Genomic DNA, 70,679 nt, shown 5'->3' on the forward strand with positions numbered 1-70,679 from the left:
AAGAGCTAGTGCCTTAATATTGAAGTAAGTTTTTCTATTTTTGAAGTTTCAAAATTTATACATAGCTGCTGATCCATGTATGTTTTCTCTGACATCATGAGTTTCTATAATTGATTATCTTCTAGTCATGTTTTTTCTTGCTTTAAGTTCCTGTGAGGTGGATTTCTACTATGATGATCAAAGATTCTAGTTGAGAAAGTGAATTTTAGTCGCCAGTTAAGGAAATTTCTAAACATGTTTTTTGTTCCCTTGTTGATTTTGCAATTTTTGAATTGCATACTTTGATTGATGTATGAGCTGACTGTTCTTTTTTATTTTCTACCATAGATCGCTGTACTATTTATGCAAAGATGGTGTATTGATCAAGCACCTCAGAAAGCAATAGATTATGCTTGTGGGAATGGAGCTTTGTAGTGCTATTCTCCAAAATGGAGCTTGTTACCAACCATTGTGCTGATGGTGTTGAATTGGAGTGAGGTGGGAGTTGAGATTTAGGTGGGTGTTGAATTGAAACTCTTTTAACTATAAATTGTGCAAATTTTGATCTGTTTTAGAGATTTATTTGTTCTTTATCATAGTATGCATTTGGATGGTTTAGTTTTAGAATTTGAACTTGAGATTTATTTTGTATTTGAGTATTAGTTTTTTAATGTATAAAACAATTATAACAAAAATTATATATGTCACTAATTAGGTTTGATTTGCCTTGTAATAAAAATTGCATACTATATTTATAGGTTTGGTAATAAAAAACGACAGAAAATTTATATTGTGCAGCGATGAAGGTAAAATCAAAAAAAGGATTTTCTTTTAATTTGATAAGGCTGTCGCCACGCCACGCTTTAAAAGCGTGGCCGTATCTCGCTATCGCCACGCTTTAAAAGCGTGGCCATATCTATCTCTATCGCCACGCTTTTAAAGTGTGGCCATGTCTATCTCTATTGTTACGCTTCAAAAGTGTGGCCATATCTCACATATAGCCATGCTTTAAAAAGCATGAAAAAAGCGTGGTGATAGGTCACCAAAAGTGTGGCGATAGAGCAACCGTCACGCTAGCAGTTATGACCCTTTTAAAAGCGTGGCGGTAGCTTAAAAAGCGTGGCGAAAAGCTATCGCCATGCTTTTTGCCATGCTTTAAAAGTGTGGCAATAGACGTATTTTCTTATAGTGGGTTTAACCCAACAAAGATACGATTGCAGCAAACTTAATTTGAATGGGCAAAGATTTATCAAGTTTGAATAATGAAATGCGTGGTTTTGAAAATTAGTTTAATACTTTTAAAGATATCCTTTTTTATCTCTGGATTTGAAGTAAACCTGCCCTAGAGTTCACCAAGAAGCCACCTAATTGGTAAAGAAAACATGTTTAATACAATGAATTTGCCACAAGGTAGTGGAAATATGGTTGTATCTAAAAGTGAACCTGACAAGATAGAAAGTTCAGGTGCAATTAACTTTATGTGAAGTTGATAGTTCATAGTTATTAAATGATAATTTAGTCAAACCTGCCAAAACATTTAATGACTCTCGACTATAAACTTCACATAAAGTTAACTACGTTCTACCTTTCTTCAATCATCTCTCTCAAAAAGGTCAAGTTAAACACCACTAATTTTCCAAATACAAACTTACACAACAATATTATTATATCTATTTCAATAACTCCTATAATGATTTATATATCTTTTCAGGTCAATCCGTATCAATAAGTATTTACTATTCAAACAATGAACAAGCAAATGAGGTCAAACAAAGTCAAATGTCATTACTAAATTGGGATGAGAATGTAGAAATTAGTGCGCTCTTTGAAAGGAGCTATTCTAGAGGTAAGTCAATTGCAGGATATAAATATACTCAAGTCTAGGAAACACAAAATTTTAGAAAAATATATGACATGTTTGATGAAATTCTAACTACTTGATTAAACTAAGCAGATATTACAAAGAATGATGAACTTCAATGCACATAAACACAATCCATCCGAAGAGCATTTAATAACTACGAAGCTGAGGGTGGCGCAACCAAAAACCCAAAAGCAAAATGATAGTGAGCACATAGGAGAAAGGATCAGCGCAAATAGAAGCAATTCTAGATACATGGAGGAAGAGGGAGAAGAACTAGTTAGCGTAGAGAGGAATTGGTGAGAAAACCGAGTGAGAAGAATGGTTTTGATTTGATTTGGATTGAGCTGTCTAAGTCCAAACTTTGATCTAAAGGTGGATATTTTTTTTTTTTGTCTAGATATAAAGTTGGATTAAATTTACATTTTGAATATGATTAAAAATAGTCTTTAGCTGCTGTATCTTCATTCAAACCCAAACTTAGACGTTAATTACTTGATTAAATTACTTACTGTGGTTGCAGATGAGTTTTAAGCTAAACTGCTATAGAGTTCCCCCGTCAATACATTATCTGCAAAGCTGAAAAATCTAGCATCTTCAAAACTACTCTTATTGCTATAAACCTCAAATACCTTCCTTTTGTTGTTTGAAGTTTTTGTTACAATGTTTTAAAGGAAGAATAAAGATTATTCAACTGAATAACTTAAATTAGAATCACCACTAATAAGTATTTTTTTAATGTAGTCCTCATGCATTGACATTCTATAACTGTCTTTAGTGTTAAAAGCTTCTATTAGTTCTATTTTATTTATAACTAAGATTCAAGATATCACAATCTCATTTTCAACACTTTGAAACTACACTCTTATACAATAACTTGAACAATTGCTGTGAAGCTTCATTTGTTGTTTGAGATGTGAGAGAGAACAAATTATAAAAGTTCAATTTATTTTACTTTTTTATTAAAAAATTTTTAAAAAAATATAATAATAAAAAGTATAATTATAAAAAATTAACAAAAATAATGAAAGAAAAAATAAAAAATAGATTGTGTCTTTTGTTATTGTCTCTATGTCTTTTGTGCCATGATGGATACAAAATATATTAATTCAGTATTTTTGAACACAATATCTTTGTCCATTCTCATTTACCAAACACAATTTTGTGTCTCTATAGTTCTATTTTAGTGTCCTGTACTTATAAATAAACACAGCTTTATAGAGGTCTTCTGATCAGTGCCGTTCACACCAATGGACTACGAATCCCTTTACAATTTCCTAATCATCCATGATATTTTTTCTTTTCAAACTGGCTAATGAAGCTGAGTTTTGTTGTATTGCTCCACCTATTCTATTTGTGTATACCTGTTTATGTTCTCATGGACCACACATGGTTCTTGCCGTTTGTCCTCATCTTTACAACATTATCCAGCCTCCAAGTTCTATTTGTTTTCCTTTTTTTAATGTTATTTAAAGCCTTTGTTATCAACCTTAAAAATCACATAACTTCATAAAATTCTAAAATAAACTCTATGTACTTATCTTCGCCGTTTATGTTTGTCACCAGTGCCCATAATATGGTATCTATTTCAACTATAAACACATTCAGTCCCTATTAATATAAATATATCTCTTAATCTAACTACAACTTCCATTCAATCTCTAATTTCTCTGTATTTTTCTCAATTTATTTGCTTTATATGTTTGTTTTTATTTATTTGTTGAACTTTATTTTAGCTAACCAAAGCATAATTAATATGAAAATTATGTGTTTTTAAAAAAATTTTAATTTGATTTATAGCAAAAAATGTTTCAATTTATATACATTATAATACTTGAAAATTATCCCCATCCAACCAGGCATAGTAGTTAGAATTTCGATTTAACTCTTAAAATTTTTTGATATTATGATTTTAAATAGGTTTATCAATTTTACAAAATTCATACTAAGTCTAATGATTTTACGATTTAAATCTTGTTAAGATTTTATGTTTTACGTTCTTAATTTACTTTTTCTATTTTACGTAAAATCTCGATTTTCATAAAAACTATTCTATTATTTCTTGTAAACTGCCTATTTCTTCCAATACCTCTAGTTAGCATTTTATTAGTCCAGGTGTTGTATTATTATTTCTTTGATGGAAAGAATCCTTAATTTATTAAAGGTATGAGACTAACTTGGGATAGAAATTCACAATAATAGTATTCTTTAGCAATGTTAATCTCCAATTTATTAAACACACTACTATAGATTTATGTAGTTATTATAATCAAAGATTTGTATTCCGCATTGTTTTTTTTAATAAAAAACTTTCTATCAGAGTTATCAAAGTTACTTACCTCAAATTTTATTTCCCGACTCTTGTCTATTCGGTGTGCTCCTTATTTTCTAATGATTTTATTTAAGACTATTTAAGTGTTTTTAATATATGTTTGACGGTTAATTTTTTAAAAAATGTAAGACTAATTTAACAATAATTTTATAAGAACAACCTTTAATAAAAATAAATCAAACATAATTTTCATGCATTATTATCAATTTTAAAATTATAAGACAATTTTAAAAATTATTTCTATAATTTATTCCTACTTTAAATCATTTATTAGCAATTTTTATATTGTCAAATTTAACATCACATCCTCATAGTACTAAAAAAATATATAATTGAATTGGACTTTTTTTCACTTTGCTTGGGCTGGAAAGTCATTCCTGACGTCACTCGATCTGTTTGTGACCATACCATGATATTATTCAAGCATCGAATCCAAGACAAAAAAAAAAAACATTGAATCCATCAATTTAAATAATGGCTAAAATGCTTTCATAATTGGGACTTTGGTCAGACTTAATCCCTTTTTATGTATATTTAGGACTTAATGAATCTTAAAACCACGTGCATTGGACAAATTATATCACCTTCAAAGTTTAGAGACCATTATATCACCATTAATGAATCTTAAGACCATTATATCACTTTGATGAGGAGTGAAAAATTTTGCTGTAATAATATAAGACTGAAAAATGGCATTTGTTTTTATAATTGTTAAATACTATCTAAAAAAAAAAGTTTAGAGACCATTATTTTTATTAAAATTTGGTCAACACTTAATCTGCAAAAAAAAAAAATAAACAATTTTATATTATTAAATATAATTTCACACCATTAAAAATATTAATAATAACTAATTACTAATCACAAAACAAAATCTGCTGCTCCAAACATTCTTCCTATCTAAAATTTAATTCTGATTTTTACACTTTGTCATGCAAAGAGAGAGGCTTGTTTTCTTTTCTTTTGTTCACACACAACTACACAAGCAATCTATCATATACGTGCTACTACTTGCAACTATTGAAACACTTTTCATATATGTTGGTGGTTCAATTAAAAAAAATATCACGGCATTCTATAAAGTTATAGGGTAAAAGTATTCTTATGGTGTATATAATTGATAAATTATTACGTGTTTCATTAACTAAAATAGATTATTTTTAATCTTTTTACATTAATTAGATAAAGGGCATTGGTATCTTTATATATAAGCAATGTAGAGAAAATTTTTAATAAGATAATTAATAATTGACAATAAATATAAAATTTTATTGATAGATAAATTGAATCAGTAATATAAATAGAATAATACTATTTATTAAAATGTTTTGTGTATTTTTATGAGATTTTTTTTAAATAAATAAATTAAATATTTTATTCATAGAATATTTATCAATTTCTATTTTTTTATATATTTTATTTATAGCGTAAACGAATTAAAATTACTCATATTTGGTTTACATTGTAAATGAAATAAGACACGATTTTATTTGGTTTGATTTCGTTTGCAAAACGAAATATATAAAATTTGAAAAAATACACATTTTTTTTACCGTGCAAACGAGATAAATTTATAATTATTTTGTTTACACTATAAACGATATATATGTATTTGTAAATATAAAAATATAATTTTTGAAAATAATAAAAAATAAGAATCGATGTACTTTGTAATTATTTAGATCGACTTTAATTAATTTATATGTGATCTATATTTTAAATTTTAAATTAATAACTTCGTTTGTTTGTACGAACTCTTCAAAACAGAACATTTCAAATAATAGAAAAAATGAACGGTTTCAAATAATAAGAAAGATGACCGGTTTTAAAATAGAGATGGTAATACCACCCGAACCCGCGGGTATCCACCCCGCCTCTACCTGTTTGGGGCGGGTAATTACCCGCCCCGCACCGGGATAGGTTTTTAGTGGGACAGGTTGTTGGGAGGGGCGGGGCGGGGTCGGGTTTAGGTAATACCCGCCCCGCTATATATACAATATATATAATTTTAATATATAATATGTATAATATATGTAAAATAATTAGTAAATGATTAATAATATTGTATCATATTTAAAGTTTTACTTTAATTTATGTTATGTATGTGATGATAATTATATAAATTTTAAAATTTAATTTTATTTATTGAATTTTAATAATTATAAGGGCGGATAGGGCGGGGCGGGTACCCGCATGGGCAGGTTAGGGTTCAACGTTTTACTACCCGCGGGTAGAAGCGGGATAGATTTTATGTGGATTGTTATACGACAGGACAGGGTCGGGTAGAGCAAAAATCTGCCCCGTTGCCACCCCTATTTCAAAATGATAGGGGAGATAGGCGGTTTTAACTCACAGATTAGTGGACAACTAGAAGTATTACGAAATTTGAAACTGTCAATTTAAAACTAGTACATTATTTTCCTAAAAATTAACACATTTAAATTAGTACTAAAAAAATAAAAATTGTATAAAAATTTTAGTTGGTGCACGTATTTGAATGTGTTGTTCTTCTGGTTCTTCTTGTTTGGACTTGTGCGGAATTATTCGTTTGTTATTATTGCCTTTATCCAAATCCATTTGGATCTGCTCCGCATTATCGTTATCAAGATCTGGTATAAAATATTTGTGGCTCTCGATTTCTGCAGCTCATTCGGATCTATATGTCCTTTCTTTTTTTTGTGTTTGTGATTTTTTTTATTTGCTTGGTGATTATGCTTGCATGAAGTAATAATAAAGTGAAATTGTAATTCTCTAGTGAAAGCTCAGAGAATTGAGAGATCGGTTGTGCGGTTTTTGATCTATTTTATCAGGCATGAAACGAAGTATCTTTTGAAAATAAATATTTGCAAGCTAGTAGAAGCCAAAACTATCGCTACCTTTCCTAGAATCATTAGAGTAACGATAAATCAACGTCTCGACTTTACTTAAAATTACGCAGTGCTTGATTCCTGTTGTAAACATTTCACATCGTATATCTACATACGATTCAATGATTTCATCACAGATTTAATGTGATAATGAAATTTAATTTCATCTTCATTGACCTGAGATGTATATAAAGTATGATAGATATAACAACAAATCAACTGTACAAGTGCAACTCCTAACTAACTCACGAACTGTTATACTGCATAACTTCATTATATGCAAAGACATTTGGCCAAAAGGTTATCTACGATCATTATGGCTTTACATGGAGCTATAATGGCTGACAACTTATGCACTAATCAATCGATTAAAACATATTTGAAGGTGCTACAGAAATTTGATATTTGTTAATTTCATGCATTAGAATGTACATTGTTTAATCTTTGATTATTGTTTTATATATTATTCATTAAACACATTTCAACATATCTTTTCTCACCTGACACCCTTTTTCCTTATTTAATGTCAGATATGGAGACCTTTCTCTTCACCTCCGAATCTGTAAATGAAGGTCATCCTGACAAGATCTGTGACTAGGTTTCGGATGCCATCCTTGATGCTTGTTTGGAGCAAGACCCGGAGAGAAAGGTTGCCTGTGAGACCTGTACAAAAACCAACATGGTTATGGTCTTTGGTGAGATCACAACCAAGGCAAATGTGAACTATGAGAAAATAGTTCGAGACAATTGCAGAGGCATTGGGTTCGTTTCAGCTGATGTCGGTCTTGATGCTGACAACTGCAAAGTTCTGGTCAACATTGAGCAACAGAGCCCTGATATTGCCCAAGGAGTTCATGGTCACATGACTAAAAAGCTTGAGGAAATTGGTGCTGGTGACCAGGGACACATGTTTGGCTATGCCACAGATGAAACACCTGAGCTAATGCCACTTACTCATGTCCTTGCTACTAAACTTGGTGCCAAGCTCACTGAAGTTAGAAAGAACAAAACATGCCCATGGGTGAGACCTGATGGAAAAACTCAGGTTACTGTTGAGTACAAGAATGATAATGGAGCCATGATCCCGATTCGTGTGCACACTGTCCTCATCGCAACACAACATGATGAAACTGTCACCAATGACAAGATAGCCAGCGATTTGAAGGAGCATGTAATAAAACCTGTCATCCCAGCTAAATACCTTGATGACAAGACTATCTTCCACCTCAACCCTTCTGGTCGTTTTGTGATTGGTGGACCCCATGGAGATGCAGGGCTAACTGGCCGTAAGATCATCATTGACACCTATGGTGGTTGGGCTGCTCATGGTGGAGGTGCCTTCTCCGGCAAGGACCCAACCAAGGTCGATAGCAGTGGTGCATACATTGTTAGGCAAGCAGCGAAAAGTGTGGTAGCTTCAGGGCTTGCTCGACGCTGTCTTGTGCAGGTTTCTTATGCAATTGGAGTCCCAGAGCCACTCTCTGTTTTTGTAGACACCTACAAAACAGGAAAGATTCCAGACAAGGACATATTGGCTCTGATTAAGGAAAATTTTGACTTCAGCCCAAGAATGATTGCCATCAATCTTGACCTCATGAGAGGAGGCAACTTCAGGTACCAGAAGACTGCTGCTTACGGACATTTCGGACGTGACGATCCTGATTTCACTTGGGAGACGGTGAAGATGCTCAAGCCCAAGGCTTGATGAGATAGCCAGATTACAGGTGGTTATCATCGCAGCCATCTTTCAGACTTTGGGTAAATAAGAAAATAAAAGGAGCTTCAATGCGTACCTCTTATTGAAGATTACGTTTCACAGTTTGATGAGGAACGAGGGTTAGATATGCTTCTTAGGCGGATACGTTAGTAAAATAGGAGTTTGCAGCATTAGCTGCCTCTTTTTTTTTTTCGGTTTTACCACTTCAAATTTCTTAAACCGTTACCGATTCTTTTCCCATTTCTGCTGTTGATTGTTTTGCAGCCAATCTCGTGTAGTTGGTGTAAACTTAAAATGCTATCTACGTGATATTTTTTTTATCAATTTATGAAGCTGTTTACCTCATAAAAGGACGGTTTATATGGTTGTAGTTTCAAATGGAAACATTGGATACTGGGTTTGCCTGAATATTCACTGAATTGTTCATGATTCACAATGTTACATCTACTGGAAAATTGCAAGCATGTCACCTAACTCTGACAATAAAAATGACATTGTATAGTGTACTCAAGAGTGCAACCAGACGCGATCACGCAGCCTCTCTTCTCCAGCACCATACATTTCATCTACCTTTTCACCATCTCGAAAAAATTGAAAAGTAGGGGTGTATCGAATGTGTTGAGTTGTTTCTGGGCATTCATCAATATCTGCATAGACGAAGGAGAGCTTTGGAAAATTATTGCTCAATCTATGGAATGCAGGGAGGATTTCACTGCACACGCGGCACCTGAAAAACCAGGAAACTAGATCATTCATAATCTCCTGCTCTATATTTCAATTTCACACAACCACCTTGCAAGTTACAACAATCAAGTAAGCCTAAATGGTAAAAGATGCTACCTGCTTTTGTGTTCACTTAACATCAGTTTCCATTATTATATCGATTCTTAATAACTTGTATAGTAATATAAATCAAACATATTCAGAGAAGAGATAAACATACCAAGAGGCGCCATAATTGATAACAGCCTGCAAAAAAAAAAAATCAAACATATGTCATACTAGAAATTGCAGAAAGATGAAGGGAAGAGATTGTTGGGAAATGGAAAGGGGTGGTTACGGAAGTTTTGGAGGATTTGATGTTGAAGAGGATGTGAGCGAGGTCATCGTCGGTGGAAGCAGTTTTGAAGTTGGAATGAGGGGTGAGAGGTAACCCTTCCTTGCTGCTGCTGGTGGTGATGCTACTTAAGCCCTTCTCCATTCTATGCCTACCGGTAATCAATCCCAATACAATCCTAGGGATGTATAAGTCAATTCAGTAACAGAATTCCAAGAAAGTATGAGTGATATCAAACCTAGTTGTCAGAACCGAACCAATAATCAAACCGGTTAGACTACTAGATCACTAGGTTATTAGTTCAACTAGTGGATCACAAGTTGAACCGGTCTCAAATAAAAATATAAAATCATCAAAATTAAAATTTAAAATACACGTCTTCATTAACACTTTAACAACAATCAAGTCTCAATTTCTAAAAATAACTAATAAAATAACTAATAGAAAAATAAACATCAAATTAGTTAGTACTACAATAGGCGAATAACTAATTTGCCACGGATTTGTGCTCCATTTAAGGGTTTGCCGCGCCAATAATTTCCTGCATGTACAAGACGATATTCGAATCGATACTTGCTTAAGCGAATTAGTGAGTTAACCGATAGACTAATCCAAGTTGATTTGCTTAATAGGATCTTAATTTGACACAATAAAAGTGCAAACATAACAATCTATAAATTATGTCCAAGGAGTTTGTGAGAAGCATCTTAAAACACTGTTTAAAAAAAAAAATTAATCAATCACAGCACCTATTATCTAATAACACTATCTCTGACAAAAGAGTGTAATCAGCAACACAAATACACAAGCCAGACGAGGCGAGGTAATCTCGAACCTAAAAGCTGGTGGAAGGAGCTGAGAAAGCTCCCATAGACCAATTAACGGAATAACCAACCAAGGTAGCATTGTAGCAACCCGGCGAGACCACTTCTGAATCACACAAAGTATACATATTATACTCTAACCCACGCCAAAAATAAAAATCAATGCTTTCGAGAAAACCCTAACCCTACTTATCCTTTTCTTCCTTCTTCCAAATCAATATCCAACAGAGTTCAACGCAGAAACTTCAGAACCCTAAAATTCCAAACCCAAAAACAGACACAAAAAACAATAAAATTTAATTTCAGAATCACTCGTGTTAGAAAAGAAACCAAAAAGTTTACCCTATTGCTATTGCATCGATAGTTCGAAACGCGAAAACTGAAATTGAACGAAGAATTAACAATAGAAAAAAATAGAAAAGGGGAAATGATTCAGGGCTTCAGCTACGGCGATTGTGGCACCAATCGAAAGGGAAATGGAATAGGGGAACCGAGCACTTACGAATTCGGCGCCCATGGCGGAAACTCATTAAGAGAGAGAGAGAAAATCAATGGAAGCGAAATGCGATTGAAGAAGAAGCACCAGAGAACGGGTTCGGGGCTGAGTCGACTCGTCCGATTCGGGTCGGAGCCTCCGTTCGGTGTGTTTCCTTTTTTTAGAGAGAGAAACTGTGCGCGAGAAGAGAGAGAAAAGATAGATAAGAATAGAGAGAGCGAGAAGAGAAATGTGAAGAAGAAGATGAAGAAAATATAACACAATAACCAAAACTAAAATAATAAAAATTAAATTAAAAAAAAAACAAATCCAAATACAATAAGCTAAGGTATATGTGCTAGTGAACCCGGTTCGACCAGTGACGGTGAACCGGACTTGTCTTAATCTGCTCGATGCTCGAGTTTGTCCTAAAATGGCAAGAATGTAACTGAAGAGGTAGTTAAATATTTAGAAAAAAAAAAAAGTGAAGAGGGAGTGTGCTCATTCTCCAAATAAAGACTAAAATGGATTATCAAATTTTTTTTAACTATCTTCTTCCTTTTGTTAAGTTTGCTTTGCTGTAGAGTAAATGGGTAATAAAAGGTATTATTTTATCATTAATTTTTTTCCCCTTAGGAAATAATAGGAAAAAAAGAAAGAGGTAAAAAAAATTTTGTATTTAGTTAGGAGTCTTTCGGTGTCATTTTAGATATTTGATTGTAGTGATTAAACTTAATGAAAAAAGAAAATTTCCATAATTACTATTACTTAAATTATTTTTTATTAATTTAATATTAATAATAATTAATTATATTAGAAATATATAAAATTAAATATCATATATTTTTTAATTTTCTGTTTTTATTTATTTTATATCGATTTATTTTAAAGACTAATTTATTATACAATTCTACTATGCGAAAATATGTTACTTAGATTATTTTTTTATTAGTTTAATGTTAATGGTAATTAATTATAATAGGAATACATGCATAAAGAATATATAAAGTTAATCACCAAACATTAAATAATTAACTATCACTAACATTAAACTAATAAAAAAATAATTAGATAACATTTTCTAGGATAATCTCAAGCTTCACAATGTGCAAAAGAAACAAGAAAAATAATTAAAAAAAATATTTAGTAGTTAATTTTATATATTTTTAATGTAGTCCTATTATAATTAATTATTATTAATATTAAACTAACAAAATTATAATTTAAGTAACAATTACTGATTATAAAAAAAATTGTAGTCAATCAATTACATAAAATATAGACCATTTTAAAAAATTATATAATACTATATGATCATTTAATTTTAGTAAACAAATTCAATCAATTTATTTTTAATTGGAGAGTTATTTTTATTTTTATTTTTTCCTTCTTCTTTCTCTTATCTATTTTTTTTATATGTTTTATTTTTTTACTTATTCTTTCTTTTCTACTATTCTTTTCTCTTCTTAAGTAAATCGTTTTTTATTTTTTTTTCGCTTTTTTCCTTAATTTTTTATCGTCTATTTTTTTATTTTTGAGGGAATATATATTTCAAATAATTTATTTAAAGGATTATAAAACCCCAAATTTAAAAAAATACATATTTTAATTATTGATATTTAATTTTGTAAGATTAATTAGCAATAATCTCTTTTTAAAATGCTTATATGATATATTAATTACTAATATATTTTTTATTTATTTTTTATAAGTAAAAATAATTTAAAAATTACGAATATTTCCTAGTTTTATATAATAAATTTAGCCAATACATTTAAAAAAATAACAAAAATATTAAAAAATAACTAAATAATCTTAACAATTACTCCTAAAAAATAACGAGACTCCTACAAAAAGAATTTTGTCAATCTTAATTAATACTTAACGGATAAGCCAATAATTTAATATGCTATATAAGTTAATTATATTAAAACTAACACAAAATATTGACAAAAGAGCCTAACAATCTCAAAAAAATAAAGATCAATGGTAAAAAAATTATTAAAGGTCTCATTATTTTTTAAAGTAATTGTTAGAGACCGTTTAAAATTTTTTCTCTTAATTTTTTTTGGTGTTTGTTACGGTACGATGATAAATTTATACGTATAGATACAATAAAAATGTGGATAAATTAAAACACGACACGTGGATTATATTTTTCACGTTAATCAATTTTTCTTTTTTTTTAAATATATATCATATCAATACTTTTACTAAATTATCCTTATATTTTAATAAAAATAAAAAAATATTTTTTATTTAATTTTACAAAAAGATTTAAATACCTTTTTTTTAATATTAGACAAAAGCTACACTAATCCTTATAATTTAGTCAAAATTAAATTAACTTTAGTTTTACATTTTTAAATCTAAAACAATTTAAAAATAAAAAAGATAAAAAAACGATGTTGATCTTGTTTAGAGTTATGGGAAAAAAAGAAGAAAAAGGAGGTGTTGATCTTATTTAGGTGTCTCCATTAGTCCGTCTTCTCTCTGCTCTTCTTTTTTTCGAAGTTTTCTTTGCCTCATTTCCACTCTAGTTTTCTTTCTCCCAAACTCTATTCGTCTCGATTTTGGTCAGAAAGAAGCCGAAGCTCTGTTCTCATTGGCTCCCGTCCATGACCTCCCTGTCGATTTTCTATTCCTCCACGCCCTCCCCGTGTATGCACTCAGCAACTCATGGAAGGAGTTCTTGCTGGTTGCTGGAATCTCCACCGAAATTCATTACCCACATTCATTCATGATGAAGCTCATCCACATACACATACATAGCCATTTTAGATATAGCTCAAATATTATGACCAGAAACAATAATTAATAATAGGTTCAATCATCTCTGATATCCATGAATCCAAGTACATAAACGTCCATATAATCATAACCATACTTGAACATTGCCAAACGTCACATCAATTCAAAGAAGCAATAAAAATCATTATCAAGTAATTCAATAAAGTGGATCAGTAAAACATCATAAGGTGAATAAAATTATTCAGAGAGAGAGAGAAAGAGAGAGAGAGAGAGAGTGTGTAATAGCCCAAACCACCCGCTAACACGATATTGTCCGCTTTGGCACACAAGGCCTCACGATTTTGCCTTTGACGATAGGGATGATAGCCAAAGCCCTCCACACTCACTCGTCAAAATGCGTCATGCTAGGGAGAGGTATCCACACCCTTATAAGGCATGCTTCGTTCCCCTCCCCAACCGATGTGGGACCTTATAATCCACCCCCTTAAGGGAGCCCAGCGCCCTCGCTGGCACATCGATCCGGGCTCCGACTCTAATACCATCTGTAACAGCCCAAACTATCCGCCAGCACGATATTGTCCGCTTTGTCACACAAGGTCTCACGATTTTGCCTTTGACGACAGGGATGATAGCCGAAGCCCCCCACACTTACTCGTCAAAACGCGACATGCTAGGGAGTGGTATCCACACCCTTATAAGGCATGCTTCGTTCTCCTCCCCAACCGATGTGGGACCTTACAGAGAAAGAAAGGGAAAAAGAAGAGAGGAGCAACTTAGGGAACTTGTTGAGTGCAATGGGAATAGCTTTGGAGCCGTCACGCAGGCGAGGGTCGATCGTGGAAACCTGGCGGAGCAGGGCTTACCAGTGGAGGCTCCGACAACCAGCAAGAACTCCTCCTATGGGTTGCTGAGTGCATATACGGGGAGGTCGTGGAAGAACAGAAAATCGACAGGGAGGTCATGGACGGGAGGCAATTCGAACAGAGCTTCGGCTTCTTTCTGGCCAAAGTCGAGACGAACAGAGCTTGGGAGAAAGAAGACCAGAGTGGAGACGAGACGAAGAAAGTTTCAGAAAAAGAAGAACAGAGAGAAGACGGACTAATGGAGACACCTAAACAAGATCAACACCTCCTTTTTCTTCTTCTTTGCCCATAACCCTAAACAAGATCAACATCTCCGCCTAGAACCCTAAACAAGATCAACATCGTTTTTGATCTTTTTGATTTTTCATATATGTTTTTTTGTTTTAAACTTTGATTTTTAAATTATTTCAAATTTAAAAATGTAAAACTAAAGTTAATTTAATTTTGACTAAATTATAAAAATTAGAGTAGTTTTTGTTCAATATTAAAAAAAAGTATTTAAGTCTTTTTTTAAAATTAAATAAAAAATATTTTTTATTTTTATTAAAATATAATGGTAGTTTAGTAAAAGTATTAATATGCTATATATTTAAAAAAAGAAAAATTGATTATTGACGTAAAAAATATAATCTATGTCTCGTGTTTTAATTTGTCCACATTTTTATTGTATCGATACGTATAAATTTATCATCGTACCGAAGTAAACACCTTTTTTTTTATCTCTTATGGCCAAATTCTCTTCTTCCCTTCAAATATTCATCTATATCAATTTTTTCATTCAAATCAGCTATTAGAAAAGGATTTCATTTCAACAGATTAATTTTTAGTTTAAATTATATATATAAATAACATAAAAATAATACAAAAAAAGCACAAATTTTAGTTGAAAATATAAAAATTTAAGTTAAAAAATATACATTATTTTAAATTATACAATTTTTTACATGAAATGACACAGAAGAACAACACAAAAATTATAATTAAATAATTTTTTTATATAAAAATTTAAGTTAAAAAATATACATTATTTTAAACTATACAATTTTTTACATGAAATGACACAGAAGAACAACACAAAAATTATAATTAAATAACACAAAAATTATTTTAAATCGTTAACAAAAAATTTAATTCAAAAATATAAAAAATAATTGAACAACACACACACAATAACATAGAGGTTATTTTGAATATTTGTGTTACTCAATATCTATCATAAAAAATTGTGTTTCTTTTTTTATGTTTCTTTTAAAAAATTTGTGTTTGTTTAAAGAAATTATGTGTTTGCTTCGTATGTTTTATCTTCAACATGTGTGTTTACTTTTTTTTTTTAAAAAAAAAAATTGTGTTTGTCATTACAAAATTTCTATGTTTAACCTTAAAAATTCTTTTGTTGTTTTGTTTCTTAGCATTCTTCTTCTTCATTTTTTTTGTTTTCATTTCTCTTCTTTATTTTTTTCTTCTTCATAAATAAATAAAATAAATAAAAAAAATACAAGAACTAACAAACAAACAAAAAAATACAAAGAAAAAGAGAAGGACATATAAATTCGGTAAAAAAAAAAAGTAAAAAACACAAGTATAACACGATTTGGTTACTAAAAAGATTTTGTCACACAATATTTATATTAAAGTTATTATATATTGAATCTCTCGCTATATCAATAATATCATATAAAGATAATAAATTAACAAATATATTATCATAAATACCCTTTAAAAATTTAATAACTAACCAAATCCATAAAAATATAAATAATAAACATGTCTTTAAACTATTTAAAAATTTGACCCAATTACGGACATTTCGGACGTGACGATCCTGATTTCACTTGGGAGACGGTGAAGATGCTCAAGCCCAAGGCTTGATGAGATAGCCAGATTACAGGTGGTTATCATCGCAGCCATCTTTCAGACTTTGGGTAAACAAGAAAATAAAAGGAGCTTTAATGCGTACCTCTTATTGAAGATTACGTTTCACAGTTAGATGAGGAACGAGGGTTAGATATGCTTCTTAGGCGGATACGTTAGTAAAATAGGAGTTTGCAGTATTAGCTGCCTCTTTTTTTTTCGGTTTTACCACTTCAAATTTCTTAAACCGTTACCGATTCTTTTCCCATTTCTGCTGTTGATTGTTTTGCAGCCAATCTCATGTAGTTGGTGTAAACTTAAAATGCTATCTACGTGATATTTTTTTTATCAATTTATGAAGCTGTTTACCTCATAAAAGGACGGTTTATATGGTTGTAGTTTCAAATGGAAACATTGGATACTGGGTTTGCCTGAATATTCACTGAATTGTTCATGATTCACAATGTTACATCTACTGGAAAATTGCAAGCATGTCACCTAACTCTGACAATAAAAATGACATTGTATAGCGTACTCAAGAGTGCAACCAGACGCGATCATGCAGCCTCTCTTCTCCAGCACCATACATTTCATCTACCTTTTCACCATCTCGAAAAAATTAAAAAGTAGGCGTGTATCGAATGTGTTGAGTTGTTTCTGGGCATTCATCAATATCTGCATAGACGAAGGAGAGCTTTGGAAAATTATTGCTCAATCTATGGAATGCAGGGAGGATTTCACTGCACACGCGGCACCTGAAAAACCAGGAAACTAGATCATTTATAATCTCCTGTTCTATATTTCAATTTCACACAACCACCTTACAAGTTACAACAATCAAGTAAGCCTAAATGGTAAAAGATGCTACCTGCTTTTGTGTTCACTTAACATCAGTTTCCATTATTATATCGATTCTTAATAACTTGTATAGTAATATAAATCAAACATATTCAGAGAAGAGATAAACATACCAAGAGGCGCCATAATTGATAACAGCCTGCAAAAAAAAAATAATCAAACATATGTCATATTAGAAATTGCAGAAAGATGAAGGGAAGAGATTGTTGGGAAATGGAAAGGGGTGGTTACGGAAGTTTTGGAGGATTTGATGTTGAAGAGGATGTGAGCGAGGTCATCGTCGGTGGAAGCAGTTTTGAAGTTGGAATGAGGGGTGAGAGGTAACCCTTCCTTGCTGCTGCTGGTGGTGATGCTACTTAAGCCCTTCTCCATTCTATGCCTACCGGTAATCAATCCCAATACAATCCTAGGGATGTATAAGTCAATTCAGTAACAGAATTCCAAGAAAGTATGAGTGATATCAAACCTAGTTGTCAGAACCGAACCAATAATCAAACCGGTTAGACTACTAGATCACTAGGTTATTAGTTCAACTAGTGGATCACAAGTTGAACCGGTCTCAAATAAAAATATAAAATCATCAAAATTAAAATTTAAAATACACATCTTCATTAACACTTTAACAACAATCAAGTCTCAATTTCTAAAAATAACTAATAGAAAAATAGACATCAAATTAGTTAGTACTACAATAGGCGAATAACTAATTCGTCGCGGATTTGTGCTCCGTTTAAGGGTTTGCCGCGCCAATGAGTTCCTGCATGTACAAGACGATATTCGAATCGATACTTGCTTAAACGAATTAGTGAGTTAACCGATAGACTAATCCAAGTTGATTTGCTTAATAGGATCTTAATTTGACACAATAAAAGTGCAAACATAACAATCCATAAATTATGTCCAAGGAGTTTGTGAGAAGCATCTTAAAACACTGTTTAAAAAAAAATTAATCAATCACAGCACCTATTATCTAATAACACTATCTCTGACAAATTCTTCCCATTCCAATCTCTTGATTCACAGAACCTATGAGCATCAATATTACCTATAAAATTACAAATACAATTCATCTAAACCTATTACAAATTAAATCAATCAGTTGTACATACAAATACAATTAGCATCAATACATTAAAACAGCAAAAATCCAGTATAAAAATTAAAAAGAATAACTAAAAAAATAAAAAACTGACCTACAGCAGAAGCAGAAACAGAGTCAGTGACGGTTTTCCAACTTGGAGTCGGTGCAGGTTGCGCCGTTGCAGAGCAGACCACCGGCGAGAGAGGGCAGAGCTTCCAAGAGGAGCAGAGGAGAGCTTGCAGAGGAGCCAACACGATGACGGCGGAGGCAGCAGAGGCAGACGAGCACAAGGCTGAGGCAGAACAGGTGAGGCACGGCACAAACAAGCGGCCGGAAAGACAGAGACGGAGGTGGCAGAGGCGAACAAACACTGGCGGCGTGGGGACGAGGCGGAGGAGCCGGCGAGGAGAGTGTGTGAGTGAGATAGAGAGGTGAGAGTGTGTGAGTGAAGCTGTGATTCTTGGGAGATAGTGAGTTGAGGTTGGGGATGACCGGATGGTTTGGGGTGCCGTTGGGAAATTAGGTTTTTTTTTTTTTCAAATTCATAAACCAAAATGGTGTCGGAATAAGAGAATTTTTCTAATCTTGTTTAAAAAACCCATTAAAATTATTGAATGTGTTGTTCTTCTGGTTCTTCTTGTTTGGACTTGTGCGGAATTATTCGTTTGTTATTATTGCCTTTATCCAAATCCATTTGGATCTGCTCCGCATTCTCGTTATCAAGATCTGGTATAAAATATTTGTGGCTCTCGATTTATGCAGCTCATTCGATCTATATGTCCTTTCTTTTTTTTTGTGTTTGTGATTTTTTTTATTTGCTTGGTGATTATGCTTGCATGAAGTAATAATAAAGTGAAATTGTAATTCTCTAGTGAAAGCTCAGAGAATTGAGAGATCGGTTGTGCGATTTTTGATCTATTTTATGAGGCATGAAACGAAGTAGCTTTTGAAAATAAATATTTGCAAGCTAGTAGAAGCCAAAACTATCGCTACCTTTCCTATAATCATTAGAGTAACGATAAATCAACGTGTCGACTTTACTTAAAATTACGCAGTGCTTGATTCCTGTTGTAAACATTTCACATCGTAGATCTACATACGATTCAATGATTTCATCACAGATTTAATGTGATAATGAAATCTAATTTCATCTTCATTGACCTGAGATGTATATAAAGTATGATAGATATAACAACAAATCAACTGTACAAGTGCAACTCCTAACTAACTCACGAACTGTTATACTGCATAACTTCATTATATGCAAAGACATTTGGCCAAAAGGTTATCTACAATCATTATGGCTTTACATGGAGCTATAATGGCTGACAACTTATGCACTAATCAATCGATTATTAAAACATATTTGAAGGTGCTACAGAAATTTGATATTTGTTAATTTCATGCATTAGAATGTACATTGTTTACTCTTTGATTATTGTTTTATATATTATTCATTAAACACATTTCAACATATCTTTTCTCACCTGACACCCTTTTTCCTTATTTAATGTCAGATATGGAGACCTTTCTCTTCACCTCCAAATCTGTAAATGAAGGTCACCCTGACAAGATCTGTGACCAGGTTTCGGATGCCATCCTTGATGCTTGTTTGGAGCAAGACCCGGAGAGCAAGGTTGCCTGTGAGACCTGTACAAAAACCAACATGGTTATGGTCTTTGGTGAGATCACAACCAAGGCAAATGTGAACTATGAGAAAATAGTTCGAGACACTTGCAGAGGCATTGGGTTCGTTTCAGCTGATGTCGGTCTTGATGCTGACAACTGCAAAGTTCTGGTCAACATTGAGCAACAGAGCCCTGATATTGCCCAAGGAGTTCATGGTCACATGACTAAAAAGCCTGAGGAAATTGGTGCTGGTGACCAGGGACACATGTTTGGCTATGCCACAGATGAAACACCTGAGCTAATGCCACTTACTCATGTCCTTGCTACTAAACCTGGTGCCAAGCTCACTGAAGTTTGAAAGAACAAAACATGCCCATGGGTGAGACCTGATGGAAAAACGCAGGTTACTGTTGAGTACAAGAATGATAATGGAGCCATGATCCCGATTCGTGTGCACACTGTCCTCATCTCAACACAACATGATGAAACTGTCACCAATGACAAGATAGCCAGTGATTTGAAGGAGCATGTAATAAAACCTGTCATCCCAGCTAAATACCTTGATGACAAGACTATCTTCCACCTCAACCCTTCTGGTCGTTTTGTGATTGGTGGACCCCATGGAGATGCAGGGCTAACTGGCCGTAAGATCATCATTGACACCTATGGTGGTTGGGGTGCTCATGGTGGAGGTGCCTTCTCCGGCAAGGACCCAACCAAGGTCGATAGGAGTGGTGCATACATTGTTAGGCAAGCAGCGAAAAGTGTGGTAGCTTCAGGGCTTACTCGATGCTGTCTTGTGCAGGTTTCTTATGCAATTGGAGTCCCAGAGCCACTCTCTATTTTTGTAGACACCTACAAAACAGGAAAGATTCCAGACAAGGACATATTGGCTCTGATTAAGGAAAATTTTGACTTCAGGCCAGGAATGATTGCCATCAATCTTGACCTCATGAGAGGAGGCAACTTCAGGTACCAGAAGACTGCTGCTTACGGACATTTCAGACGTGACGATCCGGATTTCACTTGGGAGACGGTGAAGATGCTCAAGCCCAAGGCTTGATGAGATAGCCAGATTACAGGTGGTTATCATCGCAGCCATCTTTCAGACTTTGGGTAAACAAGAAAATAAAAGGAGCTTCAATGCGTACCTCTTATTGAAGATTACGTTTCACAGTTTGATGAGGAACGAGGGTTAGATATGCTTCTTAGGCGGATACGTTAGTAAAATAGGAGTTTGCAGCATTAGCTGCCTCTTTTTTTTCGGTTTTACCACTTCAAATTTCTTAAACCGTTACCGATTCTTTTCTCATTTCTGCTGTTGATTGTTTTGCAGCCAATCTCGTGTAGTTGGTGTAAACTTAAAATGCTATCTACGTGATATTTTTTTTATCAATTTATGAAGCTGTTTACCTCATAAAAGGACGGTTTATATGGTTGTAGTTTCAAATGGAAACATTGGATACTGGGTTTGCCTGAATATTCACTGAATTGTTCATGATTCACAATGTTACATCTACTGGAAAATTGCAAGCATGTCACCTAACTCTGACAATAAAAATCACATTGTATAGTGTACTCAAGAGTGCAACCAGACGTGATCACGCAGCCTCTCTTCTCCAGCACCATACATTTCATCTACCTTTTCACCATCTCGAAAAAATTGAAAAGTAGGGGTGTATCAAATGTGTTGAGTTGTTTCTGGGCATTCATCAATATCTGCATAGACGAAGGAGAGCTTTGGAAAATTATTGCTCAATCTATGGAATGCAACGAGGATTTCACTGCACACACGGCACCTAAAAAACCAGGAAACTAGATCATTCATAATCTCCTGTTCTATATTTCAATTTCACACAACCACCTTACAAGTTACAACAATCAAGTAAGCCTAAATGGTAAAAGATGCTACCTGCTTTTGTGTTCACTTAACATCAGTTTCCATTATTATATCGATTCTTAATAACTTGTATAGTAATATAAATCAAACATATTCAGAGAAGAGATAAACATACCAAGAGGCGCCATAATTGATAACAGCCTGCAAAAAAAAAATAATCAAACATATGTCATATTAGAAATTGCAGAAAGATGAAGGGAAGAGATTGTTGGGAAATGGAAAGGGGTGGTTACGGAAGTTTTGGAGGATTTGATGTTGAAGAGGATGTGAGCGAGGTCATCGTCGGTGGAAGCAGTTTTGAAGTTGGAATGAGGGGTGAGAGGTAACCCTTCCTTGCTGCTGCTGGTGGTGATGCTACTTAAGCCCTTCTCCATTCTATGCCTACCGGTAATCAATCCCAATACAATCCTAGGGATGTATAAGTCAATTCAGTAACAGAATTCCAAGAAAGTTTGAGTGATATCAAACCTAGTTGTCAGAACCAAACCAATAATCATACCGGTTAGACTACTAGATCACTAGGTTATTAGTTCAACTAGTGGATCACAAGTTGAACCGGTCTCAAATAAAAATATAAAATCATCAAAATTAAAATTTAAAATACACGTCTTCATTAACACTTTAACAACAATCAAGTCTCAATTTCTAAAAATAACTAATAAAATAACTAATAGAAAAATAAACATCAAATTAGTTAGTACTACAATAGGCGAATAACTAATTCGCCACAGATTTGTGCTCCGTTTAAGGGTTTGCCGCGCCAATGAGTTCCTGCATGTACAAGACGATATTCGAATCGATACTTGCTTAAGCGAATTAGTGAGTTAACCGATAGACTAATCCAAGTTGATTTGCTTAATAGGATCTTAATTTTACACAATAAAAGTGCAAACATAACAATCCATAAATTATGTCCAAGGAGTTTGTGAGAAGCATCTTAAGACACTGTTTAAAAAAAAAATCAATCAATCACAGCACCTATTATCTAATAACACTATCTCTGACAAATTCTTCCCATTCCAATCTCTTGATTCACAGAACCTATGAGCATCAATATTACCTATAAAATTACAAATACAATTCATCTAAACCTATTACAAATTAAATCAATCAGTTGTACATACAAATCAAGGTTCTAAGAACCGGACCGGTCATCAAACCGCTCTAGTTATTGGTTCACTGGTTTATTGGTTCAATCGGTCCAACCGGTGGTTCAACCGAAAAAACCGTTTTAGAATAGAATAATATTTAAATTATAAACATCTTAAAATATAATTATAGTCTAATATAAATCTTAAAATAAGATTAGTAACAATGGAATGTAAAGGGATCTGATGCTGTGGAACACTAGCAGCCACTGTTGCTACATTACCAGCTGAATTCCTGAATTGAATCGGAAAAATAAAGTGAACTTTCAAATAGGTCAACACTTTACAACACAAACTTCCCAATATAGAATAGTAATCACTAATTGGCCCAAGCGAGAAATATTGTAATTTGATTTTGGCATAGTTCCCATTTACATTCATAATTGTTCATGTTGAGAGTAAAGGGCACTATTAAAATTATCAAACATTTAACACCATAAGCATCTTAGTATTGACACAAAATGATTGCAGTCAGCACATTGAAATTTTGCTTATAGGTTCAATACAAGGTATGGAGTCATGACACTCAGATGCCACAATAGTGGAAAATAATTCATAAAAGTAGAAAATAGGTTCAATACAAGATACATGATTAGATACAATTATTGGAGTAATTTCCCATGGAGCAGGTTTTTCATTTCATTTTATCCATTGATACATGCAATAAATCGAAGGAGACAACAAACACAAAGAAAGCCATCACTTCAGCACCAAATTAAGCTTAAGGCCAAAATGGACAAACCCTACCAATGAATTACCATCTCCTTTAAACTAAAAGTCAACACAGCATAAGCAGGGTCTTCAGTAGTGGTTTCACTGAGACTATGATTAAATTGATTCAACAGTTATTATGAGATCATCTATAATCATATATGCACTAGCTTAGTTTGAACACCCTAAGAGATTTTTGGGGAAAAAACCATTTTCAAGAGCTATGTCATAAATTTTTGTATTACAGGTTATTATTTCAAACACAAACTAACTTAATCAAGTAACCAGAGCAAAATTACAAAATAGAGCCAGCAACAAGCAACCAGCTAACAACGATTAGAAAACAGCAATTACACTAACATTGGTACATTATGAAACAGACCAGTAACCAGAACAAAATTACAAAACAGAGCCAGCAACAAGCAACCAGCTAACAACAATTATAAAACAAACCAAAACATTAACCAATGCAATAATCATAAAACGCTAAACCTGCACCCAGCAATTACAAACAAATCCAGCAATTACAAACATTAGCACATTATAAAACATTCCAAAACACTAAACCTTCACCCAGCAAAACCAACAATTACAAAACAAAGCAATCAGTGAATTTGAACAAAATAATTAAGAGCCATCAGCAACTAGCAATTACAAAACAGAGCCATCAGTAAATTTGAACAAAAATTTCAGAGCCATCACTATCCAACAATTACAAAACAGTAAAACACTAAAATAGACGAACAGAACCATCGAGCCATCAGTAAAAATTTACAGCCATCACCAACAGGCAATTACAGAACATTACAAGAAAAATGGAACAAAAATTGAACAACAATTTCAGAACTTCAGACGAAGACGAAGACCAAACATTCAGAAATTAAAAGGAAGAAGTGGAGGCGAAGCCACTAACCTTCGATGGAGGAAGGGACGGCAATCGGCGAGACGAGGCGATAGGCGAGACGACGGCGAGCTGCTCCAAGCCACGAACAGAGAAGCCAGCGAAGATGAAGACGACGTGACGAGCTACCTGAGTTCCGGACACAGGAAAGAGGAAGAAGCGGCGACGTTGAGGACCTGGGAACGGCGGCGGCGCTGAGGACCTCGGGCACGACGGCGGCAATGAAGGGCTAGGGTTTTGCTTTGCTTCAGAGGTCTTCAGGGAGTAAACGAATGATTTGGGGAAGAGGGGGGTGTATTGTTCACGCATGGTTTTGGCTTTTCTTTTTTTATTTCTTAAAACAAATAAACAAAACTACAAAACAGTGTCGTTTTATTTGAACCGGCCGGTCATCGGTCCGGCCCAACCGGCCGATTTTTGACCGGTTTGCCGGTTTTCAAACGGTTTTCTATCAGACGGTTATTAGAGGAGGACTGGACCGCTTGTATTGCCGGTTCGCAGTTAAACCGGTCGAACCGGCCGGTCCGGTCCGGTTTTCAGAACCTTGATACAAATACAATTAGCATCAATACATTAAAACAGCAAAAATCCAGTATAAAAATTAAAAAGAATAACTAAAAAAAATAAAAAACTGACCTACAGCAGAAGCAGAAACAGAGTCAGTGACGGTTTTCCAACTTGGAGTCGGTGCAGGTTGCGCCGTTGCAGAGCAGACCACTGGCGAGAGAGGGCAGAGCTTCCAAGAGGAGCAGAGGAGAGCTTGCAGAGGAGCCAACACGATGACGGCGGAGGCAGCAGAGGCAGACGAGCACAAGGCTGAGGCAGAACAGGTGAGGCACGACACAAACAAGCGGCCGGAAAGACAGAGACGGAGGTGGCAGAGGCGAACAAACACTGGCGGCGTGGGGACAAGGCAGAGGAGCCGACGAGGAGAGTGTGTGAGTGAGATAGAGAGGTGAGAGTGTGTGAGTGAAGCTGTGATTCTTGGGAGATAATGAGTTGAGGTTGGGGATGACCGGATGGTTTGGGGTGCCGTTGGGAAATTAGGTTTTTTTTTTTTTCAAATTCATAAACCAAAATGGCGTCGGAATAAGAGAATTTTTCTAATCTTGCTTAAAAAACCCATTAAAATTATTGAATGTGTTGTTCTTCTGGTTCTTCTTGTTTGGACTTGTGCGGAATTATTCGTTTGTTATTATTGCCTTTATCCAAATCCATTTGGATCTGCTCCGCATTATCGTTATCAAGATCTGGTATAAAATATTTGTGGCTCTCGATTTCTGCAGCTCATTCGATCTATATGTCCTTTCTTTTTTTTGTTTTTGTGATTTTTTTTATTTGCTTGGTGATTATGCTTGCATGAAGTAATAATAAAGTGAAATTGTAATTCTCTAGTGAAAGCTCAGAGAATTGAGAGATCGGTTGTGCGGTTTTTGATCTATTTTATCAGGCATGAAACGAAGTAGCTTTTGAAAATAAATATTTGCAAGCTAGTAGAAGCCAAAACTATCGCTACCTTTCCTAGAATCATTAGAGTAACGATAAATCAACGTGTCGACTTTACTTAAAATTACGCAGTGCTTGATTCCTGTTGTAAACATTTCACATCGTAGATCTACATACGATTCAATGATTTCATCACAGATTTAATGTGATAATGAAATCTAATTTCATCTTCATTGACCTGAGATGTATATAAAGTATGATAGATATAACAACAAATCAACTGTACAAGTGCAACTCCTAACTAACTCACGAACTGTTATACTGCATAACTTCATTATATGCAAAGACATTTGGCCAAAAGGTTATCTACGATCATTATGGCTTTACATGGAGCTATAATGGCTGACAACTTATGCACTAATCAATCGATTATTAAAACATATTTGAAGGTGCTACAGAAATTTGATATTTGTTAATTTCATGCATTAGAATGTACATTGTTTACTCTTTGATTATTGTTTTATATATTATTCATTAAACACATTTCAACATATCTTTTCTCACCTGACACCCTTTTTCCTTATTTAATGTCAGATATGGAGACCTTTCTCTTCACCTCCAAATCTGTAAATGAAGGTCACCCTGACAAGATCTGTGACCAGGTTTCGGATGCCATCCTTGATGCTTGTTTGGAGCAAGACCCGGAGAGCAAGGTTGCCTGTGAGACCTGTACAAAAACCAACATGGTTATGGTCTTTGGTGAGATCACAACCAAGGCAAATGTGAACTATGAGAAAATAGTTCGAGACACTTGCAGAGGCATTGGGTTCGTTTCAGCTGATGTCGGTCTTGATGCTGGCAACTGCAAAGTTCTGGTCAACATTGAGCAACAGAGCCCTGATATTGCCCAAGGAGTTCATGGTCACATGACTAAAAAGCCTGAGGAAATTGGTGCTGGTGACCAGGGACACATGTTTGGCTATGCCACAGATGAAACACTTGAGCTAATGCCACTTACTCATGTCCTTGCTACTAAACTTGGTGCCAAGCTCACTGAAGTTAGAAAGAACAAAACATGCCCATGGGTGAGACCTGATGGAAAAACTCAGGTTACTGTTGAGTACAAGAATGATAATGAAGCCATGATCCCGATTCGTGTGCACACTGTCCTCATCTCAACACAACATGATGAAACTGTCACCAATGACAAGATAGCCAGCGATTTGAAGGAGCATGTAATAAAACCTGTCATCCCAGCTAAATACCTTGATGACAAGACTATCTTCCACCTCAACCCTTCTGGTCGTTTTGTGATTGGTGGACCCCATGGAGATGCAGGGCTAATTGGCCGTAAGATCATCATTGACACCTATGGTGGTTGGGGTGCTCATGGTGGAGGTGCCTTCTCTGGCAAGGACCCAACCAAGGTCGATAGGAGTGGTGCATACATTGTTAGGCAAGCAGCGAAAAGTGTGGTAGCTTCAGGGCTTGCTCGACGCTGTCTTGTGCAGGTTTCTTATGCAATTGGAGTCCCAGAGCCACTCTCTGTTTTTGTAGACACCTACAAAACAGGAAAGATTCCAGACAAGGACATATTGGCTCTGATTAAGGAAAATTTTGACTTCAGCCCAAGAATGATTGCCATCAATCTTGACCTCATGAGAGGAGGCAACTTCAGGTACCAGAAGACTGCTGCTTACGGACATTTCGGACGTGACGATCCTGATTTCACTTGGGAGACGGTGAAGATGCTCAAGCCCAAGGCTTGATGAGATAGCCAGATTACAGGTGGTTATCATCGCAGCCATCTTTCAGACTTTGGGTAAACAAGAAAATAAAAGGAGCTTCAATGCGTACCTCTTATTGAAGATTACGTTTCACAGTTTGATGAGGAACGAGGGTTAGATATGCTTCTTAGGCGGATACGTTAGTAAAATAGGAGTTTGCAGCATTAGCTGCCTCTTTTTTTTTCGGTTTTACCACTTCAAATTTCTTAAACCGTTACCGATTCTTTTCCCATTTCTGCTGTTGATTGTTTTGCAGCCAATCTCGTGTAGTTGGTGTAAACTTAAAATGCTATCTACGTGATATTTTTTTTATCAATTTATGAAGCTGTTTACCTCATAAAAGGACGGTTTATGTGGTTGTAGTTTCAAATGGAAACATTGGATACTGGGTTTGCCTGAATATTCACTGAATTGTTCATGATTCACAATGTTACATCTACTGGAAAATTGCAAGCATGTCACCTAACTCTGACAATAAAAATGACATTGTATAGTGTACTCAAGAGTGCAACCAGACGCGATCACGCAGCCTCTCTTCTCCAGCACCATACATTTCATCTACCTTTTCACCATCTCGAAAAAATTGAAAAGTAGGGGTGTATCGAATGTGTTGAGTTGTTTCTGGGCATTCATCAATATCTGCATAGACGAAGGAGAGCTTTGGAAAATTATTGCTCAATCTATGGAATGCAGGGAGGATATCACTGCACATGCGGCACCTGAAAAACCAGGAAACTAGATCATTCGTAATCTCCTGTTCTATATTTCAATTTCACACAACCACCTTACAAGTTACAACAATCAAGTAAGCCTAAATGGTAAAAGATGCTACCTGCTTTTGTGTTCATTTAACATCAGTTTCCATTATTATATCGATTCTTAATAACTTGTATAGTAATATAAATCAAACATATTCAGAGAAGAGATAAACATACCAAGAGGCGCCATAATTGATAACAGCCTGCAAAAAAAAAAATAATCAAACATAAGTCATATTAGAAATTGCAGAAAGATGAAGGGAAGAGATTGTTGGGAAATGGAAAGGGGTGGTTACGGAAGTTTTGGAGGATTTGATGTTGAAGAGGATGTGAGCGAGGTCATCGTCGGTGGAAGCAGTTTTGAAGTTGGAATGAGGGGTGAGAGGTAACCCTTCCTTGCTGCTGCTGGTGGTGATGCTACTTAAGCCCTTCTCCATTCTATGCCTACCGGTAATCAATCCCAATACAATCCTAGGGATGTATAAGTCAATTCAGTAACAGAATTCCAAGAAAGTATGAGTGATATCAAACCTAGTTGTCAGAACCGAACCAATAATCAAACCGGTTAGACTACTAGATCACTAGGTTATTAGTTCAACTAGTGGATCACAAGTTGAACCGGTCTCAAATAAAAATATAAAATCATCAAAATTAAAATTTAAAATACACGTCTTCATTAACACTTTAACAACAATCAAGTCTCAATTTCTAAAAATAACTAATAAAATAACTAATAGAAAAATAGACATCAAATTAGTTAGTACTACAATAGGCGAATAACTAATTCGCCGCGGATTTGTGCTCTGTTTAAGGGTTTGCCGCACCAATGAGTTCCTGCATGTACAAGACGATATTCGAATCGATACTTGCTTAAGCGAATTAGTGACTTAACCGATAGACTAATCCAAGTTGATTTGCTTAATAGGATCTTAATTTGACACAATAAAACTGCAAACATAACAATCCATAAATTATGTCCAAGGAGTTTGTGAGAAGCATCTTAAAACACTATTTAAAAAAAAATCAATCAATCACAGCACCTATTATCTAATAACACTATCTCTGACAAATTCTTCCCATTCCAATCTCTTGATTCACATAACCTATGAGCATCAATATTACCTATAAAATTACAAATACAATTCATCTAAACCTATTACAAATTAAATCAATCAGTTGTACATACAAATACAATTAGCATCAATACATTAAAACAGCAAAAATCCAGTATAAAAATTAAAAAGAATAACTAAAAAAATAAAAAACTGACCTACAGCAGAAGCAGAAACAGAGTCAGTGACGGTTTTCCAACTTGGAGTCGGTGCAGGTTGCGCCGTTGCAGAGCAGACCATCGGCGAGAGAGGGTAGAGCTTCCAAGAGGAGCAGAGGAGAGGTTGTAGAGGAGCCAACACGATGACGACGGAGGCAGCAGAGGCAGACGAGCACAAGGCTGAGGCAGAACAGGTGAGGCACGGCACAAACAAGCGGCCGGAAAGACAGAGACGGAGGTGGGAGAGGCGAACAAACACTGGCGGCGTGGGGACGAGGCGGAGGAGCCGGCGAGGAGAGTGTGTGAGTGAGATAGAGAGGTGAGAGTGTGTGAGTGAAGCTGTGATTCTTGGGAGATAGTGAGTTGAGGTTGGGGATGACCGGATGGTTTGGGGTGCCGTTGGGAAATTAGGTTTTTTTTTTTTTTTTCAAATTCATAAACCAAAATGGCGTCGGAATAAGAGAATTTTTCTAATCTTGCTTAAAAAACCCATTAAAATTCAATGTCAAAAATAAATTTTAAAAATAATTTTGTTATTATAAAATATGAGTTATTCTTGTCAAAATTTCAAAAAGATAGATACAATTTTTAATTTTTAATAGTTTACTGTTTATCTAAATTTTAAAAAAAAAAAATTTAACTTGATTGTAAAAATTAAACTAATAACTGATTTTCATAAAACCTGCAGTTAGAGGCTTAGAGCAATTTCAATGGATGAGTCTCTAACTCATTTTTTTTGATTCGCGAACTTTTATATCTTGGAGAAGAAAAAAGTTAAGTCCTTTTACATAGTTCGAAGAAAAAAAACTCAAAGATTTTTTGTATCTAATGGTAACTTGTCATATAGTAAATTATCTTTAAAATAAATAATTATATTAAATTATAATTAATTAAATAATTATATTAAATTATTATTAAATATTATATATATTCTTGCAAGGATATTCTTTTTGAACTATACGTCGACTCCTTGTTGATCTTGGTATGCTTGATAGTTTTAACTGGATCGGGAATATCCTTGTGAATTCGGACCCAAGCGTGGTACCTGCAAAAAGGACTCCAACGTCTAAGTCAGTAAAAGAATAATTTAAATAAAAAGCGTGTATACGATTGGGGATACTATTCCATAGTATGTTGTTATGAGACGAATTATTTGTGTGTTTTATCATTGACACTTTGCTCGTTTTATAGCTTGGTGTGGAATTCAACAGTTTGCTTCGTCCGAGATTTTGGTGACTGATTTCCTTCCGAGATTCTGGGGAGCGTTCTGTTGAGATAGAGCCGTTATGCCGAGGTATGACTCGATTTTATCCGAGATCTTAGGGGTACAGTACACAGCCCTAAGCTTGACATGATGTAATTTCAGCAAGTTAAGCTTTTTCTTAAAGTTATACCTCGGTATTTTGAGGTAGAATACTAAAGCCCCAAGCTCAACGTGCATTTCAAGCTTGGGTTAAAAAATAAATGGATTCAAAATATTAAAAATAAAAAAATAAAAAATGCTTTTTGAAAAAAGTTTTTGCTTTGTGAATTGGGCTATAATAAATTTGCGCTTAACTGTGATGGAGCCGGACCGTTTTGCATTGGGCGAGTAATTTTTGTTTTTCCAACTTCCCACTAGAATAGTGGGTTGTAATTAATTTCTGCCGTTTTGGAAAACACGAGACACAATGTAAACCCCGTTAAATTAGTAGATAATTAGTTAATAAATTAGTTTTTAATAAGGAAGATTAGAAATACGGATATTATTATCAAATTAGGATAGAGCTCATCGAAACGAGAATTTTGACACTAATTTCGAAGAAATCGGTCCAAGATTAGACCGAATGGGCCGAACCGGTTGAATCGGGCCCAAACCGGGCCGTCGGTCCTATCGGACAGACCTATTAAATGAACCCAAGAATTGCCTTCTCCCTCATTTCAGCAACACGAAGCTGAAAGCCTCCCAGGGAGAAGAAGAACGAAACACTCCCGAAACCTTACGGCAACCTTCCGATCCCCGTAACTTCTCCGTCCGAACTCCGATTGTCGTACCGTTTGCGGCCACGCGTCCACCACATTGGACTCTACATTTCTACCAGAACAATTTTACTAGTAACGTTTTCAATCACTCTCAGCCTCCTCTTCCCCTAATTTTTGAATTTCGAATAGGAATGTTGAATTTCTTTTATTTCTGATGTTTTAGGATCTAATTAGCTTGAGAAAAACGTTCACTCTTGCTTATGTGAAGCTTGGGTAAGGTGAGAATACGATAATTTTATTTTAATTTCATTGGATTTGAGCTTTGAGTATTAAATTGGATATATATGTGTTATAAATGTGTATTAGGTTGAAAGTAAATAATTGGAGCTTGAAATTGTGAATATTGGAACATGGAGAAAGCTGAGCTTAGAGTTTGTTGGATTTTGAGGGGCCGCCTTGGTTCTAAATAAATTGCTTTGGTCATTACGTGGAAATTGGCCAAGGTATGGTTTAGGCTTCTTGCATTTAATATATAATGTTCTGTGAAAATATAGGCTAGATGACCATAGGATAAGTTGAATTGCACGGAATGGTACAATGCTTAGTATATTTGATATTTATGATGAGATTTGACTGTGAAATAGAGCTTATTATTACGTGGACATTCTAATGAAATATGAATAATGAGATATGGGTAAGTTGATGATTTTATAGGTTATATGCATATTGATTGAAGGATTGATGGTTGTGTTGGTGTACGTATAATATTGATGGTTTGTGGTTGATAAATAGTGCAAAGTATTGTTGAGTTTTGTTATTGGCTTATGAGGTTGGATTTAGCAAGGTTAGTAAGGAATGGAATGGAAGTTTTGGAATGTAAATGAGTTTTAAAAGGTTTGTAAAGTTGGTTTTGGCCGAACTTTGGCAAGGCATAACTTGGCCTTCGGACCCTCAATTTTCTTCTAGCTTGTTTTGAAATGAAAATTGGGTTTGTGAGGTTTATGCTACTCGAAGAACAGATGAAAAATATTGTAAAACGAAGAAGTTATGGGGATTGAAAGGTTGCACCTATAAACTGTCCTATTTTTAACAGATTCCATACTACTACTGCATTGCTACTGCATCTGCCTTATTTTTTTAAAAGGACGTACGCCCACGCGTACGCGTGGAGTGGATTTTTGGCGATGCGTACGCGACGAGTCCCATGCGTGCACGTAAGGAGAAAACAAGCATGTCCACGCGTACGCGTGACCCACGCGCACGCATGACATGAAGTTTACATCCACGTGTACGCATGACAAGGGACGCGCGCGCGAGCTGTAGTTCTACATCACCACGCACATGCGTGAATCACGCGTACGCGTGGACCCTATTTCAGCAAACATGATTTTTAATGTTTTAAACTATATTTCAACTCTCTAAACCTCTATTTTCATTCCTTTAATCATGAATACTAGTATTACACCTGATAATCAAATGAAGCTAGGAGATGGGGATAATTTGGAGGTGAAGTAAAGCTGAAAAGTGATGAATTGATTTGGAAATGTTATAAATGATCATGTATGATACTTGGCTTGAATAATTTAATGATATGAGATACGAGGTTCCCTGGATAAAGTGTCGTGACTTGCCATCACGTGTACCACGTTGACAACTCGATACTCTGTTGACCCTACGACATAAGGGTGACCAGGCACTATAAATTCCCGGAATGTAACCCCCATTGAGCAATATTGATTATTTGAGAAAAAGCTATGCATAGACTATTGGGATGCACGCCGAGGGACAATCTAAGGTTTTTGGACTTGTCGGGTTGGCTGGATAATCGACAGATGAGCCTCATCAGCCATAGGACAGGCATGCATCATATGCATATTACGTCTGTGAATTGCTGACGGAGATGGAGGTATAGAGGAATGGCAGTATGAGACTTAGATTTAAGGTTAAGTTAAGTTGGGTTTATATACTCTTAGAAAACCACCTTTTATGGCTTCTGTTTAATACTTTAAGCTCTATAATCTGAGTGTCGGTGTTCTAGGATTGCCTTTGGCATTCCCAAGATCTTATATATTATGTGTGTGGCACCTTTACCATACTGAGGACCTCCGGTTCTCATTCCATACTATGTTGTTGTTTTCAGATGCAGGTCGTGAAGCATCTCACTAGACGTCTGGATACCTGAAGCAAAGTGGTTACTGGGTTATTTTGTTGTACAATGTTATATATATATGTACTCAACTCTTCTCTCCACATAACTTATTCTTTTTTATCCCTTTGGAGGTTTATGGAGAGGCAGGACTTTGTTTATGTACATTTGCGTTTTGGTTATGTATGTATATATGTGTAAATACTCTCCGGCCAGTCTTGACTTTGCAGATTGAGTTTGGAGCTTGTTATTTTGTATCTTTGGCACTCTATTCCTACTTTTATTATCTTATGTTTAATAGCTATAGTTTTCTTAGCACGCAAGTTTACACGTTCCTTGAGCGTTGTGCTTTTATTTCGCGATTTTATTTCCCCTATTCTTCAAGAATCATAGCATATCACAATCTTTCTCCTATTACATATATACATTTTATTTTAGAGGTCGTAATACCACACCACTTCTATTTTACGACTTAAGCGTAAAGCTTTGTGTAGTAGGGTGTTACACACAACTTCAGTTTGCAAAATTTGATAAGTGTGAGAAGACATATCTTCCAGAGGTTAGTCTTCTCTTCTTCTAACTGTCTTCTCATCTTCTTGTCTTCTCACTGTCCTCACTTTCTCACTGTTCCTCTCATTTCTCCCTCTCTGTTTATTTTCTGAAAAATGGCTAAAGAAAAAGAGAAAGAAAAGGTGAAAGTTGTCGAAGTAAATAAGGAGAACCCTTACCATTGTTTTATGTTGATGTAAAAACTCGTGCGTTGTCATACTGTAATCATGAGTCGGTTTGTGTTTTAGAAGCCCTAAAGTTTGGTAGGGGTGTTCTGGTGTTCGTATTGAATTTCTTCCCTATACCAGTGAGGAGATGGTTTGTGAGAGGAGAGGGGACTGGGGTTATTTTTACATGTATGTTCCTTGTTTGTCTGAGTTGCATGTGAGGTTTCCTTTTTCAGATTTTGAATGTAAGGTTTTGACTCAGCTGAACTGTGCTCCGTCACAGTTGCATCCAAATTCCTGGGCATTTTTGCGTGCGTTTGAATGTCTGATGAGTTTTCTGAAGTCTCCTCCTTATCTTAATGTTTTCTTTTCTTTGTTTCAATTGAAAGGGGTACGTAAAGGGCTTTGGGTGTTTCTGAGTAGCTTCCTGATGAGCGGATAATTTATACGCTTTTTGGCATTGTTTTTAGGTAGTTTTTAGCATCATTTAGTTAGTTTTTAGTACATTTTTATTAGTTTTTATGAAAAAATCACATTTTTGGACTTCACTATGAGTTTGTGTGTTTTTCTGTGATTTCAGGTATTTTCTGGCTGAAATTGAGGGACCTAAGCAAAAATCTGATTCAGAGGCTGAAAAAGGACTACAGATGTTGTTGGATTCTGACCTCCCTGCACTTGAAATGGATTTTCTGAAGTTTTAGAAGCCTAATTAGCTCACTCTTAATTGCGTTGGAAATTTGACATCTTGGGCTTTCCAAAAATGTATAATAGTATATACTTTGCCCAAGATTTGATGGCCCAAATTGGCGTCAAAACGCCGGTCAGAGACCCTTTTCTGGCGTTAAACGCCAGAACTGGCATAAAAGCTGGAGTTAAACGCCCAAACTGGCACCAGAGCTGGCGTTTAACTCCAAGAAAAATCTATGCACGTGAAAGCTTCAATGCTCAGCCCAAGCACACATCAAGTGGGCCCCGAAAGTGGATTTCTGCACTATCTACCTTAGTTACTCATTTTCTGTAAACCCTAGGCTACTAGTTCATTATAAATAGAACCTTTTACTATTGTATCTTTCATTTTCTGATTATCTTTGATCTTGGGATCAGTTCTTTGAACCCTTTTTGATTGTTTCATGTTATTTGGGAGGCATGGCCGTTCTTATGTATTTTCAACGGTGGAGTTTTGACGAACTGATTTGTATTGGTAAAGAAATTCAAAAATATAATCGCGTTGTAAGTATAGTTTCTAAACCAACGGAGAATCCTTTCATGCAAAAGTTTTGGTTGTCACAAGTAACAAAACCCAATAAAATTTATAACCGAAGTATTTAAACTTCGGGTCGTCTTCTCAAGGAATTGCAGGGAGGTGTGTTTATTATTGGTTATGGAAAACAATATTTTTGGGGTTTTGAAAGGTTTGAACATGAGAAATAAATTGCAGGAATTAATAAATCAATAGCTAAGAAAACTCTTGACAAGGTATGAAAATTAGAAGTCATATCCTAGTTATCCTTATCAATTGTGATGAGAATTGCTCGTTGCTTCCACTTAGTCAACCTCTAACTATGAAGGTGAGTCAAGTGAATAAATCAATATGAATCCTCAAGTCCTAGTCAATTTCCAAAGAAAGACTAGAGTTAGTGGAATTCAAGTCAATTAGCAACTTCCAATTATCAATCAATAAAAGAGTTTGATAACTCAAGAGTCTCTAATTACTCAACCAAAGCCAATAATATAGAAAGCTAAATAAAAATCATATATCTTAAATACCTCAAATTGAATTAAAAAAGATATCAAATGTAACATGAAAAAGTTTATAAATTAAATTGGGAAAATAAATAAAAGGAACATTGAACCTGGAAATTGAGAAGTAGAAATCATAATCCTAAAAGAAATCCTAAATCCTAATCCTAATCCTAAGAGAAAGGAGAGAGCCTCCCTCTCTAAAAACTACATCTTGTAGAACCTATGCACAATTACTCAAGAGGGGGGGTGAATTGAGTATTGCAACAACAATGAATCTTTTTACGAAAGTTAAAGACAATATACAAAAGTGTTATTGTACTAGTATTTTTCCAAGAGCTTAACTCAATTGCTAAGCATTTATAAGGAGCTTTTACTTTCCAATAGACACCAACTCAAATAAATTGATCAAGCTTTTCACCAATCGGACTTAAGCCACTCCTTAAGTACTTACGAAGCTACTTTTCGATCACAATTTATTTGCTCAAAGGTAAAAGACAATAATATTGAAGAGATGAGTTTGGAGAGATGCAAACGCTATTTAGAGTGGTTCGGCACAATCCTTGTCCTACGTCCACTTTCTTTCTCAATCGCAATTGAGAAGTTCCACTATTGCCAAGCTTCAAGGTGCTCGCGCAAAACCTTTTACAATCCGAGTCCTTAGTTTCTAACACCTCACGGTATATGATCACCACTCGTATACTAACCCACTCCACTTAGAGATACCTTCTCTAAGATTTGCCTTGAGTACTTAGTATACCTCTTTGGTATCGTCACCGACTATAGTGTTTATAACTCTTGACTCAACCTTGGAGATCACACTCCAATTTACAAGGTGTACAAGAAAACAATTCTCAAAGAATTGTTGAGATGAAATGAGTACTCTCTAGAAGAGTGTATGATTACAAGTTTAGCACTATTGAACCAATTGATATTGCTCTCTCAAATTGTGTATTATATCACTTTAAAAATGTGTAGAATGAAAGAATATGAACAAGATAGTTTCCAAATACTCAAAATTAGTGAAATAAGGCTTCAATCCATCTATTTATAGATTCCCCAAACCTTAGAAACGTTGGGGAATTAACAGGATGAAGCCTTTATGTCAAAACTAGCCGTTTTTTGTGTTTTTGAATTATTTGCATCGATGCATAACACTTTGCATCGATGCAAATGTGTCTTTGACGCTGAAATTTGAATTTTCAGCTAGGTTGCATCGATGCAAACATCTTTGCATCGATGCAACAAGTCGTTGCATGCTTTGCATCGATGCAAGATGAGTGTGCATCGATGCAAACCTTAAAGAATGGCTTAAAATCACTTCAAAATGCTTAGGATTGATCTCAAACTTGTTGGAGTCAATTCCTATGCTTTTGTACCTTTGAAAACAAGTTTTTAAACCATTTGGCTAGCATCGAATTGCAAGATGTGCATCAAAACATTTTGTGAGTGTGTGTTGAGAGATTTAGCAATTGGTTCTTAACAAGAAGTTACCTAAGTCCTAAGACACTATACTTGTCTTCAAATGTTGTGGACTTGAGTTTCTTGTTGTTGTTGTGTTGCTTTCAACTCTTCATTCCTCAACGTTGAATGTTGGTTGATCTTTCAATCATGCTTGTTCATTCAAGTTGTTTGTTGGTTTGTCTTTCATGTCGTTTGTTGGTTTGTCATTCATCAAAACCTATGAATACAAACTTCACATACAAGCAACATGATTTACACATCTAAACCTAAAATTATGTATTTTGAATGTTGTGTGAATTGTTTAATGAATGGATGGATTCCCCCACTTTATAGCCTCTAATCTGTGTTGTTTTAGACTTGGATTTGGACTGAAAATGGTCCAGAAATCGCTGGGGCCGACTTCTACAATTTTCTGCATGTTGGGTCTATCACGCGTTCGCGTGGGTCACGCGTCCGTGTCATCTGGAGTTTTTCTCTTCAATGCGTCCGCGTCAGTCACGCATCCGTGTCAGTTGTGTTTGGCGCTAGTCACGCGTCCGCATCGTTCACGCGTTCGCGTCGATGCCATTTGCGCAAGGCACGCGGTCGCGTCGTCCATGCGTTTGCGTCACTGCCAATTCTTTAAAAACTCTATTTTGTGCGTTCCTTCCATTTTTGCGTGTTTCCTTTCTGTCCTCTAAGCCATTCCTGCGCTATAAAGCCTGAAAATACTCAACATACAGATCACGACATCGAATGGTAATAAAGGATAATTAAATTTAACATTTTTAAGGCATAGGAAACATATTTTCACATATATCATAAAATAAGGAAGGAATTGTAAAACCATGCAATTCATATGAATAAGTGGGTGAAGATTTGATAAAATCACTGAATTGAGTGCAAGATAAACCATAAAATACTGGTTTATCAACCTCCCCACACTTAAACATTAGCATGTCCTCATGCTAAGCTCAAGAGAACTAAAAGAGTGAAGGGGAATGGTAGAATGTATGAAATGCAACCTATCTATATGAATGCAACTACATGCAAAAATGATTCTACTTACTTGGTGAAAAAGTAAATAAATCTTTCAAGAACAAATGTGAACTGGATTTCACTAATTCAAATCACAAAATAAAGTACAAGTAAACTTGCAGATGAAAATATCTCATGAAAGCCGGGAACAAAGAATCGAGCATCGAACCCTCACTAGAAGTGATTGCACTTTAATCGCTCAGGTGTTTAAGGTTCGATCTCTCAATTCTCTACTAATCTTGCTTTCTAAGACTTGCTCTTCTCATACCAATCAAAGAAAGTTTAATGCACAAATACACATATCAAGAGGTCTTTTAAGGGTTGTAATGGGGTTAGGGTCAAGGTAGGATTGTATTTGGCCAAGTGGACTAAAATCTGAATCCTTAATTAACTTAAACTTTTCCCACCTAACTTAAGACAATCCATGTAATCACAATACAAGATCTAACTGCCCATTAACTATGTTTACCACATATTCATGCATCCCAAATTTAAGTACAACTCATATGCATTGATATTATTACTTTAACTTTGGGCATTTTGTCCCCTTTTTGTTTATTTGATCTTTTTCTTTTCTTTTCTTTTTTTCTCTTTTTATTATTTTTTTCTTATTCTATTTTTCTTTTCTTAATCTATTTTTTTCCTTTTTCAATGCATATGATTAAGGTATTGAATGCATAAATATGTTCTTAACATTTTTCACATTTTCACACAAAGTCTAACATACTCAATTCCCAAACCAAACGTTTCCAAACCCACTTTCCCCACACTTAATTCATAAGCACCTTCACTAGTCTAAGCTAATCAAGGATTCAAATTAAGGATATTATTGTTTTTCGTTTAGAGTTAATGATGTGCTAAAGTAAAGAATAAAAGGGGTAAAATAGGCTCAAATTAGTTTGCAAAGGATAATGAAAGGTTAAGGTCATATGGGTATGTAAGCTTAGTGAAACAAAGCCTCAATCACATAAGTGCATGCATACATCAAATAATGGACATATAGAATTAAGCAAGACAAAGATCACAATTTTAGAGAGAACAGCACACACCAAAAATAAAATATTGGTTGATAAAATGCAACCAATCAAGTAGGCTCAAAAATCTAACTGGTTTTGTGTGTTCGAGCTCTAAACCATGTTCCAAAATAATATTTCTTCAAACAAGTTTAACAGAAAATTTTAATTCAAATTAGTGAAATGCTATAAAAAGTTTCTTGAAAAAGAAAATATTACTTCAACCAAGTAGTAGCTAAATGCACAAAATCAAACAAATATGCAAACAAACATGCAAATGCAACAATTAACAAGGAAAATAAAGACTTGGTGTTTGGTGCACGAAATTGTGATCTCAATGGCGCCAACAACTTGGTACGCACAATTGTAATATCACTCTTTTTCACAACTTCGCACAACTAACCAGCAAGTGCACTGGGTCGTCCAAGTAATAAACCTTACGTGAGTAAGGATCGATCCCACGGAGATTGTTGGCTTGAAGCAAGCTATGTTCACCTTGTAAATCTCAGTCAGGCGGATTCAAATGGCTATGGAATTTTAATAATTAAAAGATAAATAAACAGAAAATAAAGATAGAGATACTTATGTAAATCATTGGTGGGAATTTTAGATAAGTGTATGGAGATGCTTTATCCCTCTTGAATCTCTGCTTTCCTACTGCCTTCATCCAATCCTTCATACTCCTTTCTATGCCAAGCTGTATGTAGGGCGTCACCGTTATCAATGGCTACTTCCCATCCTCTTAGTGAAAAAGGTCCTCTACGGTTTCCCGCATGGCTAATCAGCTGTTGGTTCTCGATCATGTAGGAATAGGATTTACTATCCTTTTGCGTCTGTCACCATGCCCTACAGTCGCGAGTTTGAAGCTTGTCACAGTCATCCCATCCCAGATCCTACTTGGAATACCACAGACAAGGTTTAGACTTTTCGGATCTCAAGAATGCCGCCAATAGATTCTAGCTTATACCACGAAGACTCTGATCTCACGGAATGGAAGGCTCTATTGTCAGGAGAGGCAAACATGCATCGTGGACCAGGAATCCAAGAGATACACACTCTAGCTTTCGCAGGTAGAATGGAAGTGTTTGTCAGGCACGTGTTCATAAGTGAGAATGGTGATGAGTGTCACAGATCATCACATCCTTCAGGTTGAAGTGCGAATGAATATCTTAGAATAAGAATAAGCATGAATTGAATAAAAACAGTAGTAATTGCATTAATACTCGAGGAACAGCAGAGCTCCACACCCTTAATCTATGGTGTGTAGAAACTCCACCGTTGAAAATACATAAGTACAAGGTCTAGGTATGGCCGTGAGGCCAGCCCCCAAAACATGATCAAAGGATCAAAAGATAATCCAAATATGTCTAATACAATAGTAAAAAGTTTTATTTATACTAAACTAGTTACTAGGGTTACAGAAATGAGTAAATGATGCAGAAATCCACTTCCGGACCCACTTGGTGTGTGCTTGGGCTGAGTATTAAAGCTTTCACATGTAGAGGTCTTTCTTGGAGTTAAATGCCAGTTTGCAACTTGTTTCTGGCGTTTAACTCTGCTTTGTAACTTGTTTCTGGCGTTTAACTTCAGAATAGGGCAGAGAATGGGCGTTTGAACACCAGTTTGCGTCGTCAAAACTTGAGCAAAGTATGAACTATTATATATTTCTGGAAAGCTTTGGATGTCTACTTTCAACGCAATTGAGAGCGCTCCATTTAAAGTTTTGTAACTCCAAAAAACCACTTCGAGTGCAGGGAGGTCAGAATCCAACAGCATCTGCAGTCCTTTTTCAGCTTCTGAATCAGATTTGTGCTCAGGTCCCTTAATTTCAGCTAGAAAATAGCTGAAATCACAGAAAAACACACAAACTCGTAGTAAAGTCCAGAAATATGAATTTTGCATAAAAACTAATAAAAACATCCCAAAAAGTATCTAGATCTTACTAAAAACAATGCCAAAAAGCGTATAAATTATCTGCTCATCAGTGTTGAAATAGGAAATGGCTAACCCATGGAAGTCGGTATCGACCTCTTCACACTTAAAGACTGCACCGTCCTCGGTGCATGCTTGGATGTGCAAGTGGACGAGTTGCTCCAACTGATACTTTTCTCTCCAAAGAATGTGCAGATGGACTTGTTTGTCTCCATATTAAGAAGTTTTTCCTGTTTCCCTTTCTCGGTGGCCATCTTGAAAGAAAAGGAAAAGAAGAAAAGTAACCTAAAAATAAGGATAGGAAACAAATAAAATATGGGTGGATTAATGCCAAATAATGAGGGTCTCAATTACATGGTAGCTACAACATGCAAGTGAGGAAACACTATAAGCACATGGCATATCAATGGTGCAGAATTTGCAACAAAGGAGAAGAGACAGTAGATAGTGAAAGACAATATAGATTCATGTCAATGCAAAAGGAATACAGGTATCATAAAAGATTGGCATTGACAGATAATTAATATCATCCAACAGTGTAATACAAGTCACTAAGCACCAAAATAGTACCAAAAAAGATACAACAGTGGAATAAGAGCATTTAGCACCAATGGTAAAATAACAACTTAGAGAAGAAAATAAGAATATGCACAAAATTAAAATGCAATGAATGAAAGTATGCAAATAAATTAAATAAAATAGAATGGAAGTGAAGAAGGATGAGAAGTTAAAGAGAGGAAGAAGAAGTAAGGAAGAAAGGAGGAGGAAAAAAGAAAAGATAGAAGAAATTAGGATTAGAAAAGAAAAGATAGGATAAGTGGCGCTGATCTGGATAAGATGTGCGGCGCAGTTGACGCGGACGCGTGGGTCACGCGTTCGCGTGATTGGCGATATTTTCAAGTGACTCGAACGTGTGAGTCACGCGTTCGCGTGACTTGATTTGTGCTAGTGGCGCGAGAGCAGCCTCGCGTTCGCGCAACTCTCTGTCTCCAACGCATATGGCCAAAATTCAGGGTGACGCATGCACGTGGGTGACGCGCACGCGTGAATGGCCTTTCTTTTAAAATGACGCGGACGCGTGGGGCACGCATTCGCGTGGTAGGACTTGTGCTTCTAGCATGGTTCCAGCCCCATTCCATCATAACTCTCTGCCATACACCTTTTTACGTCTATTTTGCAGGTCACGCGTGCGCGTGGGTGACGCAATCGCGTGAATGGCCATATTTTACAAACGACGTGAACGCGTCAGCGATGCGGTCAGGTAGGCATATTTGTGCCTAAGGCACGCCTCCAGCCACGCTTTCGCGTGACTTTCTGTTCAATTCTCTTTTCTTCAGAACACACCTATGACATGGACGCGTCAGCGACACTGGCGCGTCGTGTGCTTCCCTTTTTTTATGCAGAATGCAAATGCAAATGCAGGTGAATATGCAGAAATTATGGATGAACACTTAAGAAAAAAATAGAATAAAATGAAAATAAGAATAAAACAAAATTAAATAAAACTAAGAATGAAAAAGAACAAGTATACCATGGTGGGTTGTCTCCCACCTAGCACTTTTAGTTAAAGTCCTTAAGTTGGACATTTGGTGAGCTCCTTGTCATGGTGGCTTGTTCTTGTACTGATCCTTGAATCCCCACCAATGTTTGTAATTCCAATGGCCTCCAGGATCCCAAACTAGGTGCAAAGAGCCTTCAAGCAAGTTAAAGCAAGTGACAAAGCTCCAAGAGTGTTGATTGCTAGAATGAATTCCAGGGTCCCAAACTTTGCTATTGCACCCGTCTTCTTGTTGATCATCATGATTCCATCCGGGTGGCACGCAATTAAAATTCTCACTGAGATATCCAAATAGCTTCCTAGACCCATTCAATTGAGAATTGTACCAACTTTTCTATTTCAATTTGGAGCATGCAACCATATTGAACCTTGCTTGACAACTCCAACCACTAACCATTTTTCTCTTGCTCTTAATGCCACAAAGAGATCTAAGTTGACCATCCGTCTCTAGAAGCCCATATTCAAGTGGGAAAGTAAAGGTTAAGGATAAGAGTTTTACCCACTTGAATGTTTTATTGGACGGTAATGGCTTTGGGAGAGTTGTTTCTAATGATCTTGCAAGCTCCACTCCCTTGTGCTCTTCCTTGACAACTTCCAACTCTTTGCAAGCTTTTTCGATATCAACCTCTTCCTCTTGGTATCTTTCTTCTAATTTGATCTCTTCTTCATTATTCACCAAGAGCATGGGAGGTTGTGCTTCTTCTTCTTTAAACTCCATATCAAGTCCAATGGAAGTGGATTCAAATGTAGATAAGAATTCATCAATGATTGAATCCATCTCTTGATCATCCCCTTCAAAGTCTTCAACCATGATATGCCTTGGAGGTTGTACACCCTCCTCAACATCAATTTTAAACATCTTTGAAGGAGGCTCTATAACTTGAGTTTCCCATGGAGATTCCACATCTCCTAAGTCTTCAACCACTTCTTTATCTTCAACGATTACGGTTTCTTCTAATTGTTCTAATACAAAGTCATGCTGGTCATTGTCCACTGGAGTTTCTAGCTCCTCCTTCATTCTGCGTTCTTGAGTAGATTCTTCACATGAAGCCATGGGGGTTCCTTGAGTGTCCGAACGTCGGGAGTCTAGTCGAATTATCGCTTGGCCCAATTGTTGAATGGTTGCATTGAGTCGATCCACTATCTCCTTGAAACGATCCTTTGACTCTTGTTCCGCTTGGATAGCATAATTAGGATCATATGGCTCATAGGGTGGTTGGCATGATGGATATGGGTTAGGGTCATACTGAGGTGTTTGGTGGTAAGGGGCTTGTGAGTATGGTGGTTCAAAATTACGTGGAGGAGGGGGTTCATAGGTATTTTGTGGTGGGTGTTGATTGTCACGAAGAGGTCCACCATAACCATTATCTTGGTGCGCATCATAGAATGGTTGTTGATAGTGCCTTGGAGGTGGTTGTTGCCAAGAGGGTTGATCAAATCCTTGTGGCTCCTCGCATCTTTGATTGTCGCATCCATGACCCAAGCTTTCATTGTAATCTCCTCTTCCTGTAACATGATTGTAACCAAACTCATAGCCAAAGGGGTGAGAATTCATAATAGCAAGAGAAATAAAAACTAATAAAAATTAATCAAAATAAACTCCTAAAACTAGAAACACTGACAACAATATAAGATAAAAATTTGAAAAATGTTTAAATTTTGAAAAGGTTTGATTTTTAAAATTTTAAATTTAAAATTTGAAATTTGAATTTTGAATTTTGGAATTTAAATATTGAAATTTGAAATTTGATTTTTGAAATAAGATAAGATAAGATTTTGAAAAAGATATGATTTTTGAAAAATATTTGAATTTTGAAATTTAAAACTAAGATATGATAAGATAAAAATTTTAAAATAAAAATCTGAATTTTTTTGTAATTTTCGAAAAAAATTAATTAAAATAAAGAGAAAATATATTTTTTAATTTAATGACGAAAGAGAAAAATAATAAAATGACACCAAACTTAAAATTTTTAGATCAAAGCATAGAAAACAAACAAGAAAAATATTTACAATAACCAATAATAAGGCACACGTTTGTAATTCCCCGGCAACGGCGCCATTTTTGACGAACTGATTTCTATTGGTAAAGAAATTCACAAATATAATCGTGTTGTAAGTATAGTTTCTAAACCAACGGAGAATCCTTTCGTGCAAAAGTTTTGGTTGTCACAAGTAACAAAATCCTATAAAATTTATAATCAAAGTATTTAAACTTCGGATCGTCTTCGCAAGGAATTGCTGGGAGGTGTGTTTTATTATTGGTTATGGAAAACAGTATTTTTGGGTTTTTGAAAGGTTTGAACAGGAGAAATAAATTGTAGGAATTAATAAATCAATAGCTAAGAAAACTCTTGGCAAGGTATGAAAATTAGAAGTCCTATCCTAGTTATCCTTATCAAATGTGATGAGAATTGCTCGTTGCTCCCACTTAGTCAACCTCTAACTATGAAGGTGAGTCAAGTGAATAAATCAATATGAATCCTCAAGTCCTAGTCAATTCCCAAAGAAAGACTAGAGTTAGTGGAATTCAAGTCAATTAGCAACTTCCAATTATCAATCAACAAAATAGTTTGATAACTCAAGAGTCTCTAATTACTCAACCAAAGCCAAGAATATAGAAAGCTAAATAAAAATTATATATCTGAAATACCTCAAATTGAATTAATAAAGATATCAAATGTAACATGGAAAAGTTCATAAATTAAATTGGGAAAATAAATAAAAGGAACATTGAACCTGGAAATTGAGAAGTAGAAATCCTAATCCTAAATGAAATCCTAAATCCTAATCCTAATCCTAAGAGAGAGGAGAGAGCCTCCCTCTCTAAAAACTACATCTAAACCTAAAATTATGTATTTTGAATGTTGTGTGAATTGTTTAATGAATGGATGGATTCCCCCACTTTATAGCCTCTAATATGTGTTTTATGGGCTTAGATCTGGACTGAAAAGGGTCCAGAAATCGTTGTGGCTGACTTCTGCAATTTTCTGCAAGTGGGGACCATCACGCGTTCTTGTGGGTCACGCATCCACATCATCTAGAGTTTTTCCCTTCCACGCGTCCGCGTTAGTCACGCGTCCGCGTCATTTGGGTTTCGCGCTAGTCACGTGTCCGCGTCGTTCACGCGTTCACGTCGATGCCATTTGCGCAAGGCACGCGGTTGCTTCGTCCATGCGTTCGCGTCGCTGCCAATTCTTCAAAAACTCTATTTTGTGCGTTCCTTCCATTTTTGCGTGTTTCGTTTCTGTCCTCTAAGCCATTTCTGCCCTATAAAGCTTGAAAATACTCAACACTCAGATCACGACATCGAATGGTAATAAAGGATAATTAAATTTAACATTTTTAAGGCATAGGAAACATATTTTCACATATATCATAAAATAAGGAAGTAATTATAAATCCATGCAATTCATATAAATAAGTGGGTAAAGATTTGATAAAATCATTCAATTGAGCGCAAGATAAACCATAAAATAGTGGTTTATCAAGTTTCTACACATCATAAATTAAGGTGTGGAGCTCTGATGTTTCTCATGAATTATTGCAATTACTACTATTTTCTATTCCATTCAAGCTTATTCTTGTTCTAAGATATCTATTCGCACATCAACATGATGAATGTGATAATCAAGTAACACTCATCACCATTCTCACTTATGAATGCGTGCCTGACAACCACTTCCGTTCTCCTGAAAACAAGCTTGAATGCATATCTCTTGGCCTCCTAGTCCACGGCGCATGGTTGCCTCTGCTGACAACAGAGCCTTCAATTCCGTGTGATCAGAGTCTTCGTGGTATAAACTAGAATCAATTGGCAGCATTCTTGAGATACGAAAAGTTTAAACCTTGTCTGTGGTATTCCGAGTAGGATCTGGGATGGGATGACTGTGACGAGCTTCAAACTTGTGAGTGCTGGGTGCAGTGACAGTGTCAAAAGGATCATTGGATCTTATTCCGACACGATTGAGAACCAACAGATGATTAGCCTTACGTAACCCATAGCCGGACCATTTTCACTGAGAGGATGGATGGTAGCCATTGACAACGGTGATCCCCCAACATACAGCTTGCGATGGAAAGGAGTACGCATGACTGGATGAAAGCAGTAGGAAAGTAGGGATTCAGAAGGAACAAAGCATCTCCATATGCTTATCTGAAATTCCCACCAATGAATTACATAAGTATCTCTATCTTATTTTATGTCTTATTCATCTTTTAATTATCAAAACCCCATAACCAATTGAATCTGCCTGACTGAGATTACAAGATGACCATAGCTTGCTTCAAGCTGACAATCTCCGTGGGATCGACCTTTACTCACGTAAGGTATTACTTGGATGACCTAGTGCACTTGCTGGTCAACTGCAAGGAGTTGTGAGAGAAGTGTGAACTCACGATTTCGTGTTCCACTTCTCTGGCCGCTCTCTCTTCTTATTGTATAAATCTTCCTTTAAAAAACTTTAAATCAATATTTGTAAAGGTTCGCTCTTTGGAGTCTGAATATCCTTTTTATTTAGATAACGAGCTGATAGAAAAATTTCCTTTGTACTGGTGTTCGGAACCGTTGCAAATCCTCGAAGCTAGTGAGAGAAGTGAGGAAGAGGACTATTTGTTAGATTTTTTAATTGAAAATTTTGCTGCTGTGGAATGTTTGTCTATTCCTGATTTATTGAATGTTTGTCTATTTCCTTTGTACTTCTGGGGCTGCTAAAGAGACAGATAGGGATGATGCTTTTTCTGCTGCTCAGCCTCCTCCTTCTCTAAAAAGGAGAAAGACTGAGTCAAAAAAGTCCATGGAAGTGATCTCCGAAGGTGACCAAAGTGTTGCTGTGAAGTCTATTTTTGAAAGGCAACGAAGATTGCATGGTTTTATTCCTGAGGCAAAATCGCATTCTCTGTGGAGCGATCAATTTCCAATTTCTGAGCTTGCGGATAGTGTATCCCAATATCCTGGAGATATGGGTCTCACACGTCGGACTGGAGACGACGGGATGGGCAGGTTTATTCAGGTTGGATTTTCTCTTTACTCCCTTTTTTCATCCCTGTAAGGTTTTTTTGATCGGTTTTGTTGTTGTCTCTGTAGATTGTTGCTTCTCGACTGTTGTGTTGGTCGTACTACTGAGTTTAGGTTTTTTTTAGGTTCAGAGCAATAGGTAGTGGTAGAAAAGGCGTCGCCTCTTGAGCGTTTGCTAAAAGAAAGGGAAGAGGTTGTCGTTGACATGACCACGAAGATGAAGGAGAAGGAGGATGAAGTTGGCTGCCTCCAAGATCAAATTAGATTGCTACAAGCTGTAGTTAAGGAGAATGATAAGACCAAGGGTGAAATGACTGCTCGTCTTAACAAGCTTGAGGAGGAGAAGATGGATATGTTCATGGCTGGGTTTGATCGTGCCGTCAGCCAAGTCACATTGTTTTCTCTAAACTTTGATGTACGAAAACTCAATGTGGCAAAAATTATTGTTAATGGTGAACTTGCTGATGATGAGGCTGGCGAGGAGCAGGCTGAGAGCATTCTTCCTCCTTTTTAGAAAACATTTATACTTTTAATTGTGTTTGTATCTAGTTTCCGGTTTGATCAGAATATGTTGGATTTGTGTTGCCCGACTATTTTGGTGTCAGCTTTAACTGCTTATGATATTTTATGAAAACTCTTATGTAGATGAATGTTAATTCTAGATTTTGTTTGCTAGTTAGATAATAGATGTTGATTTTGGTAATAGTTTTGGATATTGTTTATCTTTGTTTGATGATATTTTGAATTGGCAGTTTTGACTTATGTGGTCGGTTCGATTTATTAGATGGTTGTGATTTCCAACGCTGATTTGTCAATTTGACTGATATGCGTGTAATATTGCTTGAAGTATAGATAGTTGAGCATTGATGACTTGCATCATTTACCTCTTTTTCTTATTTAAAGGGACCATAAAAGGAGCATAATCTCATTGAATCAATGCAATTTCTTGACCCAAATGATAAATATTATGGTACATTGCTTTGAAATGGGTTTGTGTTGAATTTCAGGTGAAAAGAACAGCAAAAAGGGAAGGAAACAACAAATAAGGCTGGGCGTGTGAAGCTGGACGTGCCACCTGGAACAAACGCCATGAAATTGTATGGGCGTGGCACGCCAGCAACAAGGCGTGGCACGCCAGCATCAGGGCGTGGCACGCCAGTTACAATTTCTAGAGAAGAGTTCTTAAAACTTTAACAAGGGCGTGGCACGCTAGTTACATTTTCCAGAGAGCAAGATTGAAGGCCACAAAGGGGGCGTGGCAAGCCAGGCTAGGTGTGGCACGCCAACCCCATCATACACCAAGGGCGTGCCACTTGAACTTGTGGGCGTGGCACGCCAGTTCACCAATCCAGAAGGGGACACACACTAGGCGTGCCACTTAGTATCGAAGGCGTGGCACGCCAACTCTAACCTAACACTTGGGCGTGCTACTTGAGGACCTAGGCGTGGCAGGCCATGCTTGAAGGAATCACATCAATATGGGTGGTGAGCGAAATTGTTACTCATGCTTAAATTGTTGTTCGAAATTGATTGTCCTTGGTGATGGCGCCAAAAACTTGGTGCGCAATACCATGGTCCAAATATAACTTCACAACTTCATACAACTAACCAGTAAATGTACTGGGTCGTCCAAGTAATAAACCTTACATGAGTAAGGGTCGATCCCACAAAGATTGTTGGTATGAAGCAAGCTATGGTCATCTTGTAAATCCCAGTTAGGCGGATTCAAATATGATTGGATTAGATATTCAAAAGATAAATAAAATAAACAGGAAATAAAGATAAAGTTACTCATGTAATTCAATGTGGGAATTTCAGATAGGTGCATAGAGGTGCTGTGTTCCTTCCGAATCTCTACTTTCTTATTACGTTCATCCAAGCCTTCTTACTCCTTTCCATGGCAAGCTGTATGTAGGGCATCACCGTTATCAATGGCTACATCCCATCCTCTCAGTGAAAATGGTCCAAATGCTCTGTCACAGCACGGCTAATCATCTATCGGTTCTCAATCAAGTTGGAATAGAATCCCGTGATTCTTTTGCGTCTGTCACTAACTCCCAGCCTTCAAGAGTTTGAAGCTCGTCACAGTCATTCAATCCCGGAATCCTACTCGGAATTCCACAGACAAGGTTAGACTTTCCGGATTCCCATGAATGCCGCCATCAATTCTAGCTTATACCACGAAGATTCTGATTAAAGAATCCAAGAGATATGCGCCCGGTCTAAGGTAGAACGGAAGTAGTTGTCAATCACACGCGTTCATAGGTGAGAATGATGATGAGTGTCACGGATCATCACATTCATCAAGTTGAAGTGCAACGAATATCTTAGAATAGGAATAAATCGAATTGGATAGAAAATAGTAGTAATTGCATTGAAACTTGAGGTACAGCAAAGCTCCACACCCTTAATCTATGGTGTGTAGAAACTCCACCGTTGAAAATACATAAGTGAAAGGTCCAGGCATGGTCGAATGGCCAGCCCCCATAACATGATCAATAGTCTCCTTAGATGAATAATAAAATAAAACTGAGACCAAAGATGTCTAATACAATAGTAAATTATCCTATTTATACTAGACTAGTTACTAGGGTTTATAGGAGTAAGTAATTGATGCATAAATCCACTTTCGGGGCCCACTTGGTGTATGTTTGGGCTGAGCTTGATCTATCCACGAGCTGAGGCTTCTCTTGGAGTTGAACGCCAAGTTATAACGTGTTTTGGGCGTTCAACTCCGGTTCGTGACGTGTTTTGGCATTTGACTCCAGACAGCAACATGGAACTGGCATTGAGCGCCAGTTTACGTTGTCAAATCACGAATGAAGTATGAACTACTATATATTGCTGGAAAGCTCTAGATGTCTACTTTCCAAAGCCGTTAAGATCACGCCATTTGGAGTTCTGTAGCTCCAGAAAATCCATTTCGAGTGCAGGGAGGTCAGATTCCAACAGCATCAGCAGTCCTTTGTCAGCCTCCTATCAGAGTTTTGCTCAGGTCCCTCAATTTCAGCCAAAAAATATCTGAAATCATAGAAAAACACACAAACTCATAGTAAAGTCCAGAAATGTGAATTTAGCATAAAAACTAATGAAAACATCCCTAAAAGTAACTAGATCATATTAAAAACTACCTAAAAACATTGCCAAAAAGCGTTTAAATGATCCGCTCATCACAACACCAAACTTAAATTGTTGCTTGTCCCCAAGCAACTGAAAATCAATTAGGATAAAAAGAAGAGAATATACTATAAATTCCAAAATATCAATGAATATTAATTCTAATTAGATGAGTGGGACTTGTAGCTTTTTGCCTTTGAACAGTTTTGGCATCTCACTTTTTCCTTTGAAGTTTAGAATGATTGGCTTCTCTAGGAACATAGAATTTCAGATAGTGTTATTGATTCTACTAGTTAAGTATGTTGATTCTTGAACACAGCTACTTTTATGAGTCTTGGCCGTGGCCCTAAGCATTTTGTTTTCCAATATTACCACCGGATACATAAATGCCACAGACACATGACTGGGTGAACCTTTTCAGATTATGACTCAGCTTTGCGAGAGTCCCCAGTTAGAGGTGTCCAGAGCTCTTAAGCACACTTTTTTTGCTTTGGATCACGACTTTAACTACTCAGTCTCAAGCTTTTCACTTGGACCTGCATGACACAAGCACATGGTTAGGGACAGCTTGATTTAGCTGCTTAGACCCAGATTTTATTTCCTTGGGCCCTCCTATCCATTGATGCTCAAAGCCTTGGATCCTTTTTACCCTTGCCTTTTGGTTTTAAGGGCTATAAGCTTTTTCTGCTTGCTTTTTCTTTTTCTTTCTATTTTTTTTGCCAATAATTTTTTTTCGCAAGATTTTGTTTTTTTCACTGCTTTTTCTTGCTTCAAGAATCAATTTCATGATTTTTCAGATCGTCAATAACATTTCTCTTTGTTCATCATTATTTCAAGAGCCAACAATTTTAACATTCATAAACAACAAGATAAAAAATATGCACTGTTCAAGCATTCATTCAGAAAACAAAGAGTATTGTCACCACATCAATATAATTAAACTAAATTCAAGGATAATTTCGAAATTTATGTACTTCTTGTTCTTTTGAATTAAAACATATTTCAATTAAGAGAGGTGAAGGATTTATGGAATTTATTCGTAGCTTTAAGACATAGTTACTACATACTAATGATCATGAAGTAGAGACACAAAACATAAATAGACATGAAGCATAAAAATTGAAAAACAGAAAGATAAGAACAAGGAATGAGTCCACCTTAGTGGCGTCTTCTTCTTGAAGGACCAACAATGTCCTTAAGCTCTTCTATGTCCCTTCCTTGCCTTTGTTGCTCCTCCCTCATTGCTCTTTGATCTTCTCTTATTTCATGGAGAATGATGGAGTGCTCTTGATGTTCCACCCTTAATTGTTCCACATTGTAACTCAAATCTTCTAAGGAAGTGTTGAGTTGTTCCCAATAGTTGTTGGGAGGAAAGTGCATCCCTTGAGGCATCTCCGAGATTTCTTGGTGATGAGCTTCCTCATGCGTCCCTTGGGCTCCATGAGTGGGCTCTCTTGTTTGCTCCATCCTTTTCTTAGTGATGGGCTTGTCCTCCTCAATGAGGATGTCTCTTTCTATGATAACTCCAGTTGAGTAACATAGATGGCAAATAAGATGAGGAAAAGCTAGCCTTGCCAAAGTAGAGGACTTATCGGCTATTTTGTAGAATTCATGGGAGATGACTTCATGAACTTCTACTTCCTCTCCAATCATGATGCTATGAATCATGATGGCCCGATCCATAGTAACTTCAGATCGGTTTCTAGTGGGGATGATGGAGCGTTGAATGAACTCTAACCATCCTCTAGCCATAGGCTTGAGGTCCAGTCTTCTTAGTTGAATCGGCTTGCCTTTGGAGTCTCTTTTCCATTGAGCTCCTTCCACACATATGTCCATAAGGACTTGGTCCAACCTTTGATTAAATTTGACCCTTCTAGTGTAGGGGCGTTCATCTCCTTGCATCATGGGCAAGTTGAATGCCAACCTCACATTTTTCAGACTAAAATCTAAGTATTTCCCCAGAACCATTGTAAGATAATTCTTTGGACTCGGGTTCACACTTTGATCATGGTTCCTAGTGATCCATGCATTGGCATAGAACTCTTGAACCATTAAGATTCCGACTTGTTGAATGGCGTTGGTTAGAACTTCCCAACCTCTTCTTCGGATCTCATGTCGGATCTCTGGAAACTCATTTTTCTTGAGCTTGAAAGGGACCTCAGGGATCACCTTCTTCTTGGCCACAACATCATAGAAGTGGTCTTGATGGGCTTTGGAGATGAATCTTTCCATCTCCCATGACACGGAGGTGGAAGCTTTTGTCTTCCCTTTCCCTTTTCTAGAGGATTCTCCGGTCTTAGGTGCCATTAATGGTAATGGAAAAACAAAAAACTTATGCTTTTACCACACCAAACTTAAAATATTGCTCGCCCTCGAGCAAGAAAAGAAAGAAAAGAAGAGGAAGAAGAAGAAAATATGGAAGAGAAGGGGAGGTGTAGGTTTCGGCCAAGGTATAGAAGAGGGGGTTGTGTTGTGTGAAAATGAAGTAGAATGGAGGGGTACATATAGGGAGGGGGAGAGGGTAGGTTCGGCCATTTAGGGTGGGTTTGGATGGGAAAGATTTTTGAATTTTGAAGGTAGGTGGGGTTTATGGGGAAGAGTGGATGGATGTGAGTGGTGAAGGGGGTAATTGGGAAGAGTGATTGAGGTGATTGGTGAAGGGTTTTGGGGAAGAGTGTTTTTTGGAAAGAGAGAATGAATGTTGAGAAGAGGGGAGAATATGTTAGGTGGGGATCCTGTGGGGTCCACAGATCCTGAGATGATCCTGTGGGGTCCACAGATCCTGAGTTGTCAAGGATTTACATCCCTGCACCAATTAGGCATGTAAAATGCCTTAGCATACCATTCTGGCGTTTAAACGCCGAAGTGGTGCACGTTCTGGGCGTTCAACGCCCATGTGTAGCATGTTTCTGGCGTTGAACGCCAGTTCCATGCTTGTTACTGGCGTTCAGCGCCAGCTTTCCTCAGGGCACATTTCTTGCGTCCAAACGCCAGGATGTTGCTTGTTTCTGGCGTTCAGTGCCAGATCCATGCTCTGTTCTGGCATTGAACGCCAGCCAGATGCACCTTACTGGCGTTTAAACGCCAGTAAGTCCTTCCTCCAAGGTGTGATTTTTTCTCTGCTGTTTTTGATTCTGTTTTTAATTTTTGTATTTTTTTCGTGACTCCACATGATCATGTACCTAATAAAACATAAAAGAATCAATAAAATAAAAATAAAATTAGATAAATAAAAATTGGGTTGCCTCCCAACAAGCGCTCTTTTAATGTCACTAGCTTGACAGTGAGCTCTCATGGAGCTTTAGAGAAGTTCAGAGCATGATGAAGGTCTCCCAACACCAAACTGTGAGTTTGAATGTGGGGTCTTCTCAACACCAAAATTAAAGTTTGGTTGTGGCCCCCCAACACCAAACTTAGATTTTGATTCTGGGGGCTCTTTTTGACTCTGTACTGAGAGAAGCTCTACATGCTTACTCTCTTTTGTTACAGAAGGATAGCCGTGTGCCTTAAATACAAGGTAGTCCCCATTCAATTGAAGGACTAATTCTCCTCTGTTAACATCAATCACAGCACCTGCTGTGGCTAAAAAAGATCTTCCAAGGATGATGCATTCATCCTCTTCCTTCCTAGTGTCTAAGATTATGAAATCAGCAGGGATGTAAAGGCATTCAACCTTTACTAACACGTCCTCTACTAATCCATAAGCCTGTCTTACTAACTTGTCTGCCAATTGTAATAAGAATAAAGCAGGTTGTACCTCAATGATCCCTAATTTCTCCATTACAGAGAGTGGCATAAGATTTATGCCTGACCCCAGGTCACACAGAGCCTTTTCAAAGGTCATGGTGCTTATGGTATAGGGTATTAAGAATTTCCCAGGATCATGTTTCTTTTGAGGTAGAGTTTGTTGAACCAATGTATCAAGTTCACTAATGAGCAAGGGAGGTTCACCTTCCCAAGTCTCATTACCAAATAACTTGGCATTAGGGCTGGAAGTGAGTCAAGTCAGCTCATGAGCTAGCTCGAGCTCGACTCGCTAATAGCTCGATAAGCTAAGCTCGTGAGCTAGTGAGCCAAGCTTGAGCTTGGAATTGAGCTCATAAATTAAATGAGCCGAGCTTGAGCTTGGATAAGCTCAGCTCATTAGCTCGTGAGCTGACTCAATTATATATATATATATATGTATATGAAATACTACTATATAATTATATATGTTAATGGTCTTAATTATTTAAAATTTCATATTTATTTTTTACATATAATTTTGATGTAGGACATAAATAAAAAATGTATAATTTATTGATAGATAACAATATATAAAATTGATCTTTTTAAATATTTTTTAAAATATATAAGTTATAATTTATTGATATAGAATTATAGATTATGTATTTATGTTTCTATTATTTGAGCCAGCTCGTGAGCTCGAGCTAGCTTGTGAGCTTTCGGTGAGCCGAGCTTGAGCTTAAGAAATAGACTCGATTGTTAATGAGCCGAGCCGTGAGCCAAGCTCGATTTTTGTGAGCCGAGCTTGAGCTTGGTCTAGCTCGGCTCAGCTCGGCTCACTTCCAGCCCTACTTGGCATTCAGCTTCATGATAGCTCCTAGATATTGAGCAACTTTCTCTCCAGTTACCTTTCAGGTTCAGGATCAGCTTCAACAAGAATGCCTTTTTCCTTGTTCCTGCTCATATAGGAAAGAAGAGAACAAGAAAAGAAAGAGGAATCCTCTATGTCACACTATAGAGATTCCTTTATGTTAGTAGAAGAAGAAAGGGAATATGAGTGAAGAAGAATGAATAGGTAGGGGCAGTGATTTGAGGTGAAGAGAGGTGAAGAGAAGTGTTAGTAAATAAATAAATAAATAGAAGAAGGGGAGAGGGAAGAGATTTCGAAAATAAATTTGAAAAGAAGTTAAATGATTTTCGAAAATAAAAGATAAGATAGAATTAAAATTAAAACAATTAATTAATTAAAAAGAATTTTTGAAAAAGGGATGAGATATTTTCAAAAATTAGAGAGGAAAAAGTAGTTAGGTGGTTTTGAAAAAGATAAGAGACAAATAAAAAGTCAAATAGTTAGTTGAAAAAGATATTAAAATCAAATTTTAAAAGATAAGAAGATAAAAAGTTAGATAAGATATTTTGAAATTAAATTTTTGAAAAAGATATGATATAAAAGATAAGATAAGATAGATTTAATTTTTAAAGTTAAAATTAATTACTTAACTAACAAGAAATTAAAAGATAAGATTCTAGAATTTAAAGATTGAACCTTTCTTAACAAGAAAGTAACAAACTTCAAATTTTGAATCAATCATATTAATTGTTAGCATAATTTTCGAAAATTTGAAATAAAATTAAGAAAATGATTTTTGGAAAATAATTTTCAAAATTTTCGAAAAAAGAAAAATGAAAAAGATATGATTTTTGAAAAAGATTTTTAAAATTGAAAATTTGACTTGACTTACAAGAAATAACTAATTTTAAAATTTTTTGACAAAGTCAACTCAAATTTTCGAAATTTTGGAGAGAAATAAGGAAAAGATATTTTTTTTTGAATTTTTAATGATGAGAGAGAAAAACACAAAAATGACCCAAAACACGAAAATTTTAGATCAAAACACAAGATGCATGCCAGAACACTATGAATGTCAAGATGAACACCAAGAACACTTTGAAGATCATGATGAACATCAAGAACATAATTTTGAAAAATTTTTGATGCAAAAAAAACATGCAAGACACCAAACTTAGAAATCTTTAATGCATGGACTCTAACAAATGAAAAATGCATATGAAAAACAACAAACAACACAAAACAAGAAAACATCAAGATCAAACAAGAAGACTTACCAAGAACAACTTGAAGATCATGAAGAACACTATGAATGCATGAATTTTCGAAAAATGCAAGAGATTTTTAAAGCATGCAATTGACACCAAACTTAAAATTGACTCAAAACTCAAACAAGAAACACAAATTATTTTTGATTTTTATGATTTTATGATTTTTTTGTGTATTTTATTTTATTATTTCGAAAATTATATTTTTGAAAAACGAAAATAAAGAAAAAAATTTTTTGAAAGATTTTTGAAAACTTTTTTGAAAGGAAAATAAAAAGAAAATTACCTAATCTGAGCAACAAGATGAACCGTCAGTTGTCCATATTCGAACAATCCCCGGCAACGGCGCCAAAAACTTGGTGAGCGAAATTGTTACTCATGCTTAAATTGTTGTTCGAAATTGATTGTCCCTGGTGATGGCACCAAAAACTTGGTGCGCAATACCATGGTCCAAACATAACTTCACAACTAACCAGCAAGTGTACTGGGTCGTCCAAGTAATAAACCTTACGTGAGTAAGGGTCAATCCCACGGAGATTGTTGGTATGCAGCAAGCTATGGTCATCTTGTAAATCCCAGTCAGGCGGATTCAAATATGATTGGATTAGATATTCAAAAGATAAATAAAATAAACAGGAAATAAAGATAAAGTTACTCATGTAATTCAATGGTGGGAATTTCAGATAGGTGCATGGAGGTGCTGTGTTCCTTCCGAATCTCTACTTTCTTATTACATTCATCCAAGCCTTCTTACTCCTTTCCATGGCAAGCTGTATGTAGGGCATCACCGTTGTCAATGGCTACATCCCATCCTCTCAGTGAAAATGGTCCAAATGCTCTGTCACAGCACGGCTAATCATCTGTCAATTCTCAATCAGGTTGGAATAGAATCCCGTGATTCATTTGCGTCTGTCACTAACGCCCAGCCTTCAGAAGTTTGAAGCTCGTCACAGTCATTCAATCCCAGAATCCTACTCAGAATACCACAGATAAGGTTAGACTTTCCGGATTCCCATGAATGCCGCCATCAATTCTAGCTTATACCACGAAGATTCTGATTAAAGAATCCAAGAGATATGCGCCCGGTCTAAGGTAGAACGGAAGTGGTTGTCAATCACACGCGTTCATAGGTGAGAATGATGATGAGTGTCACGGATCATCACATTCATCAAGTTGAAGTGCAAAGAATATCTTAGAACAGGAATAAATCGAATTGGATAGAAAATAATAGTAATTGCATTGAAACTTGAGGTACAGCAGAGCTCCACACCCTTAATCTATGGTGTGTAGAAACTCCACCGTTGAAAATACATAAGTGAAAGGTCCAGGCATGGCCGAATGGCCAGCCCCCATAACGTGATCAATAGTCTCCTTATATGAATAATAAAATAAAACTGAGACCAAAGATGTCTAAGACAATAGTAAATTATCCTATTTATACTAGACTAGTTACTAGGGTTTACAAGAGTAAGTAATTGATGCATAAATCCACTTCCGGGGCCCACTTGGTGTATGTTTGGGCTGAGCTTGATCTATCCACGAGCTGAGACTTCTCTTGGAGTTGAACGCCAAGTTATAACGTGTTTTGGGCGTTCAACTCCGGTTCGTGACGTGTTTCTGGCGTTTGACTCCAGACAGCAACATAGAACTAGCGTTGAGCGCCAGTTTACATTGTCAAATCACGAATGAAGTATGGACTATTATATATTGCTGGAAAGCTCTGAATGTCTACTTTCCAACTCCGTTGAGTGCGCGCCATTTTGAGTTTTGTAGCTCCAGAAAATCCATTTCGAGTGCAGGGAGGTCAGATTCCAACAGCATCAGCAGTCCTTTGTCAGCCTCCTATCAGAGTTTTGCTCAGGTCCCTCAATTTCATCCAGAAAATACCTGAAATCACAGAAAAACACACAAACTCATAGTAAAGTCTAGAAATATGAATTTAGCATAAAAAATAATGAAAACATCCCTAACAATAACTACATCATATTAAAAACTACCTAAAAACAATGCCAAGAAGCGTATAAATTATCCGCATATCAATGGGCGTGCCACTTGAACACCAAAGCGTGGTACGCCAATACAAGTTTTTAGAGGAGGAGGTGAAGATTCAAACACTTGGGCGTGCCACTTGGTATCGAAGGCGTGGCACGCCAGCTATCATCCTTGACTTGGGCATGCCACTTGAATCTCAGGCATGGCACGCCAGCTTCAGAAAATAAAGAAGAAGAAGACTGGACGTGCTACTTGAGCTTCAAGGCATGGCACGCCAAGACCAGAAGACCATGGGCATGCCACTTGAATGCTGGGCGTGGCACGCCAGCAACTGGAACAAGGAACCATGCATACAACACATGGGCGTGGCACGCCAGTTCAAACTACCAGAAGAGGAAAATGAAGCAGACAATGGGCGTGGCACGCCAGACCCTGGGCGTGCCACGACAATTTAAATCTCTAGAGAAGAAGAGCAAGAAGGAAAAGCCTGGGCGTGCCACTTGGTATCGAAGGCACGCCAAGCTAGCCAAGTGTTTAAGAAGACCCTAGGCGTGCCACTTGGGTTCAAAGGCGTGGCACACTAGGGAGATTGATGTAAGGGGTGTGCCACGTGAGGAGTTGGGCGTGGCGTGCCAAGCCAAACCGAGTGGCTAGGCGTGGCACACCACTCAAACGCCAGCCACACGCCAAGCTGAAGGGTCATGTTTTATGAGCTTTCCTTTTTCCTCCAGCTGTAATTTTCTTTTCTCTTTGTATTTTCTTAATTCTAGTGAAAGGAGTAGTATAAATAACCCCTAGAAGTACTGAGAAAAGGGGAGTTAGGAAGTTAGCTTTTGGATTTGTAAAGTTTAGTTTTACTTTTTATACTTCACTTCATCTCTTCCATCTTTTGTACTTTTCTCTAAGCTATGAGTAGCTAAACTCCCTCTCATTGGGAGAGGAAGCTCTGTTGTACTTGATAGATTAGTGGTAGTGAATTTCTTCTTCTCTTTATCTTCTCTCTGATTTGCTAGAAGGAATTTAGTTCTTCATGCTAATGTTCAATCATCTTGGGAAAGAGGTTGAATGTAAAATGGGTTTCATGGGAACCTTGGAAAAGGAAACATGAAACCATGCTTGAAATCCCTTCTCACACTTGAGTAGAATCTGAGTTTTGGGATTGGATATGGTGACATATAATCCACCCATTATTTGGATCTATGATAATGTGTGGTATAATCAGGGACCAAGCATATCTCTCTTCATGAGTATTTTGACCAAGAAATTGGCTGATTATCAAGATTTAAGAGATTGAGTTAACAAGGGATTGGAACTCAATCAATCATGATTGCCAAGAGGTCAATGAGTTGCATGATTGAAGATGAGATGAGCTGAATTTAATCCAAATAGAGCAACATCTCCCAATCCCAATGAATTTCCCCTATTCTTATCTCCCATATTCTTTATAGCTTTCTTTATATTCTATTATTTTCCATTCCCATTTATAATTCAGTCATTTACTTTTCTGCCATTTACTTTAGAGCACTTTACATTCTTGCCATTTACTCTTCTGCACTTTACTGCTTTACTTTTGTGTCATTTACAATTTTGCTAATTTAAAATTCTGCAACCACAATCTATATTGCTCAGCTTGACTAATTCACCCATTAATTAAAATTGCTCAAATCTACCAATCTCTGTGGATTAGACCCCACTCCTAGTGGGTTATTACTTGACGATATTTTTTGGTGTGCTTGCCAAAAGAACGAATTCAATATTTTATATGGGGAGTGAATTCTGGTCATCAAGCATAATGTGAAATTCATTGATATATGAATCAGTCATTTAAGGAGGGTATAAAGTGGTCGGCTTCGTTAAAACCTGTCCGAGTAAAACCCTCCTTAGGGATAAAACCTTGTGATCAGGAAAAAGAGTACCTGGCCATTTCATATTTATATAAGAATTCAACTGTAATAAATTTTTAAAGATGAAATATTCCAAGTGTTAGGAAGGGGTGTTCCTTCTAGTGTTTCGAGGTATGCTCCTTTTCCGATGACTTTGGAGGCACGAAAAGGGCCTTCCCAGTTGGCAGCTAGCTTCCTGTGTCCAGGTGGTTTTCGGACTTTTTCCATTTGTTGTAGGACCAAATCTCCCTCTTGTAATGTTCTTGGTTTCACCTTTTTGTTGCACTACTTTCGTATTGTCACTTTCATGGATTGCTGCTTTAGTTTGGTGAGGCTTCGTTCTTTGCTTATCAGATCGAGCTCTGTTGATCTGGCTTTCGAGTTGTCCTGCTCATCAAAGTATTCGGTTCGAGTGGACCCTTGGCTGATCTCTATGGGTATCATGCAGTCTGCACCATATACTAGTCAGAATGGACTTTCATTTGTTGTTGTGTGGGGTGTTGTGTTATAACTCCACAATACTTCTGGTATGAGCTCGGCCCATCGTCCCTTAACATATGTTAATTTCTTTTTTAAGGCCTGCAAGATAACTTTGTTAGCTGCCTCCGCGAGTCCATTGGTTTGTGGGTGTTCAACGGAGGAGAAACGGTGCTTAATATGTAGGTCGGTTAGATATGACGTGATCTTTTTATCCGTAAACTGTCTGCCATGATCAGATACAATTTTCCTAGGTAAACCGAATCTACATATAATTGATTTCCAAATGAATTTTTGTACCTTTTCGGTTATAATTTTTGCAAGAGGCTGTGCTTTTATCCATTTTGTGAAATAATCGACAGCTACTAGAAGAAATTTTACCTATACTATTGAGATTGAGAATGGTCCAAGTATGTCCATCCCCCGTTTGTGGAACGGCCAGCTGACGTCTGAGGTATGTAATAGCTCGGTTGGGTTATGGATGAGCGGTGCGCATCTTTGACATACATCGCAGTTTTGGACCTTATCTCTACAATCTTTTCTCAATGTCGGCCAGAAATATCCTGCTCAGAGTATTCTTGTAGCTAGACTCCTACTTCCAGTGTGGTGTTCGCAGATTCCATCATGTAGCTCGTCCATGGTGGTTTCTGCTTCTGTTCGACTGAGGCATTTCAGAGGAGGTCGGGAAATACATTGCCTATATAGATCGGTCCCTAATAAGGTATACTGGTTTGCTTTGTATCTGAATATCCTTAGGTTTTCACCTTCTGGTATTTCTCCATTTTTAAGTAGTGAATGAATGTGCTTCGCCAATCTTCTTCCTGTGACACGTTTGAAACAGATTTTGTATCTAAATTGGATTCCGTTAGTGTAAGGTGATGCAGTTTGTCTGTTTGATCGGTGATGAGCGGATAATTTGTATGCTTTTTGGCATTGTTTTTAGTATGTTTTTAGCATGATTTAGTTAGTTTTTAGTATATTTTTATTAGTTTTTAGCTAAAATTCACTTTTCTGGACTTTACTATGAGTTTGTGTGTTTTTCTGTGATTTCAGGTATTTTCTGGCTGAAATTGAGGGTCCTGAGCAAAAATCTGATTCAGAGACTGAAAAGGACTGCAGATGCTGTTGGATTCTGACCTCCCTGCACTCGAAGTGGATTTTCTGGAGCTACAGAAGCCCAATTGGCGCGCTCTCAATGGCATTGGAAAATAGACATCCTGGGCTTTCCAGCAATATATGATGGTTCATACTTTGCCCAAGATTTGATGGCCCAAACCGGCGCTCAAAGTCTCCCTCAGAAATTCCAGTGTTAAACGCCGGAACTGGCATAAAACTTGGAGTTAAACGCCCAAACTGGCATGAAAGCTGGCGTTTAACTCCAGAAAAGGTCTCTACTCGAAAATGCTTCATTGCTCAGCCCAAGCACACACCAAGTGGGCCCGGAAGTGGATTTTTAAGTCATTTACTCATCTCTGTATACCCTAGGCTACTAGTTTACTATTAATAGGATCTTTTGACATTGTATCTGTACCTCATGACACTTTACACGTTTTCTTTGTGTACTTTCCACGGCATGAGTCTCTAAACCCCATGGTTGGGGGTGAGGAGCTCTTTTGTGTCTTGATGGATTAATGCAATTACTACTGTTTCTTATTCAATCATGCTTGCTTCCATTCTAAGATAATACTTGTTCTTAATCCGGATGAATGTGATGATCCGTGAAAATCATCATCATTCTCAACTATGAACGTGTGCCTGACAACCACCTCCGTTCTACCTTAGATTAAGTAGTTATCTCTTGGATTCTTTAATCGGAATCTTCGTGGTATAAGCTAGGATTGATGGCGGCATTCAAGAGAATCCAGAAGGTCTAAACCTTGTCTGTGGTATTCTGAGTAGGATTCAATGATTGAATGACTGTGACGAGCTTCAAACTCCTGAAGGCGGGGCGTTAGTGACAGACGCAAAAGAATCACTGGATTCTATTCCGGCCTGACCGAGAACCGACAGATGAATTCCGCTATGCTGTGACAGAGCATATGCAATCGTTTTCACTGAGAGGATGGGAGGTAGCCATTGACAACGGTGAAACCCTATACACAGCTTGCCATGGGAGGAGCCTTGCGTGTTTGAAGAAGAAGATAGTAGGAAAGCAGAGATTCAGAAGATGGAGCATCTCCAAAACCCCAACCTATTCTCCATTACTGCAAAACAAGTAATCATTTCATGTTCTTTTGTTCTTTTTCACAATCAATCCTGATAATTTCTGATATCCTGACTAAGATTTACAAGATAACCATAGCTTGCTTCAAGCCGACAATCTCCGTGGGATCGACCCTTGCTCACGCAAGGTATTACTTGGACGACCCAGTGCACTTGCTGGTTAGTTGTGCGGGATTGCAAAAGTGTGATTGCAATTTCGTGCACCAATTGGCCCTACAGTTTTGTTCTCTAGGTATATGCAGTATTTCAAAACTTTGAAAAAATTTCATTAGGGTTTTGACCGAGTCCAAATATTTTTCTAAAAGTGAATCTCGTACCTGAAAGTGACTGTTTACCTATTGTACCACGAGGAGTGAGTCACAGTGTACTTTTAAGCTGAAGATCCCTACTTCCTTGGCTAACCCTAGGCCTGCTAGTAGAGCTTCATATTCGGCCTGGTTGTTGGTTGTTTCAAATAGAAACTTGATTGACTGTTCAGCTTGGACTCCATTGTCGTATTTAAGGAGAATTCCTGCTCCACATCCATTTTTGTTTGATGCTAGATCCACATATAATTCCCATGTTTTGATGTGTTATTCTTTATCTGTGAATTCCGAAATGAAGTCAGCTAATGCCTGTGCTTTAGGCGATCCTCGTGATTGATACGATATGTCAAATTCAGAGAGATTGATTGCACATTTCGTCAATCGTCCTGCTAATTCCGGCTTCGATAGCATTTGTCATAGAGGATGACATGTACGAACTATAATTAGGTGTGTTTGAAAATAGTGCCTCAAACGTCGAGCAGTGATTACTAGACCGAATGCTAGTTTTTCTATCATCGGGTATCTTGTCTCGGTATTTTGTAAGACTTTGCTTACAAAATACACCGAGTGTTGTTCTTTTCCTGTTTCTGTTACAAGCACAGAACTGATAGTGTTAGTGGAAATTGAAAGAAATAAAAAGAGTGGTTTACCTTGCTCCAGTTTCTTGAGTATAAGTGGTGACCCCAATATATGTTTGAATTCGGAAAAGGCTTTTTCACAATCTTCTGTCCAAATGAATTTATCCGACTTCTTCATGGTTTTGAAGAAATGATAGGATCTGGTTGCTGTGGTTGGCAAGAATCTGGATAGGGCAGCAAGGTAACCTGTGAGTCGTTGCACTTCTTTGATTGTCTTTGGTAACTGCATATTCAGGACTACTTGACATTTGTCAGGGTTTGCTTCTATACCTCGGTTTGTCAGAAAAAACCCAAGGAATTTTCCTTTCTGTACGCCAAACGCGCACTTTTCTGGGTTTAGTCTCATATTGTAAGCTCGGAGTTGCTGAAAAATCTCCTAAAGCTCGGCTTGGTGTTGTTTCTCTGAACTGGATTTGACGATCATATCATCGACGTATATTTCCATATTCCATTCTATTTGAATTTTAAATATTTTGTCCATCAATCTTTGATAAGTCGCTCCTGCATTTTTTAGTCCAAAAGGTATTACTTTATAGCAAAAATTACCTTGGTCGGTTATAAATGCTGTCTTATCTTCGTCATTTGGGTGAATTTGTATCTGGTTGTATCCAGAGTAGGCATCCATGAAACATAGTACTTGGTATCCAGAGGTGTTGTCTACTAGTCTGTCAATGTTTGGCAACAGGTAGGAATCATTTAGGCAAGCTTTGTTTAGATCTGTGAAGTCTACACACATCCGCCATTTTCTCGAGCTTTTTTTTTTTTTACCAAAACTGCGTTTGCTAGCCATGAGGAAAAGCGAATTTCTTGGATGAAACCTGCATAAAGTAATTTCTGTGTTTTTGCTACTGCTGCATTTCTTCTTTCTGTGCCCAAGTTACGTTTCTTTTGCCTTATAGGTTCGGGCATGAGGGTTGACCGTTAATTTGTGGCATATGAAGTTCGGGTTGATCCCTGGCATGTCAGCTGGGGTCTAGGTGAACAGGTCGGCATTGGCCTTCAATATGCCTTCCAAGTGTTGTTTGTTTCTGCAGAAAAAGCTGAACCGATGTTAGTATATTGATTTATTTCCCCCAAATGTACCTTTTCTAGGTCATCTGTTGGGGAGGGGCGACTGTTGTTGCCTTGGGGTCCATTTCGGCCAAGGTAGGAATGTTTTCCGAGTTGTACACATAATGGATTCTCGGAATGGTCTCCTTTGTGATTTTCTTCAAACTCGCGTTGTAGCATCTGTCGTCACTGTGTTATCCTGCAAGGGAAACTTGACACATAGATGAATGGTAGAGACAATAGCTCCAAAAGAGTTAAATGATGTGTGTCCTAAAATGATATTGTAAGAACTAACACAATTGACTACCAGAAACTGAATGTCTAGTGTTTTGGAACTTGGGGGTTCTCCCAATATTGTTCTTAACCATTCGTAACCTGCTATAGGGACTTTTTTCCCTGAGAACCCTGCCAATTTTTCTCATGATGGTTGCAATGCCTTGTCGCTTAGCTGCATCTTTTTGAACGTGGAGTAGAATAAGACATCGACACTGCTTCCTGGATCGAGTAGTACATTTTTCACGGTTAGTTCTCCCATGTGTACTGAGATCACCACTGGGTCATCTAAATTTGGCGTCTGTGATTTAAAGCCATCAGCATTGAAACTGATGTGGGCGGCTGAGGTCGGGGCTGGTGGGTTTTGATGAGATCCTTCCATTGTCATCATCGTTCGATAGCATCTTTTTCTGGCTGTGTTAGTGATTCCTCCTCCAGCGAAGCCATCTGATATGTAGTTTATGACTCCCTTGGAGGCAGGAGTCTCCACTGGGCCACGCCATATTCCTTTTTCTCTATGATCCGAGTTATACCTCAGATTGTCCATGTCCTTGGTTGGCTCCTTCTGACTTCCGGAGCTAACGTATTTGTCTAATAGTCCCTGTCTTACTAACCTCTCCAGTAGGTTTTTAGCTACTATGCATTCATCAGTTGTGTGACCGAACTTTTGGTGGAACGCACAGTATTTGCTTTTGTCCATGTATTTCTAATCTTGGTATGTTCCTGCCTTGCTTGGTGGCTTTATGAGTCTATTGTGCAGTATCTCTTTAATGATGTCTTCTCTTCTGGTATTAAACCTGGTGTACGAATCAAACTTCGGAGTTAGTTTAAAAGGTTTTTTGGAATCTTTGTTATGGTACCTGTATGGCTTGTCTTCTTCCTTTCGTGATGGTGGCCTCTCATTCCTTCGTGTTTCACGCAATTCCTCTATTTCAATTTGTCCAGTAGCTTTGTCTCGGAACTCCTCTAATGTTTTCGATTTCACCACGGCTATAGCTTCCTGGAATTTCCCAAGTCGGAGGCCACTTTTGATGGCATGCAGCTGTACTTCTGGATTATGGTCGGGGATCTCCATAGCTGCTATTCTGAAGCGTGTCATGTAATCCTTTAGGCTCTCATGCTGCCTTTGTTTCATTGTGCTGAGGTAGTCCGAGTCCCTCACATATATCTTGGATGCCGTGAAATGATTGATAAACATCTTGACAAACTCGTCAAAGCTGGTTGTGGATCCTATAGGCAAATTAGAAAACCATAATAAAGCAGCTCCATCTAAAAAAGGTTGGAGAAGAATGGCACAGGATGGGATCAGAGTCACTGTTGAGGAACATCATAGACTCAAATTTCGTGACATGAACTTTAGGATCTCCGATCCCTTTATATGGCATGAGGGTCATAGGAAGTGTAAAGTTCTTAGGCATTTTGAAACTCACTATCTCTTCGGAAAACGGGTTGGTTCGCTATCTTCCGGTTTTGGGGGGTGTTTCCCCTGTCTTTGCGTTGGATTCCGATTGGTGCTCTTCGTGTTGATCAGCTTTTGTTTATATGCTATTGACTTTCCGTTCTCTATTATTTTGCACTGCTGCTAACAGCTCGGCCATCCGTTGATTTTCTACTAGGAGGGTGGCGTTAGTGGGCATGAGATTGGCATTAGTTCAAGGGTGTTGCTAAGTTTCAGAGAGATTGATCATGCTTCCTTCTCTGCAAAGAAAAAGGGGTACAAGGTAGATATGGATAGGTTATAAAAGTTAAAGTATCGGGATGGGGTGAAGCTATACTCTTCGGGGCCCATGGTGGGCGCCAAATGTTCTTGCAAGGACACTCTTTCCGAGCTATACGTCGGCTCCTTGTTGATCTTGGTATGCTTGATTGTTTTAGCCGAATCGGGAATATCCTCGTGAACTCGAACCCGAGCGTGGTACCTACAAAAAGGACTCTGGCGCTTGATAAATCCGCATTTCATGGTATTTGTATGCTCTAATTGGGTGGATTTTATCAACTTTTCTTACACTTATTCAATGAAATAGCATAGTTTCATGATTTCTTCCTAAATTGTGCTTGAAAGTGAAAACATGCTTTTTAGGCTTTTTAATTGCTAAATTTTATTCACTTTAGTCCCATTTGGTGCCTTGATGTATTTGTTAAGTAATTTCAGGTTTCCAAGGCAAGTATGGGTTGAAGGAGTGAGGAAAAGAGCATGCAAAAGGGAAGAAACCATGAAGAAATGGAGTTTGGACATTTCAACATCCGTGCGTGTGCACAGGCGATGCATACGCGTGGATGGAATTTTGTCCGGCGACGCGTATGCGTGACCCGAATCACGTGAGCTCATTAATGCAAATTGTTGGGGGCGAATTATGGGCCTCCAAAACCCAGTCCAACTCATTTTTGAAGCTATTTTAATCCCAATTCAAGTGGAAACAAGGGGGGACAATTAGGTTTAGCTTTTATCATGTTTTAGTGCAATTCTCTAGAGAGAGAAGCTCCCCCATCTCTCTAGAATTAGGGTTTTATTAGCTAATTTCTCTTTAATTTCAGTCTTTATTTCTTGTTTTAATATAGTTTCATTTATGTTTCTATGCTTTCTTGTCTTTATCTTCTTCATCTCTTTTGTTATTTTCTCTTTTATGTCAATTTTTCATGTTATGAACACTTTTGTTATTTTAATTCTAATTAATGCAAATTTATGTTTCCATGTCATTTGTTGCTTTCTTTAGTTGTTAGTGTTATTTTCTTGCTTTTGGTACTTAGCTTTTATTTTTAATGAAATTTAATGTTATTTTATTTTCATGCACACTAAGTGTTTGATAAAATGCTTGGCTTAGTTTTTACTTAGTTTTTCTCCACTCTTGGCTTGAAATTGATGACTTTGGTGACCCTTGAGTCATTGATGTCTGGTACACGAAATTGTGATTCACACTTCTCTCACAACTCTGTGCAGCTGACCAGCAAGGGCATTGGGTCGTCCAAGTAATACCTTACGTGAGTAAGGGTCGATCCCACGAAGATTGTCGGAAAATAATATTTTTGGATTTTTGAAAGGTTGAACAGGGAAAATAAATTGGAGGAAAAATAAATTAATAACTAGAAAAAATCTTGACAAGATATGAAAACTGGATGTCCTATCCTAGTTATCCTTATCAATTATGATGAGAATTGGATTTTGCTCCCACCTTATTAACCTCTAACTATGAAGGTAAGTTAAGTGGATGAATCAATTTGATTCCTCAGATCCTAGTCAATTCCTAAGAGAAGACTAGAGTTATTGGAATTCAAATTAATTGGCAAAGATAACAATTATCAATCACAATGAGTTTGATAACTCAAGTGTCTCCAATTAATCAATTCATCAATTAAAGCCAAGAATATAAAAAGCTAAGTAAAAGTCATAAATCTGAAATACCTAAATGTATATTAATTAAGAAAATCAATCCTAACATGGAGTTCATAAACCAATATTAACAAACTAAAATAATAGAATAAATAAAAGTAGAAGAGAAAATAAATTTAAAGGAACATTGAACCTGGAATTAAACAGACGGAGAAATCATAATCCTAAATCCTAATCCTAATCCTAAGAGAGAGGAGAGAGCCTCTCTCTCTCTCTAAAACTACATCTAAAACCTGAAATTGTGAATAATGAATGTTGTATGTTGAATGGATGTATTCCCCCACTTTATAGCCTCTAATCTGTGTTTTCTGGGCCGAGAACTGGGTCAAAACTCAGCCTAAAATCGCCCCCAGTGATTTCTGTTAATTCTGCAAATCGCGCATGTCACGCGTACGCGTCGTCCACGCGTACGCGTCGTCCATACGTGCGCGTTGTCCACGCGTGCGCGTCGTCCAGCGTTTTCCTTGCCACGCGTACATGTCGTCCACTCGTTCGCATCATTCGTGCATATTCTAATCCACGTGTTCGCGTCAGGCACGCGAACGCGTCATTGCGATTTTTTCCATTTCGCGCTGTCGTGTGAGCCATGCGTCCGCGTCGGTGTTCGCTGGTCATCTCCTTGGTTTCTTGTGTTCCTTCCATTTTTGCAAGCTTCCTCTCCATTCTCTAAGCCATTCCTGCCCTATGAAGCCTGAAACACTTAACACATGGATCACGACATTGAATGGTATAAAGGAGAATTAAAATACACAATAAAAAGATCTCTAGTGATCCATGCATTAGCATAGAACTTTTGAACCATTAAGATTCTGACTTGTTGGATAGGGTTGGTGAGAGCTTCCCAACCTCTTTTCCGAA

At 36.7% G+C, this 70,679-nt stretch overlaps 7 protein-coding genes and 1 pseudogene across 11 annotated transcripts; 3 read left to right on the plus strand and 5 right to left on the minus strand.

The window, feature by feature from the left end:
* The first annotated feature begins 7,718 nt into the window (after positions 1–7,718).
* Positions 7,719–9,446, plus strand: LOC112797158 (S-adenosylmethionine synthase 2-like). Its single transcript, XM_072235917.1, has one exon. The coding sequence runs from the start codon at positions 7,719–7,721 to the stop codon at positions 8,742–8,744; it is 1,026 nt and encodes a 341-aa protein (XP_072092018.1). The 3' UTR covers positions 8,745–9,446.
* On the minus strand, positions 9,148–11,427 carry LOC112797159 (thioredoxin-like 3-3). 3 transcript variants are annotated; one of them, XM_025839961.2, is made up of 4 exons: positions 11,140–11,427; positions 9,817–9,991; positions 9,700–9,725; positions 9,148–9,483 (listed from the first exon to the last, which is right to left on the minus strand). In XM_025839961.2, exons 2-4 carry the CDS (start codon positions 9,955–9,957, stop codon positions 9,264–9,266), a joined length of 387 nt encoding a protein of 128 aa, XP_025695746.1. In that variant the 5' UTR covers positions 9,958–9,991; positions 11,140–11,427; the 3' UTR covers positions 9,148–9,263. The 3 variants fall into 3 exon arrangements, with proteins under 3 accessions (XP_025695746.1, XP_072092019.1, XP_072092020.1); XM_072235918.1 differs by having other exon boundaries at positions 9,817–10,890; XM_072235919.1 differs by having other exon boundaries at positions 9,817–10,354; positions 11,140–11,389.
* A 5,514-nt stretch (positions 11,428–16,941) lies between these two features.
* On the minus strand, positions 16,942–18,782 carry LOC112797160 (thioredoxin-like 3-3). The gene is made up of 4 exons (XM_025839962.3): positions 18,629–18,782; positions 17,667–17,841; positions 17,549–17,574; positions 16,942–17,332 (listed from the first exon to the last, which is right to left on the minus strand). Exons 2-4 carry the CDS (start codon positions 17,805–17,807, stop codon positions 17,197–17,199), a joined length of 303 nt encoding a protein of 100 aa, XP_025695747.1. The 5' UTR covers positions 17,808–17,841; positions 18,629–18,782; the 3' UTR covers positions 16,942–17,196.
* A 1,253-nt stretch (positions 18,783–20,035) lies between these two features.
* LOC112797161 (S-adenosylmethionine synthase 3-like) lies at positions 20,036–21,372 on the plus strand (annotated as a pseudogene).
* A 181-nt stretch (positions 21,373–21,553) lies between these two features.
* On the minus strand, positions 21,554–25,585 carry LOC112797163 (thioredoxin-like 3-3). 2 transcript variants are annotated; one of them, XR_003199661.3, is made up of 4 exons: positions 25,442–25,583; positions 22,279–22,453; positions 22,161–22,186; positions 21,554–21,864 (listed from the first exon to the last, which is right to left on the minus strand). XR_003199661.3 is itself a non-coding variant. In XM_025839965.3 (4 exons), the coding sequence occupies exons 2-4, from the start codon at positions 22,417–22,419 to the stop codon at positions 21,827–21,829; spliced, it is 285 nt and encodes a 94-aa protein (XP_025695750.1). In that variant the 5' UTR covers positions 22,420–22,453; positions 25,442–25,585; the 3' UTR covers positions 21,554–21,826. The 2 variants fall into 2 exon arrangements, 1 of the variants encoding a protein (XP_025695750.1); XM_025839965.3 differs by having other exon boundaries at positions 21,554–21,944; positions 25,442–25,585.
* A 1,262-nt stretch (positions 25,586–26,847) lies between these two features.
* LOC112797165 (S-adenosylmethionine synthase 3-like) lies at positions 26,848–28,159 on the plus strand. Its single transcript, XM_025839967.3, has one exon. It carries the CDS (start codon positions 26,848–26,850, stop codon positions 28,018–28,020), a length of 1,173 nt encoding a protein of 390 aa, XP_025695752.2. The 3' UTR covers positions 28,021–28,159.
* Positions 28,160–28,421: 262 nt separating this feature from the next.
* LOC112797166 (thioredoxin-like 3-3) lies at positions 28,422–30,180 on the minus strand. 2 transcript variants are annotated; one of them, XM_025839968.2, is made up of 4 exons: positions 30,067–30,180; positions 29,093–29,267; positions 28,974–28,999; positions 28,422–28,757 (listed from the first exon to the last, which is right to left on the minus strand). In XM_025839968.2, exons 2-4 carry the CDS (start codon positions 29,231–29,233, stop codon positions 28,538–28,540), a joined length of 387 nt encoding a protein of 128 aa, XP_025695753.1. In that variant the 5' UTR covers positions 29,234–29,267; positions 30,067–30,180; the 3' UTR covers positions 28,422–28,537. The 2 variants fall into 2 exon arrangements, with proteins under 2 accessions (XP_025695753.1, XP_072092021.1); XM_072235920.1 differs by lacking the exon at positions 30,067–30,180 and having other exon boundaries at positions 29,093–29,467.
* A 36,398-nt stretch (positions 30,181–66,578) lies between these two features.
* Positions 66,579–67,133, minus strand: LOC112795134 (uncharacterized). The gene has a single exon (XM_025837086.1). It carries the CDS (start codon positions 67,131–67,133, stop codon positions 66,579–66,581), a length of 555 nt encoding a protein of 184 aa, XP_025692871.1.
* Between the last annotated feature and the right edge of the window lie 3,546 nt (positions 67,134–70,679).

This window comes from Arachis hypogaea, chromosome 4, assembly GCF_003086295.3.
Source record: "Arachis hypogaea cultivar Tifrunner chromosome 4, arahy.Tifrunner.gnm2.J5K5, whole genome shotgun sequence".
Taxonomy (NCBI): Eukaryota; Viridiplantae; Streptophyta; class Magnoliopsida; order Fabales; family Fabaceae; genus Arachis; species Arachis hypogaea.

Excerpts from the sequence above, each read along its gene's own strand:
- LOC112797158 (XM_072235917.1), top strand. The coding sequence starts at position 7,719 with ATGGTTATGGTCTTTGGTGAGATCACAACCAAGGCAAATGTGAACTAT.
- LOC112797159 (XM_025839961.2), bottom strand. The coding sequence starts at position 9,957 with ATGGAGAAGGGCTTAAGTAGCATCACCACCAGCAGCAGCAAGGAAGGG. Across the intron at positions 9,726-9,816 it reads TCAAATCCTCCAAAACTTCC|GCTGTTATCAATTATGGCGC; the intron begins GTAACCACCCCT and ends TTTTTTTTGCAG. Across the intron at positions 9,484-9,699 it reads ATCAATTATGGCGCCTCTTG|GTGCCGCGTGTGCAGTGAAA; the intron begins GTATGTTTATCT and ends CTGGTTTTTCAG.
- LOC112797160 (XM_025839962.3), bottom strand. The coding sequence starts at position 17,807 with ATGGAGAAGGGCTTAAGTAGCATCACCACCAGCAGCAGCAAGGAAGGG. Across the intron at positions 17,575-17,666 it reads TCAAATCCTCCAAAACTTCC|GCTGTTATCAATTATGGCGC; the intron begins GTAACCACCCCT and ends TTTTTTTTGCAG. Across the intron at positions 17,333-17,548 it reads ATCAATTATGGCGCCTCTTG|GTGCCGCGTGTGCAGTGAAA; the intron begins GTATGTTTATCT and ends CTGGTTTTTCAG.
- LOC112797163 (XM_025839965.3), bottom strand. The coding sequence starts at position 22,419 with ATGGAGAAGGGCTTAAGTAGCATCACCACCAGCAGCAGCAAGGAAGGG. Across the intron at positions 22,187-22,278 it reads TCAAATCCTCCAAAACTTCC|GCTGTTATCAATTATGGCGC; the intron begins GTAACCACCCCT and ends TTTTTTTTGCAG. Across the intron at positions 21,945-22,160 it reads ATCAATTATGGCGCCTCTTG|GTGCCGTGTGTGCAGTGAAA; the intron begins GTATGTTTATCT and ends CTGGTTTTTTAG.
- LOC112797165 (XM_025839967.3), top strand. The coding sequence starts at position 26,848 with ATGGAGACCTTTCTCTTCACCTCCAAATCTGTAAATGAAGGTCACCCT.
- LOC112797166 (XM_025839968.2), bottom strand. The coding sequence starts at position 29,233 with ATGGAGAAGGGCTTAAGTAGCATCACCACCAGCAGCAGCAAGGAAGGG. Across the intron at positions 29,000-29,092 it reads TCAAATCCTCCAAAACTTCC|GCTGTTATCAATTATGGCGC; the intron begins GTAACCACCCCT and ends TTTTTTTTGCAG. Across the intron at positions 28,758-28,973 it reads ATCAATTATGGCGCCTCTTG|GTGCCGCATGTGCAGTGATA; the intron begins GTATGTTTATCT and ends CTGGTTTTTCAG.
- LOC112795134 (XM_025837086.1), bottom strand. The coding sequence starts at position 67,133 with ATGGACAAAAGCAAATACTGTGCGTTCCACCAAAAGTTCGGTCACACA.